The sequence below is a fragment of the Neltuma alba genome, unplaced genomic scaffold, assembly GCF_004799145.2.
Source record: "Neltuma alba isolate B1F8T4 unplaced genomic scaffold, ASM479914v2 tig00012206_pilon, whole genome shotgun sequence".
NCBI lineage: Eukaryota > Viridiplantae > Streptophyta > Magnoliopsida > Fabales > Fabaceae > Neltuma > Neltuma alba.
The window spans coordinates 529,616-601,704 of record NW_021636742.1 but is presented as its reverse complement, the minus strand read 5'-3'; the positions used below and the strand labels follow the sequence as shown (position 1 = coordinate 601,704).

General features: G+C 33.2%; 2 protein-coding genes, 1 long non-coding RNA gene and 1 pseudogene across 3 annotated transcripts; 2 read left to right on the top strand and 2 right to left on the bottom strand.

Annotated features, from left to right (window-relative positions):
• Nucleotides 1–27,544: 27,544 nt before the first annotated feature.
• Nucleotides 27,545–28,621, top strand: LOC114724969 (cysteine-rich receptor-like protein kinase 10). The gene is made up of 4 exons (XM_028911434.1): nt 27,545–27,739; nt 27,849–27,972; nt 28,073–28,283; nt 28,383–28,621. Exons 2-4 carry the CDS (start codon nt 27,871–27,873, stop codon nt 28,619–28,621), a joined length of 552 nt encoding a protein of 183 aa, XP_028767267.1. The 5' UTR covers nt 27,545–27,739; nt 27,849–27,870.
• A 2,214-nt stretch (nt 28,622–30,835) lies between these two features.
• LOC114724968 (putative receptor-like protein kinase At4g00960) lies at nt 30,836–33,551 on the top strand (annotated as a pseudogene).
• A 21,508-nt stretch (nt 33,552–55,059) lies between these two features.
• LOC114724966 (receptor kinase-like protein Xa21) lies at nt 55,060–65,654 on the bottom strand. The gene is made up of 3 exons (XM_028911433.1): nt 65,561–65,654; nt 55,641–57,392; nt 55,060–55,421 (listed from the first exon to the last, which is right to left on the bottom strand). Exons 1-3 carry the CDS (start codon nt 65,652–65,654, stop codon nt 55,060–55,062), a joined length of 2,208 nt encoding a protein of 735 aa, XP_028767266.1.
• Nucleotides 65,655–68,419: 2,765 nt separating this feature from the next.
• On the bottom strand, nt 68,420–68,805 carry LOC114724918 (uncharacterized). The gene is made up of 2 exons (XR_003738364.1): nt 68,737–68,805; nt 68,420–68,540 (listed from the first exon to the last, which is right to left on the bottom strand). It is a non-coding gene; the product is annotated as an uncharacterized LOC114724918 (long non-coding RNA).
• Between the last annotated feature and the right edge of the window lie 3,284 nt (nt 68,806–72,089).

Here is a 72,089-nt window from a genome sequence, read left to right as displayed (position 1 = left end):
TCACCTTTTGTTTCAATGTATAGAGAAACCTACACAGAGAGAAATGAAACTTAAGATTAATTATTGCACTAATCATATATTTACTTTCAATTCACATGAATAGGTTTCATTACCTTTCAAATGGATACATCCATCGATAATGGACAGGTCCTCCAACCTTAGCTTCATAAGAAAGGTGAACAGGCAAATGCTCCATTGAGTCAAAAAACCCTGGGGGAAAAACCTTTTCTAACTTGCACAATGTGATTACAATATTTTTTTTCTAGCAAATCTAGTTGATCTATCATCACCGTGGTGGAACAAAGTTGTTTAAAGAATTGACTAAGCTCCACTATAGGATTCAAGACAACCTCAGGTAAAGTAGCAAAAGCAATGGGAAGCAGGCGTTCCATAAAAACATGACAATCATGGCTCTTCATTCCGTACAACTTTGCTTCTTTCATGTCAACACATCGGGCTAGATTAGATGCATATCCATCTGGGAGCTTCAACTTCTTTACCCACTGACAAATTGCTCGTTTTTGTTCTAAATTCAAAGAATATTTTGCACTTGGTTTCACCATTTTCCCTCTTCTTTCAACAAGTTCATCATCAATCCGTCGACAATATTCTCTCAAGTCCATTCGAGCTTGTGTATTATCTTTTGTTTTCCCTTTTGTGTCCATCACAGTATGAAACAAATTGTCAAAAACATTTTTCTCAATGTGCATGACATCAAGATTATGCCGAATGAGATTACTTTTCCAGTACGGCAATTCCCAAAATATACTTTGTTTTGTCCAATGATGTGCCTTGTTGTAGCCTTCAATTGGTATAGTTTTTCCATAATCAATGACCTTTGGCAAATTTCGTACTCTTTCCCAAACTTCCTCTCCACTTAACCGACGTGGAGGCATTGATTTCTCAACTCTGTTTTTGTAAAATGAGGTTTTATTTCTCCTAAATTGGTGATCACCAGGAAGGAATTGACGGTGACAATCAAAGAAAGATGTTTTTCTCCCATGCTTCAGTTGGAATGCTTTTGAATTCTCCATACATATAGGACATGATAATTTCCCCATTGTTGTCCAACCAGACAACATACTATAAGCAGGAAAGTCATTGATTGTCCACAATAGTGCAGCACGCATACAAAAGTTTTGTTTCAATGAGGCATCATACGTTGATATCCCCTCATCCCATAATAATTTTAATTCATCTACCAATGGCTGTAAATACACATCTATTTTTCCTTTGGGATTATTAGGACCAGGGACGATCAATGTTAAGAACATATATTCTCGTGTCATGCACAGTTCGGGTGGTAGATTATATGGAGTAATAATCACAGGCCAACAAGAATATTGTCTCCCAGATTGCCCAAATGGCGTAAACCCATCAGCACATAACCCAAGCCTCACGTTTCTTGGATCATACGCAAAGTCTGGGTATGCAATATCTAAAACCTTCCATGCCTGGCTATCAGAGGGATGAGAAAGGACATTGGAACCTTGATTATGCTCATAGTGCCATCTCATTTCCTTTGCCCTTTTTTGAGAAGCAAATAATCTTTGTAATCTTGGAATGAGAGGTAAGAACCATAATTGCTTCCTTGCAACTTTCTTTTTTCTTCCATGAAACTTTTTAGAAGAATATCTTTCCTCACAACAAAACTTACATTGAGTTGCACTATCATTATGTTTATAATATAACATACACCCATTCACACAACAATCAATCTTCTTATAGGAAAGACCTAGCTTGGATACCAACTTCTTTGTTTAGTATAAATCTGTAAGCATATGATTGTCTTTAGGCTGTGTCCTCTTCATGAGTTGTGAAATTAAGTTGTACCCTTGTTGTGACATATTAGTTGCTGCCTTAATACATAATAACTGCAAAGCTGCTGAAAGTTGAGATTCCTCTTCACATCCTTCCCACAAAGGTTGTTGGGCAGCACGTAGCATGTCGTAAAATGCTTGTGCATTAGGATTTGGCATCTCTTCAACACCTTCATTATAATCATCTCTAAAACTTGGCCCAGCTGCATCCATCACCAATGTCTCATATTGACTTGGTTGGTTACCAAGTACTCCATGTGAGGCATGTAAGGTACCTTCTGTTGAAGACATGGGTGAATGATATTCTATGTTTCTCTCACCATGATTTGTCCATATATAATATTTCGGCATGTATCCATATTTATAAATGTGTGTCTTCACCTCATCAAGAATTAGATATGGCCTACATCTAAATTTCACACACGGACACCTAAGCTTTCCTGATTGTTAAGTATAAGGTGATCGAAATGCATAAGCGAGAAACTCCTCGACACCTCGCTCAAAATCTACTGTAACCCATTTAGTACTAGGATCTATTCTATTGTACATCCATCTTTGACTTTCAGGGACTTCCATTCTAGAGGAATCCTATGTAAATATTATGTAAGTTGAGAAAAGACAATCAATATATATTGCAAACAAATATATATAAATGAATTAAGCAAAGTTTTAACATCAACATACAAATATAAGCAAACCAACGAATTTAAGGACAACTTTAGCAAAAACAAGACTTCCAAACAATCATTAATGGACAACTTTGAAGAAAAATTTAATATTTTTACACGTGGCTATTGATTATTATCTTATCTTGTGCATGTTTTGGGGCATAAATTGAAGATTGATGATGGAGACTATAGATTTATAACTTGAACTAGTAGACTTTTGAAATTTCAGATTTGATAGTTTCAACAATTCCTCTCTGTTAAGATTTAATTTGTGCAAGTTTATATTTTTCAGATTTGCAGGAACCTTGGATCCTATTGCAACATTTTTAGATGGACTCTCTAATTTGATTATAGTGACAGTATAGAACTCTTCATGATATCCCCAACGTTCTGCCTCCTCTAATTTTGCAATAAGAAAGCTCGTTTCTTTTTCCCTGTTTTTGTTACGCGACAAGGTAATCTTGTTCTCATGTGTTCCTTTGTCCCCCACATGTTCTCTCATGATTGGTCTCTGTACTTCATTCTACAGAAGACAAAGGACGCCAGCTTATGCTTATCTCTTTGCTGTTGTTTTCGGTGAAATTAGAAGTTATATTTTTAATCCTGATGAAATGTGTAAAAAATTTAAAGAATAAAAAACGTGACATAAAGTCAGTCTGACTAGATGTAATTGTGGATCTTTATAATTTATTTTCAAAGGAAAACATCCTATTAATAGTAAGTTTTAACTTAGATTTCATGCATAACTGTCGAAACTACGCTTCCTATTTAAAGCCTTGGATAAATAAATTAATAAATTTGATTTGACCTGGCTGATTATAAGGTTAGATTCCACTGAAACCGTGTCGGAGGAATTTATAAATCCATGTCAATGAGCGGATTGAATAAAGCGGAAGGTCAAAATAATGTTGGATGCCTACCCTTTGCTGAATTTCTACGATGTGGCTTAATATTCATATCGATGACCAAAGGCGTCATCTTCTGGGCGTTGTATTATGCTGGTGTTTTTCATTCTTGGGGGAAAAAAAAAGTAAGGCGAACTGCTTCATTGGCTTTTTTTTTTTGGGGCCACAGAAAAAAATTGGTGATCCGAAAAAAATTGCACGGACTGGCATAAGGCAAAATGACAAGGCAAACTTTCTTCTCAATCCATGTACAAGTACAGAAGCGAAAGAGTAGGAAAAAAAATTGATGCTGCTACTAAACAGATGCGAATTCTACTAGTAAAATGTGTATTTTGTACCTGTGGAACAAATTAACAAATCCAAAGCCTGTCAGCAAAACCCAAATGAATAATTTTGCAATCTAAACCTATTCACTTCAAGAGAAAGAGAGGGATTAGGATAAGGAAGAAAAGAGAGTCTGAAAAAGAAAAGGATCGGGACGAAAAAGAGAGGAGAGGCCAAGAGCATAATCAACTAACCGAAATTGAGGGCAGATAGCGTGGATCATTAAGGTGGGTCTATGATGGGAATAGTGCCGAGAGCCACCACCGATGATGCAAGACTGAGAACCAGAGCAAACTGAGTGCAGTTGACGGTGAACAAGAGAGGCAGAGGGTGCGATGCAGAGAAAGTGAGAGTGAGTTGATTTTGGGGCTACGGCTGAGTGCAGTTGACGGTGAAAAAGAGAGGCAGAGGGTGCGATGCGGAGAAAGTGAGAGTGAGTTGATTTTGGGGCTAGGGCTTCCAATTGAAAGCGCCGTGGAGAATGAGGGAAAAATGAAAAATTTTATTTCGCTCCTTTTTTTGGCAAAAAGCTTCCCTCCTTTTTTTTCAATCACCAATTTCTTCCTCTGAGTATATAATAGTTAGAAAAAAATACATAACCAAGTATCTAAATAGTAATAATACTATATCAAATAATAATAATACCATGAGAAAAGGAAAATGTTATAAATAATATAAACATATATTAGTTATTTAATTTAAACCTTGCTTTTACGAGAACTTAACAGAAATTCAATATATTTTAATATCTAATCAGATTTTTCTAATTATTATCTTAGATATATTTTATCATCTCTAATTAATTTTCTAAATATTTTCTAATTTCAGGATGACAAATTCAAAGTATTTCTAATTATTGTCTTGGAAATTTAAGATATTGATTCTCCTTTTTATACTTTACCATCCCTTTATTTATCTTAAATATGTATAAAATATTCCTAATTATTGTCTTAGAAATTCAAGATTTATACACAAATATGCATAATTTTCACATTTAATCAGATTTTTCTAATTATTGTATACTTTGTCATCCCTAATCAATTTTTGTCGTAGTTTCTAATTTCAAGATAACTATAAGGAATTTCAAAATATTTCTAATTATTGTCTTAGAAATTTAAGATATTAATTTTCTTTTTTATACTTTACCATCCTTTTATTTATCTTAAACATACATAAAATATTTCTAATTATTGTATTAAAAATTCAAGACATATACACAAATATACGCATAATTTTTACATTTAATCAGATTTTTCTAATTATTATATACTTCGTTGTCCGTAATCAATTTTCCAACTAGTTTCTAATTTCATGATAACTATAAAGAATTTCAAAATATTTCTATTTATTATGTCATAAATTCAAAATAATGATTCTCTTTTTATACTTTACCGTCCTTTTATATTACTTGTTTTAAATATACATATTTATAATATACTATTACTCCAAGACACAAATGAGAATAGGGATATATATATATATATATATATAGATATGTTAGTGATTATATATAATACTTTAGGTCAGTTTGAGTACTTCTGTTAAACAAGCTAACCCAACCTACTGGATATATACATCAAGCATGTAGGCAAATTGGACTAGGTTGACTTAGTTATTGTGTTTATTGTTTAGTCCTAAAGTACATGGCACCATTATTGATTCAATGAAAACAAGCTAATAATTAAATATGTTGTTAAATAAGTTATCAATTAGATAAAAGTTCAACATATCTTTACATTTTCCACATATCTCTCATTGTATCTAACTAACTAAAACTTACTCCATGATGATGTAGGAAGAGAAAGAGAAGCAACCCAACAAAAAAGATATTCATATCTTAACAAGACAATATAATCATATCAAATTCTTAGGAACTATATTCATATCTTTTAATTTAACTTCATAAGTTCAAAAAATATTTCACGTCAAAAACTTGCTCCAACAATGAGATTGATTAACCTTTATTTTCTTATGAAAAATATGTATCAATCATCATATTTTTATATATTACATAAATTCAAATATTATAAGAAAATTAAAAATTACATAAATTTTGCTAGCAAAAAAAAATTCATAAATTTTGCATTAGCGACACAATTAGCAACGGATTTCTGACGAAATTTAGCCACAGATATTTTTTCTGTCAGAAATTCCGTCGTAAAGTTGGAATAGGCTAACCCCACCTCTTCTGCAAATTACCCACGGATTTGCGACGAAAATTTCGTCGCTAATTTTTCCGACAGAATTGCGACGGACTTGCCACGGAATTTAGCGACGGAAACATTCTGTCGCTAAATTCCGTCAGTATTGGTCATTTAGCGATGGAATTTGCGACAGAATTCTGACGGAATTTAGCCACGGAAATTTTTTCCGTCAGAAATTCCGTCGCAAAGTTGGAATAGGCTAACCCCACCTCTTCTACAAATTACCCACGGATTTGCGATGGATGGATTTGCGACGGAAATTCCGTCGCTAATTTTTCCGACGGAATTGCGACGGACTTGCCACGGAATTTAGCGACGGAATAATTCCGTCGCAAATTCCGTCAGTATTCGTCATTTAGGGACGGAATTTGCGACGGAATTATTCCATCGCTAAATTCCGTGGCAAGTCCGTCGCAATTTCGTCGAAAAAATTAGCGACGGAATTTTCGTCGCAAATCCGTCGGAAATTAGCACGGAATTTCATCGCTAATTCCGTCGCTAATCCGCTGTTTTTTTGTAGTGAATGATCAAGTAGAGGAGGGAGAGAATAATAAGAAGAATATTTAGGATATTTTAGAAAAAATAGAACATATTAACTAATTTAACTAACATTCTTAATTTGCTCAAATTAGTTAATTATATCTTATATTAAGGATCGAAGGAGTATTAAATAGAAAAATCAATTTTTTTTCACTTGTCGTGCTAAATAAATTCATAGTCATATCAACAATTCTATTCGTTCCATTCCATTCCTTTCCTTGGACTCTGATCTCGAGAATCCAACCAAACGAGTTGCAAGGTTGATTAGTTTAGGAATGTGCGCAAGAGATAAATGACTATAGTTAATTTAAATTCACCTGTATATATTTTATTATTCTTCTATCAATGATCATGGAGATTCACAAATGGCCTTAAAAGTAGAGTTGAGAATATGATGAGTTCAACCCCTTGAAACCAATAAAATAAGCCCATTTTGATATGGGCCAATTTTGGCCCAATCATCTTAGTTCACAAATGGGAGAGGGGAAGCAGCTCAGGTGGTGGACTACTTGAGGAGACCAAGAAATACGTGGTCTCTTAAGTTTGGTAAAACTAATCTTTTGATCAAAATTATCAAAATTGAAGAGTTGCATTGAATTAAATTAAAGGATCAAGTTATAATTGGGTTAAAATTATCGGAATTGAGTTATATCAAATCAAAGTTGAACAATTAAGTTACAGCAGAGTAGTCAAAATGAACATGTGTTCATCACACATTTTCATTGTCCAGTCCAGAATTCCGCTTCTATTTTATATGAAGATAGGTCTAACCACACTGAACTTTTTTAATTTTCATTGCCAAAGTAGTTCCATGAATAGAATTACGTCACTACTACAGAGTGAGGAATACTTGACGCTAAATATTTGACGATTATTACAAAAAACCGTCAAATATAGTATCCCCGGGAGAAAACTTGATGTTTTTAATAGGAAGCGTCAAGTTTGATGGAAAATACTTGACGGTTTTTTAAAAACCGTCAAATATTCTCCAACAATACTTGACGGTTATATTATAACCGTCAAGTATCTTATTATAAAACTTGACGGTTTCTCCTTAAATCGACAAGTTTTATAATACTTGACGGTTGTTGATTAAAACCGTCAAGTATTGTTTTAAGATACTTGATTATTAATAGAAACTGTCAAGTATTGTGTTTTAAAACCCCCATCACTGTTCATTTCGCTCTGCCTAGTTCAAAATTTCTAGCGCCCCCTTCTGCTTCGAACTCTCTAAGCTGCCATACCCACCTCATTTTTGGCCCTTCCCTTTTGTTTTTATTGATCGTCCTCCATCATCGTCCCTCTCTATGTCCTCCTTCATCATTGCGGCGTCCTCTTGTATTGTCGTTGTCGTGCATTGTTCTCCACATTTGACAGCTTCAAGTTGGTCCTCCTTCGTCACTCGCTCCCCTTATTTCCTTTAGTGCTTCATTTGAAATGATTGTAGTTGAAAGAGGATGATAGGATGATGTTAAGACCGTTCACAATGCGCACACAGAAAATGGGTTTTTCTGTTCAGCTGAAGGGGTCTTTCGCATTTTGATCAGTTTTTGGGTTTAGGGTATTTTCAATTTTTGTTTTCGCCATAAATTGTTTGGTAAATAATCGAAATTGCTAATGTTTCAATTTTTGTTTCTGTAATTGAAATTGATTGACTGCTGGTTTTCTGCCATAAAGCCTGGGGAATGCTAAGTTATAAACCGTTATGCTGCCAAATTTTTTTCAAATGGAATAGCACATCAGTAGTACTAGAATATTTTTCGAATTGAAGTGAAAGTGAATTTTTGTTGAATTACTAGTTGCTAACAACTAGAATTACTAGTTGTTAACAAGCAGAATTAAAGAGGGATAAATGTGATCAATAGTGTCTCATATGTTGACTTTCTATTTTTGTTTAATTCTCACAATATCTTTGAGTCGTTGATCACATTTTCCTCTAAATGATTCATCTTAGTCGGGAACCATGTGCAAGGAATGGACGTCCGCCAATCGTCTATCAAAAGAATATTGGGATGGAGTAGAAGATTTTATTAAGTTTGCGATTGAGCATGTTGATGATCGCAACAGGATTATTTGCCCCTGTCTTAAGTGTTGCCTTCTAAAGTGGGTTTCGCCATCCGATTGTGAGAGCTACTTAATTATCAATGGAATTGATCAAAGTTATAAGTGTTGGACAAAGCACGGAGAGACAAGAGATGCGAGTAATAGTAGTCAAGGGCATAGCGAAAGATGTGGATCATCTAATCTTGACATGAGTACATGTGAAGTTGATCATCTTGGGGAGATGACAAATGCGATTGAACGAGAACTTGACGATTGTCCTGAAATGTTTAACAGATGGAAGTGTGATGCTGAGACACCTCTATATGAAGGTTGTACTGATTTCACAAAATTGTCTGCAGTCTTGAAACTGCATAATTTGAAAGCAAGAAATGGGTGGAGCAACACAAGCTTCATAGAACTGCTGTTGCTTGTTAAACAAATGCTACCGAAAGAAAATGAGCTTCCAAGTAAAATGTATGATGCAAAGCAAGTGTTGCGCTCTGTCAACCTCAGCTATGAGAAGATACATGCTTGCCCCAATGATTGCATTTTGTCTAGGAAGGAGTATAAGTCACTAACTGAGTGTCCTAAGTGTAATACATCGCGCTACCAAGAGAATGGGAACAGCCTGAAGAAGGCATTATGGTATTTTTCCATTGTGCCAAGATTCAGATGATTGTATAGTAATGTAGAAGATGCGAGAAATTTAAGGTGGCATGTGGATGAAAGGGTTAAAGATGGCATGCTTTGCCATCCTGTTGATTCTCCAGAATGGAAGAACTTTGATATTGAGTATCCTGAATTCAGGGTAGAAGATAGAAATCTACACCTTGCATTAGCCACTGACGGGATGAACCCGTATGGGATGCAAAGCAGTACCCATAGCACATGGCCAGTGATTTTGTTTATATATAACCTTCCTCCATGGCTATGCATGAAACGCAAGTATTCAATGATGTCTATGATAATCTCTGGGCCAAAGCAACCAGCAAATGACATAGATATATATCTAGCTCCATTAACTGAAGACTTGAAAGTATTGTGGGAGAATGGAGTTGATGTATATAATGCATATAAGGAAGAAACATTCAAGTTGAGAGCTATGTTATTTGGCACAATTAACAACTTTCCTGCGTATGGTAATCTCTTAGGGTATAGCATTAAAGGGCAACTTGGTTGTCCTATTTGTGAAGAGAGCATAGATTCCATAAGGTTAAAGCATGGAATGAAAAATTCATAGATGGGACATCGTAGATGGTTGCATCGTGATCATCCTTACCGGCGATTCAAAAAAATATTTCAATGGGAATTTAGAAGAAGGTAAGGCACCTACACTGTTGATTGGGGAGGATGTATTTCAAAAGGTGAAAGATATAGATTGTGAATTTGGAAAACCTTTCACAAAGCATGTTGGGACAAGTGGGTGGAAGAAGAGGTCTATTTTCTTTATACTGCCGTATTGGATAACCTTGAATGTGAGACATTTTCTTGATACTATACATATTGAGAAAAATGTATGTGAAAGTCTGTTTGGCACATTACTCCATATTCCCGGGAAGACTAAAGATGGCATAAATGCCAGGCTAGACATGGTTGAAATGGGGATAAGGGAGGAATTGGCACTAGAGGATAAGGGAACTCGTACATTTCTTCGTCCGGCAGCTCACACCCTTTCTAGAAAAGAGAAAAGTAGTTTTTGTGAGTTTCTTGCTTCAGTAAAAGTGCCGGAAGGTTACTCTTCTAACATTAGTAACCTTGTTTCAATGAAGGATATGAAGTTAAAAGGTTTAAAATCTCATGACTGTCATGTCTTAATGGAAAACTTTATTCCAGTAGCAATACGGGCTATTTTACCAGATAAGGTGCGAGTTACGTTCACAAAGTTATGTTTCTTCTTTAAGTCTCTTTGCAACAAAGTGATTAATCCTAGTAAATTGCCAAGATTGCAAACCTGAATCATAGTTAAGTTATGCGGACTTGAAATGTATTTTCCTCCGGCTTTTTTTGACATCATGGTCCATTTAACCGTCCACTTAGTAAGAGAGGTCCAACTGTGTGGCCTAGTGTATTTAAGATGGATGTACCCAGTTGAGCGTTGCATGAAAATATTGAAAGGGTATGTGAAAAATCAAAGTCGGCTAGAGGGTTGTATCGTAGAACGATATATTTGTGAGGAGGCCACTGAATTTTGTACCCATTACTTTAAAAAATACAAGTGATATTGGGGTTCCAATGTCTCGTCATGAGGGAAGGACAGATGGAGAAGGGATTATGGGAAAGAAAGTTGTAACTATTTCAAACCAACAGTGGGAGCAGGCACATCTATATGTATTGCACAACTCCGAAGAGATTGAGGACTATGTGCATGAGCATATTGATGAGCTAAAGAGGGATAATCCTAATAAACTTGAAAGTTGGTGCACCAAAACACACAATAAACAATTTACAACATGGTTGAGAGAGCAGGTGCATAGCAGGTATAATAATGATCCTAATTCTATTTCGAAGAAATTAAAGTTTTTGGCAGATGGACCGAGCAAACATGTGATTTCTTTCACAAGCTATCTTATCAATGGGTTCACTTTCTATGCTAAACAGCAAGATGATCGGAGTAAACAGCAAAATAGTGGCGTAACTCTTGTAGCTAGTACTATGCATATATCGAGTGCCAAAGATAAAAATCCTATCTATGCACGTATGTCATACTTTGGAGTGATTGAGGATATTTGGGAGTTAGATTACATTGAATTCAGAGTTTTAGTATTTGGTTACAAGTGGGTGGATAATAATAATGCATTGAGGATTGATGACTTAGGGTTCATACAATTGAATTTGAATAAGGAAGGATACAAGGAAGAGCCATTCATTTTGGCTTCTCAGGCTACACAAGTGTTTTATGTCCCTGACCCGGCTATTAAAGGATGGTCTATTGTTTTGTTGACTAATAAAATGAATATTGAAGAGACGGGGTATGAAGACAATGCAGTTGAAGATGATCCATTTCAAGGGATATCACTTGATTCTCATTTAAATGAAGATCAATCCATGTACGTCAGGCATGATCACAACGACGGAATATGGATTTCAAAGAGGGGGAAAGTGTTTCGTAAGAAGATCAAAACAATTCAAACCAAGAAGAATATGCAAAAACATAAGAGTAGAAAAAGAAAAAGATCTTCTTAAACATGCATGTAGATTCTCTTATTATTTTCTTTGATTCTTTTATTTGTTTTAATTTTGTTCAGGTCAATTTTGTCATTAATGACTTTATTTTCATTTAATGGCTTCTGATTCATTTTGTTTAATTGAATTTCATTGCAAATGGCTGACGATAGCGGATCTAGCACCGATAATCCATCTTAGCCAAGAGATGCCTCTGACCAGGAGCAAGACGGGGCAGCACGCATACAGAGGGGCCTTTGTGTCATGCAAGAGGTCGTGAAAGCTCGAATAGAAGGAAAGAAATTTGCCGTACAGTGGAATAAGAAAGGACAAGCTGTACGATCAAATAAATTTATCAGTTATATTGGGGCAGTGGCACAAAGCATCGTGCCCATTACAGCGCAGCACTAGAGGAGGGTTGATCGTTAAGTGCGAGACGCTATTTGGACAGATGTATTGGTAATACATTATAACAACTCAAATTTCATTTTCTTACAAGCTGCATGACACTAATGTGTTGTTTTATATGTTTTGCAACCTGCATTTGATATATATGTTTTTCATAAATAACCGTCAAGTATTCAGCACATAGTTTATAGTTTTTCTCAAAAACCGTCAATTGTGTGAATAATAATTGACAGTTCTTCATTTAAAACCGTCAAATATTATTGAAATATTGGCTGTTGAAATATATGATGCCAGTATACTTGATGGTTTTTAACTGTCAAATATGACCCAAAATAACCGTCAAGTATTTGTCATTTTGTAGTAGTGCGTATTTATCATGTTTGTGTTTACATTTACAAGTCCATAGCCATAAAGTTTGGAATTAACAAAGTCAATTGGAATTTTTTTCTTTTTACCAACTTTGAAGATGCAATTTTCTTAAAGCTTCATTACTTTGGATTTTTTATTCATAAATAGAAAGTACTTTCCAATTTTTTATTCTAAATATTTGTTTAATTTGATTTAGTAAAATCTAACTGAATTGATGGATGTTCGCCAGCCATTGAATATTTAAATAAGTAGTGCAATTATTAATTGAAAAAGAAAATGATGAACTTGTTGACCCATGATAACCTCTTAAAATTTCCACTTATTCAACTTGTTTTAGCGCTCTTTTATTGGTTTTGGATGTTAACTTTGCAGGAAAAAGTCTAAAGCAAGTGAGGAAGAGAGATCAAAGTAGAGAGCTTAAAAAAGGACAAATCGTCGCGGCACATGAAGCCAAATGCCACGGTGGCTCAAATAGAAAGCAAGGGCAGCAATTTTGTGTAAGGAGCCATGGCGCCTGATCACAACTGTCACGGCGCCCTCATCTAACACAAGGGATGCCTATTCTGTGTAATGCACCGTGGCACCTGATCACATCTGCCGCGGCACTGAACTCTTTACAAGTGATGCCCATTTTGTGATATCCGCCGCGGCGGATTACCACATACGCCACGGCGTCTAATCCCTCGTAGATATGCATTTTATGATATAACTTAAAAATTAGGGCATATACATGGGGAGACTCAGTTTTTCGGGGGACACTTCAACTTTGGGGCGATTTTAGAGGCTTGCTCTGCTAGGGTTTAGAGCTTTGGAGGCTTGAAAACTTTAGGCTCGAAACTATAAGAGATTCAAAGTTTTTCACTCAATTTCTGGGTTCCCTTCTTCTTCCTTGCTTGTTTCTGTAATGACTACTAGCTATTCTTATAGTTGTAGCTTCTTACTAAACATGTATAGCTAAATCAGTTTTTTTAGGGTTATTTTGATCTATTGTATGGATTGAGACTTGGTTTTACTATCTCTTGAGTATTAATGATAACGTTCAATTGTTTTTACCTTGAGCTTAATGCTTCCTTGTGTCTGGTCATCATTTGGATTGATTGTTTGATTAGTTTAAACTTGAGAAAGTTAAGTTAATATGTGAACTTTTGTAAAAACGTGCTAGTTTAGAAATTTTAACTGAGTAAATAGATAGTTTGTTGATAGAACAGAAATGTATCTATTAACCTAACATAGACTAAATGGGTTTTGGTTTACAAAGTGCAACCTTTTCAAACAAATGCAAGAGATTGCTATGTTTCATTGTGAATGCAAACATTTGGTTTTGAATTGAGAAAGCTTAATCAATTCTGTGAACCCCAGCTAACTGAACTTATTGTTAAGTACTGCTTGAGAAGTGATTAATCCAGTTTTATGAAGATTTTAGTGAAGAATAATCCTAGTCCCTTAATTGTTTCAAAGTCAAGTTGATTTTATATTGCCTTAAATAATTGTTTTCCTAATTTCATTTCACAACTCTTTTATAACATTTGTCTCACTTGACCTAATCAAGAACACATTTATGATTTTTAACTCATCTAGCCCTAGTCTTTGAGGGAACGATACTTTTTATATTACTTGTGACCCGTTCGCTTGCGGTTTAGCGAATCGACAAACAAGTTTTTGGCGCCATTGCCGAGGATTAACGATGAGATTGTTTATGGTTGATTGTCCTCATTGTGTGATTGGTTACGCTTAAGTTTCTTTTAGCATTTGTAGTGATAGTTATAGGTAGAGTAGTAGTATTTATTTAGTTCATTTCACTTGATAAGTTTGATACTTGTGTTTTTCATTTGAATGTGCAGGTAATTCCTGACGGATGCAAGGAAGATTAGAAGTTATTGTGGAAGAGGTTACTAAAGAAGAATCCAGTTCAAGAGAAACCACAGAAGAATCCAGTTCAGGAGAAATTGAAAACACACCAGAGATTCAACAACAACCCCAGCTACTTCCACCACCACCACCTGAAACAGAACCGCAAGAAGACATGGCGGAAGAAGATGAGAATGATGTATATACTCTGGACGACTATTTGGATAGAGAAGGGCAAACTTTTCATTCGAGTATCCAACTACCAAACATTCAATCCAGAAATTTTGAAATCAAGCCCGTTATGATTCAACTACTGGGGATGATTGGTACTTTTGAAGGAAATTTCAATGATGATCCTAATGAGCATTTGACCAAGTTTATAGAGGTTTGTCAGAGCTTCAAGGAAAATGGGGTTACTAAAGATGCTATGAGGTTGAGATTGTTCCCTATGTCTTTATCTCACAAGGCGAAAACGTAGTTGAATTCCTTGCCAGAACATTCAATTAAGACTTGGGATGAGCTTATGTCTAAGTTCAAAGCCAAATTTATTCTAAGAGCCAAAGGAGCTACACTAAGGGGTGAATTGCTTTCTTTTGAGCAACATCCGGATGAGTTATTCTATGAGGCTTAGGAAAAATTCAAGGATATGTGGAGAAATTGTTCGAATCATGAGCAAAAGAAATATGTTCTAATGGAAGCTTTTTGGAATAGGTTGAATGATTAGACAGTGACAATATTAAATACTGCTTCATATGGAGGAATTGGAAAGATGAAGGTAAATGAGCTATATGAATTGGATAAAGAGATAGCGTCCAGCACTATGTAACAATATAACAAGAGAAGGCAAAGTTCTGGGAGATATAAGGAGTCGAGCTCTTCGTCACCTTGAGATATTACATCGCAACTTGAAGCGATCTCCAAGAGATTTGACAATATGGAACTGCAAATTAAGAAGGGCAACGCTGTAGGAGTTCATGCGTTTTAGGCTCCGGGATACACATGTGACCACTGTAATGAGAAACATCATTCTGATCAGTGCCCTTATACCTTAGAGACAGTCAATTATATGAATAATACACAGTGAAGACCACAAGAAAGCCCTTATTCTCAAACCTACAATCCACATATGAGAAATCACCCAAATTTCTCATGGAAAAATGGGCCAAGTTTGAACCCACCACAAATATTATCATCTGGTGCTAAACAAATGGGGCCTCTTGGTTTTCATGGGCAACCACAACAACATTAACTACAACAACAACATCCTCAAAAGGAGGAATTCAAAATCAAGAAGATGTTTGCTTAGTTATTAGCAAATCAAGAATCTGCAAGGGTTGAGAATAAGGCAACCTTCTCTCTCCATGAAACTGCTATCAAGAATCTCGAGGTTCAAATGGGTCAACTGGCTTCATAAATGAATTTACTCACAAGAAATAGCTTTCCAAGTGACACCATTCCCAATCCAAAAAGTTATGGTAACGAAGAGTGTAAAGCTATCAGTTTAAGAAGTGGAAAGCAACTACCTGACATTTCGAGGCCTAGTAAGACCAACAAAGACATCACTAACAGTGTGGTGATTGACCTTGATACAAATGAGCTTTCAAAAGAAGGTGCTATAGTAGAAGAGGAAGAGACCAAGAAAAGGAAATAAATAGAAGAAAAACTCAATGATGTGGTTCGAGGGAAAAATATAGAAGGTGAAATGGTTGATGATAAAAAGAGGAGGACAAACCCTCCTCCTCCCACATAGATGCCCCTACTTCCCTTTCCTCAAAGTTTTAGGAAGAAGGATGAAGATGTCTAGTTCAAGAAATTTATGGACATGTTCAAGCAGTTACACATCAACATCCCGTTTGCTGAAGCATTAGAGCATATGCCTAAGTATGCTAAGTTTCTTAAGGATGTCCTCTCTAAGAAGAAGAGATTTGGTGAATTTGAAATAGTAGCCCTTACTGAAGATTGTAGTGCTATCCTTCAAAGAAAACTTCCACCCAAATTGAGAGATCCGGGTAGTTTCTATATCCCATGCAACATAGGCAAACACTTTAATGGAATGGCTCTATGCGTTTTAGGAGCAAGTGTTAACCTGATGCATCTAGCTTTTTTCAATTGATTAAATTTAGGTGAAGCAAGGCCAATAGTTGTTACATTGCTCTTTGCTGATAGAAGTATCTCACATCCAAAACGGGTTATAGAAGATGTCTTGGTGAAGGTGGATAAATTCATATTCCAAGCTAATTTCATTATGTTAGACTATGAGGTAGATTGGAACATTCCCATCATCTTAGGAAGGTCATTCTTAGCTACTGCAAGAACTCTCATTGACATGGAAAAGGGTGAGATCACCATGCGAGTAAATGATGAGAAGGTGATATTCAACATGAATCAAGCCCTAAAATTTCCAAATGATTCTCTTCACTGTAACTTTATCAATGTGACTGACTCTGCAGTACAAGAGGAGTTGATTAACTCTTTGACCAAAGATCCCTTGGAAGCATTGTTGATTGGAGAAACGAGTAGTATCGATGGCAAGGTTGAAGAGTATGCAGAAATGATGAGTATTGAAGCATTTCCTTATTGAAAAGCTAAAACTTTTGAGCCTCTCAATGTGACTAGTGCTTTAAGCTCTCCGCTAAAGCCTTCTGTTGATGAACCTCCGGTGTTAGAGTTGAAGACTTTACCTTCTCATCTCAAGTATGTCTACTTCATCAGTTCTACTACATTACCTGTGATTGTTTCTTCTCAGTTGTCCATGTTGCAAGAGGAGAAGCTGTTAAGGATCTTGAGGAACCACAAGAAAGCTATTGGATGGTCCATAGCTGACGACAAAGGGATCAGCCCTTCTTTGTGCATGCACAAGATTTTATTAGAAGATGGATGGTCATAAACCTTCCATTGAGCATCAAAAGAGATTAAACCTGGTTATGAAAGAGGTGGTTAAGAAAGAGATCCTTAAATGGCTTTTTGCTGGTATAGTATACCCTATTTCTGATAGCTCATGGGTGAGCCCGGTTCAATGCGTCCCTTAAAAAGGCGGTATAACTGTAGTGGCTAATACCCGAAATGAGCTAGTACCTACTCGTACTGTGACTAGGTGGAGAATTTGTATGGATTATTGAAAGTTAAATGCGGTAACTAGAAAAGACCATTTCTCGCTACCATTTATTGACCAGATACTGGATAAACTTGCTGGGTAAGAATTCTTTTGTTTCTTAGATAGATATTCAGGCTACAACCAAATTGCAATAGCCCCAGATGATCAAGAGAAAACAACATTTACTTGCTCGTATGGCACGTTTGCTTTCAATAGGATGCCTTTGGTCTTTGCAATGCTCCAGCAACATTCCAAAGGTGCATGATGGCCATATTTGCTGACATAATCGAAAAGACAATTGAAGTGTTCATGGATGACTTCTCTGTTTTTGGAGATTCTTTTGGTTGCTACTTAGATAATTTGGTTGCTGTTTTGCAAAGGTGTGAAGAAACGCACTTGGTTCTGAATTGGGAGAAATGTCACTTCATGGTGCAATAGGGCATTGTCCTTGGTCATTGGGTATCCAAACAGGGCCAAGAGGTTGACAAGGCAAAGGTATCTGTTGTTGAGCAATTACCTCCACCAACAAATATAAAGGGTACTAGAAGTTTATTGGGTTATGCGAGATTCTACCGTCGTTTCATTAAAGATTTTTCTAAAATCACTAAGCCTTTGTACAATCTTTTAGAGAAAGACAGGGAGTTCAAGTTCGATGATGCTTGTATGAACTCTTTTAAGGAGTTAAAGAAGAAGCTTACATCAGTACCAATTTTAGTGGCACCTAATTGGGAGACACCCTTCATTATTATGGCAAATGCTAGTGATTTCACTGTTGGAGTAGTGCTGGGACAAAAAGCAGAAAAGGTCTTCCATCCCATTTACTATGCAAGTAAAACCTTGGATGATGCGTAACTTAACTGCACTAGTACAAAAAAAGAATTGCTGGCAGTGGTGTTTGCTTATGAGAAATTCCACTGTTATATTGTAGGCACTAAAGTGACTATCTATACAGACCACTCTGCTCTGAAGTATTTGTTTACCAAGAAAGATTCCAAAGCACGCCTGATTTGCTGGGTCCTCTTACTTCAAGAATTTGACTTGGAAATTGTTGATAGGAAGGGCACTGAAAACTAAGTGGCGGACCATTTGTCTTGGTTGAGTACTGTAAGCTCAACATGATCACTACCAAGAGATCAATGTAGCTTTTCCGGATGAATGCTTGTTCTTTGTGGATGACTCGACTACTCTATGGTATGTAGATCTGGTTATTTATCTGGTTTGTGGAACTCTGCCACTAGAACTTAACTTCCACCAAAAGAGGAAATTTCTTCACGATGCAAAGATTTCCTTTTGGGAAGAGCTTTATTTGTTTAAAAGATGTGCCGATCAGATGATAAGAAGATGTATTTCGGAAGTTGAGCAGCAAGACATTCTAGAGTGTTGTCATTCTTTTGCTTATGAAGGGCATTTTGGGGGTGAGAAAACTACTGCCAAAGTCCTTCAAAGTGGTTTCTATTGGCCTTCACTGTTTAAAGATGCATACACCTTTACGATCCGATGTGATCGGTGTCAACGAGCTGGAAACATATCAAGAAGGAATGAAATGCCTCTGAATAATATTCTGGAAGTTGAACTCTTTGATGTATAGGGGTTGATTTCATGGGCTCTTTTCCAAAGTCTCTAAATCAAGAGTACATTCTAGTCATTGTAGACTATGTCTCGAAATGAGTTGAAGCTATGGCATGTGTATCCAGTGATGCTAAGACTGTGATCAAATTCCTAAAGAAAAACATCTTCACTAGATTTGGAGCACTCCAGGCTACCATCAGTGATGGTGGCACCTAGTTTTGCAATCATCAAATTTTAAGCTCTAATGAAGAAATATGGTGTAAAGCATAGGATAACTATGGCATATCACCCTCAATCAAATGGCCAAGTTGAAATATCCAACCGAGGGATCAAAAGCATTCTCGAGAAGGTAGTAGGTACAACAAGAAAAGATTGGTCATTAAAACTGGATTACGCTCTTTGGGCCTATAGGATAGCGTATAAAACCCTGATTAGGATGTCTCCCTATCGATTGGTGTTTGAAAAAGCATGTCATTTACCTGTGGAATTGGAGCATGGAGCTTGCTAGGCCATAAAAAGCTCGATCTTGACTTTCAAGCTGCTCGTGCAAAAAGGCTCCTTCAACTGAACAAATTAAAGGAATTTTTCCTTAATGCCTATGAAAGTGCAAGGCTGTATAAGAAAGGACCCAGAAGTATCATGATTAGAAAATTCTACCTAAGGTATTTGAAGCTAGGAAAAAAGTATTACTTCACAATTCAAAATTGAGACTATTTTCGGGAAAACTCAAATCATGCTGGTCAGGGCCATTCACTATGATACAAGCTGCTAACCATGGTGTAGTAGAGCTGGAAAATGAAAAGGGTAAGAGATTTCACGCGAATGGCTATTGTTTGAAGCATTATTGGGGTGGAAAGGTGGATCATCAAGTCTCTACGATCTACTTCGCTGAGTCATCATAAAAGAGCTTAAGAGTCAGTCTGAAGACTATAAACCAAGTGCTACTTGGGAGGCAACCCAAGCTCCAAACTTGTCTTTTGTGTGTTTATTGCCTTTTTGGTTTTATTTTAGTAGATTTATGTTTGATCTTTGTTTTTGTAGGCCTGAAGGTTTATTTCTCAAACTTTGGATCATTGCAAGTAGGAGTAGTTGAATTCTAACTAGCGCAACCAAGGAAGTGCACCTAGCCTTAATCTCAAGCATTAACTTGATCTTGTTGTTACATTTGGAATATCAAGTGCCCCTGATTGAAAAATTCTTTGATAATGTGGTTTTGATTGGTTACTTTGATTATTGTAGAGCTGATGTTATTTGGAGGCTTGTGGGTACTGTTTTTAAGTGGTTGTTTGGTTTTGTTGTTTCCTAGGATTGTGTTTGCATTTGTTATTGTGTGTTGTGTGATGGGAAGTGGTAGGTCCAGTTAGTGTTTGGTACTTCTTCAATTTAGGCTCATTCTCTAATAACCGCCGCAGCAACCTGTCTTTTCTCAGTGTGCCTTCTCTTTTATAGGCGTCGTGGCCCCTGGTATTATCCACCGTGGCACCTTCGTTGTTATTCTTAGGGTCCTTCTCTATAAAACGTGCCATAGCGGATTCGTTTATGAGTTGCGGTGCATGTTCTATTCCCAGATTGTTCACCTTTGTCTAGGGCGCTACAACATGAGTCATAAACCACCGCAACACCTGCTTGTCTTTTGTAGTTTTCCATTTTTTGAATTCCCATGTTATCCCTTCTTATTTTTCTCAATATCCACTTTGCCCCTGTGTATCTAACTGGTTTTGGGGTTGGATTCACTGTTTTCATTTTAACTTCCTAACCCTTTGGTCATTTCATTTCATCTCCTATCCCTAAACCTTTAATAAACCCTTAATTTCAAAGTAACAGTTTTTTGCTTTTCTCCTTTCTTGTATACTCATTCTCTTAGTTAAGATTCACTCAATCTCTCTTGTCGACTCCTTCCCCATTTCAAGCCAAGGCCCTCCCTCCTTCATTGCCAGTGTTCCCTTCCCTCCCTTTCGATTTCTTCTTCCCTCAAAACCCACTGTCACCCCATTACCATCTCTATCTCTCTCACTATTGTCTCCCATCCTCTCTAAAGCGCCTTTAATCGACGAAACTACCATCATCATTGTGTAGAGTGCTTCTGCGTCTTCTCTCACTTGTCTGCATTTACTTCTCACTTTGTCTGTTAGAGGTTTGTTCTTTTTTTTTCTCTTCTTTCTTTTTTCTTTAGTTTATTTTCGCTTGAAAGTGGGGACGAGTGCTGATAGGATTGTGCATTGTGGTTAGGTGATGTTTGTACTGTAGATGGGGGCATTTTGATTCTCTGAGGTTGTATTGTGGTTAGGTTTAGGGTTCAGTTCATTTTGAGAAGGTTTTCAATGGTAAATTCTGTTACAATCATTTAAAATCCATGTAGTATTTAGGAAAATTTCCAAGTGATAATTCCACATTGCCCAATTGCTTGTAAACATATACTGATGAAAATGTAATGCTTGTGAAACTGGGTGACTATAGCTTGGAACTGATTTGAGAAAGAAAATGCGGTACCCATCCAAACTTTTAAATGACACTGGTCTCTTACCCAAGTTATGTTATTCTTTTTGAAATGTAACTAATTTTGAAATGCTTTTTTTTTTTAGAAATCAAACCGATTAAAAGACCCAATTGCTGTTTTAGTGAAAATAGTTTGAATTGGCAGCTGTTGATAGTTGCCTAACTTTGAAACCATTTTGTAAAAGAGAACCTTTGTGAACTCTATTTAGATTAAGGGCCTATTATGACTTAAGTTTAGAAAGGGCTCATGTAATGGTAAGAGTGTGCTGCTGGGATTGCTTGAGGTTTACTTTGATATTTGATCTCTCTCTTTAATCTAAGTTTTGGGAAAAAGTCTTTTTAGGTTAGTTTGTTTTTCTGTTTCGGTTGTTTTGTGGTTGTGGTGTGTTATTTACTTAGTTTGTGTATGGTGTGCTTTGCTAATAATCAAATGGTCTTTAAGAAGAAAGCTCATGCTACCTGCCCTAATCCCCCTATTAAGGAATTGGTCAACAAAAGAGGGTTACATTAAGAATGGGAATTTCCGTGCACCAACAAGTTTAGGTTTTACAAGAAAGCGAGGAAGGCCCAGTTGTTGGAGTTGATTGGACCCAAAATTATAGGGAATGAAAAGCTGGTGAGGAAGTTTTACATTAGGGTGGCTACCAACTTGAGTAATCAAATGTTTATTTGGATGCACCGTATCCTCATTACTCTAGAGCGCATCAAAGATTACTATTAGCTGCTTGACATTGAACAGTGCAAATATCAATGGTATCTCAGCAACCAAAAGGAAATTCCTCTCAGTATAATCTCATCAACCCTCACTGGTGTAGAAGAGAAAAAGTGGGTAAGACCTAAAAGGGGCCAAGCCTATATTCTGCACAAGGATATGATACCTGAGGCCAGAATCTGGTTACATGTTGTCACAAGGAACATTATGCCAACCAGCCATCTAAGTGAAGCCCCAAGAAATATAGCCCTTCTGATATATTTGCTCATGACCAAGTAGAAGGTGAAGATTGAGCAGTTGATTTTTTATGCTATTTGGGATACTAGCAGAGCCCATAACACCAACCTCATCATGCCCTACCTAATCTTAGATTTGTTAACCAAAGCGGGGTCGAATGGAAAGAGACAGATCAACGGTTCAAACCATCCCCCAAATTCAACTACTCCACTTTAGCTCCTGAACGAGAGCAGCAACGGATCATTGAAGCAATGTACGCTAAGCAGTTCCCTAAGGAGTATAGGAAGGAACAGGACGCTCGAGCCAGTGCTAGTGTTGACCCGACCACTCAGAGTTTAGACCTTCTTTATGAAAAATTGGATAGAGAGATACATCACAGGAGGTGTAGACAGAGGTAGATGGAGGGGTTGTTAGTCTAGATTGCACGGAAATTGGACATTGATGGGCCGGATGTTGGAGATACGAGCACTTAGGCTGAAAATGAGGATGGGTTGCTTAGAGAGGAACAAGAAGTTGGAGCATCTGGTTCTAGTCTGGGTGAGGGAGATGATATGGCTGTCGATCCATTCGCAGAGGGTGATGAGGTTTAGGGGGTTGGCAATTAGAGGAGGAGGATGACTAGCTGGGGCTGTTTCTACTGTTGTTGTTACTTGTTTTCTATCGTTTGCTTTTGTTTGTGTTCCTTGAGTTTCTTGTGACTTTATTTGTTTCGTGTTTTGTTATCTGCTTCGTTGTTTCTAGAAAGGCTATTGATGGCCTGTTAGATTGATTGTGGTTATTGAAATGTATTTGTTATTGTTGCTTATAACTGCGTTAACTGTTGAGAACTGTGAAATATTTTGATAGTTGATTGATCTTTTCATTGATTAATCTGTGGATAACAATAGTAATTGCTGATTTCATTGAGGTTATCTGATAGTGATACTGTTGATAAGTGTGCATATTGTTATTCTTGTACAGGAAGAAAGCTAATTTTGACCTTTCATGCAACGGATATATTGTTTTTGGATTCTGGTTGCATGCCCTGACCTTCACTTACCCTTCTTGATAGTGAGGGCACTGTCAGTTTTAAGTTTAGGGGTAGGGGTTGATTTTTGTGGATAACAGGATTTTTTGTTGATAACGTGGTTAAATTTGAAAAGTTTTGAAAGTTTTGAAAGGTCACTTTGTTGAGTAAATATTTTGAGTAAAAAGAGAAAATAGTTGAAATAGTGAAAATTTTATGATCTTAAATTTTTGCTCGTTTGGTTTTATGAAAGATGAGCTGAAGTGGTGAGTTTTTAGTTGAAAATGTATGAATGGTCCAATGATTGAACAAAATGCTTAGTTACTATGCTTGATAGGAAGTTGTGAATTCCCTTTGATGCTTGAATTGTGAGGTTAAAACATGTTTTTCTTTAATTTTGGAGAAACTAATACACAAAAAGGGGTCAAGACATTTCAAGTGATTATGTTGAGGTTGAGTGGATAATTTAGCCTTTATACTTTTGTTTCAACTAAGTAGCTTCAGAACCTTCTTCTAATTCCTTAAAGCTTATGGTTTGTTCTATATGAATTTGGAAAATGATTAGGGTATTCTGTTAATTGCGGTTGAGCCTTTCAAGCTTACCTATGACATTATTTCCAACTGACCCCCACTACTAGAAAAAAGACCTTTAACGTCGCAAACTAACGGCGGTTCAGCAGAAAAACGAAGTGGAAAAAAACGCGGTGGCATTTTTGTAAATAAGTTGAAGGGGTTATGAATTTCCACGGCGGTTTTCAATAAAACCGCAGTGGAAAGTATTTTCCACGGCGGTTCTTTAAATAACCGCCGTGGAAACTATTTTTAACGGCGGTTCTTTAAAGAACCGTCGTTAAAAACACTTTCCACGGCGGTTTTATTGAAAACCGCCGTGGAAAGTGTGTTCTTCTACCCACTTTCGGCCGCTCGACTCCTCACTTTCTTTCTCATTTCTTCAGTGCGCCGTGGTCCCCCTCTGCCCCACCACCATAAAACTGCCATTACCGGCCATTCCCGCCTCTAACCCACCGTTTAAACTCCTCCATTGAGCCCTTGGAGCCTTGCCGCCGTGCGCCGCACTCCGCCGTGGTCGATTGCGCCTCCCATTTCCGTCGGTTCTTGCTCAGCCGTGGTCCGTTGCTGAAAACCGGTCGTACCCTCCACTATCTAACCGAAGACCGGTCCGTTGCCGCCGTCCGCCGCCGTCCGCCGCCGCTCACTTCGCGTTTGAAGCTTCTCTGCTTTGTGAGTATCCTCTTCTTTCATTCTTTTCAATTTTTCTTGGTTTGTTGAATGTTTTAGCCATGAAAATCTGTTATATATGAAATGGGTTGTTAGTTTTACATTGTGGTTAGCTTCTATGGTTCATTTTGCATTTTTATGTGGTTGAACCGTTGATTGGTGTTAATTGGTAGGCATTAGATGTGAGAAAACCTTAATTCCTTTTTACATACTGTATTAAAAATATGTTAAAATGTTTGGAGTTGATTAATTGTGAAGTTTTTAAATTTTTTTATAATTTTTTGATATTTATTTCGAATTTTTGATAATTTTTTGTAATAAATATAAGAATTTAGTGATAAATAATCTGTTAGTTATTTTGTGTTTTTTTCCTTCGTTATGAATTTTGATTGATAGTAAAGTATTGTTTAAATAATCTGTAGAACAATGGATCGTAGTTGGATGAAAGCTAGGAGAATTAGCAAGGAATATGAGGATGGGGTTGAAAAATTTCTTGAGTTTGCTCAGAGAAATGCCCCTAGTAAAGGAGATGGATTGTACTATTGTCCTTGTGTCAAATGTTTAAACAATAGTCGACGGAGTATTTCTGAGATAAAAGAGCATCTTATCTATAATGGGATAAATTTGAGGTATACAAATTGGATATGGCATGGAGAAATTAGAAAGACTACACTGTCTGCAAATGAGAAGGTTGTTAATGAAGACTTTGGTGATAGAATTTCGGATATGTTTCGTGATATAAGGTTTGAATCCTCTACACAGTTTTCTTCCACCTTTGAAACTTTGTGTAGTGATGCAGAGACACCTTTATACCCGGGGTGCAAAGATGATTACACAAGATTGACAACCGTATTGAAACTAATGAATTTGAAGGCAAGAAATGGTTGGACCGATGCTAGTTTTACGGAATTGCTTGAATTGCTGAGTGATATTCTTCCCAAAGGGAATTCACTTCCGAAACGAATGTATGAGGCAAAAAAGATTTTGTGTCCGATGGGTTTGAAATATGAGAAGATACATGATTTCCATTGTACAAAGAAGTAGTTACTTCTATTTCAGAATTGTTGGACCTAGCTAGCCAATACGTGTTCCTTGGTTACCACTTAGTTCTATTATGTTGGCCGGTTTCCCTATTTTCGAATTGTGTAAAAAAAAATTTCATTGCTGTATATTAACTAGCTAATTGATCTTGTTCTGCGTGATCTGTACTGCCTACATTTGTTTGGAGCTGTAAACTGCAGGATGGTAAACACGAAAATTTCGCAGAATTTAAAAAAAAAAAAAATTTAACGGCGGTTATACATATAACCGCCGTTAAAACCCTTTTCCACGGCGGTTCTATAGTTAACCGCCGTGGAAAGTCCACTTTCCACGGCGGTTAAAAACCGCTGTGCTTTCCTTGCCTTTCAACGTCGCCTTTAACAACTACGCCTTCAAAACCGCCGTTAAAAGCCACTTTTAACCGCCGTTAAAAGCCTTTTTTCTGGTAGTGCCCTTACTTGAGCCTTTAACTGAAAAACCATGTTACTTCTTTTTAGAACCCACAGCTGACCCTAGGCTTTGCAACATGAAAAACCATGAACTACCCTAATCTTGAGATAATTGACATATTATTATTGGTAGTGAGGATGGGTAGGTATGGTTGTTAGAGGAGGTATGTGATTGTAAAATTGGGTATGGGGATGGAATTAGTGCATGGTATTCAATAGTTTGTACTCCTCAGTTAGGTAAGTTACTTTGATTTTTTAAAAAAAATTTCAATTCCAATAAGACTTGGAGTACAAGGAATCATTTTGAGATAAGTTTGGTGGAGTGTTTAGCTTCTTGAAAGAAAATTTTGTTTGACAAAGAGTGGAGAGTACACATGGTCAGTTATCTCGAGATATTTGAATTCCCTCTTTCCCATTCTTTCAATGAGCCTAATGCTTTAACCCTAAGCCACACTACAAGCCGAAAAGTTCCTTTGATTTCACTTTTATGTGGGGTGAGTTGTAGGCGTAGAGGGAGAAGGAGTTTGGCTTATAAAGGTAGGCAGTTGAAGATTAGTATATTGGTTAAAGTTTCACACTCTGCTAGGCTATTGTCATGAGAGATGTTCGTTGACCCTATACACGCACTCACACTCCAAAATCATTTAAAGTTTATTTTAAGCTCATGAAACTTGTTTCTTTGGGTGATTTAGTAATTTTCTATCCTGTATGTTTTCTTGAGCATTTGATGAGGATATAACTGTTCCTACAATCTTTGATGTGCAATTTGTTATTCAGTTGTTGGTTTATTGTTTTATTCAAGGACGAGCAAAAGTCTAAGTTTAGGGGTGTAATAACCTCTTAAAATTTCTATTTATTCAATTTGTTTTAGCGGTCTTTTATTTGTTTTGGAAGTCAACTTTGCAGGAAAAAGTCTGAAGCAAGTAAGGAAGAGAGATCAGAAGTAGAGAGCTTACATTACAAGTATTTATTATTTATATACTAATGGATGCTGAAAGCAACTTTCCATAACAAAAGTTACATATATTTTTTTTTATTAAAAGATGACATGTGAAACAAGTTTTATACGCAATGTAAATTTATTCAAGCGAGAATCTCATGAAAAAAGTTTGAAATTACTAAATTCCAAATCACGATTAGTAACAAAACTTTAATAGGTTTTGACAACACTGAATATGTAAATAACAATGTATTTTTGTAAAAATTTCTTACATAAAATTTAATAATTTCAAACTTGTTTTTGTGGGATTCTCCTTTTATTTAAATGTTTGATGATGAAAATAAAAAAACTACTTAATTATATTATTTTTCTTGCCATAACCCAGAAATTATTGTCACTTTCAATTAGTAGGTTCTTGTCGGTAAGAAAATATAACATGCATTCTAAATGGCGTATGGCTGTTCATGTCATCCAATGTGTGATATATATGTGGAAGCTGATTCGTGCAGGACAAAGCAATAAATTGCGGACACAAATTATTGCAATTATTGTCCCCTCCATTATTTTTCTAGTGGCGATTCTCGTTTTGTGCTTCTACATGGTACCTAGAAGAAATTCAAATTCAAAGAAGAAATCACAAAAATCCACTGATCTCTCAGAAAATTGTAAGCAATATATAATACTATTTGATTAATATAGAAAATTACGTCCTTTAGATTTTGCATAGTCTAACTGGATTCTTACATATGTTTCTGCTTTAACGTTATTTTATAGTTGGGGTTGAATTATTACGACAATGGATTCCTTGCAAATTGACATGGCTACAATTAAAGTGGCTACGGACGATTTTTCTGAAAAAAGCAGGATTGGCAAAGGTGGATTTGGAGAAGTTTATAAGGTGATAATTGCGATGAATTAAAGACAATAAATTAATGGTTTTTTTTTTCCTTTTGTAAACTTCATGAGTTGATTTTAACTGATGGCTTGAAGTTTTTTAGGGAGTTCTTCCTAATGGACAAGAGATAGCTGTGAAGAGATTGTCAAGAACTTCATCGCAGGGAGTTGAAGAATTCAAAAATGAGGTTTTGCTGATAGCTAAACTTCAACACGGAAATTTAGTAAGGTTACTGGGATTCTGCCTTGAAGATGATGAGAAGATACTTATCTATGAATATGTGCCTAACAAAAGCCTTAACCATTTCCTATTTGGTATGTCATATAAAAAATCTATTTCTAGTCTATGAAAGTTTTCAATATATCAGAATGCAATTAGTTAATTTCTTTTTTTGCTGTTTGGTTTATGTTCAGATCCTTTGAAGCAAAGGAAATTAACTTGGCCTGAACGTTTTAAGATTATAAAAGGAATTGCTCGAGGAATCCTATATTTACATGAAGACTCTCGTCTTAAGGTCATACATCGTGATCTTAAACCAAGCAATGTTTTGTTAGATAGTAACATGAGTCCAAAAATCTCAGATTTTAGTATGGCAAGACTAATAACACTAGACCAGGTTGAAGGAAGCACAAACAGGATTGTTGGAACATAGTAAGTACAAAATTCTCTTTTCCTCCTTCCATGCTTTTATATCAATAATTGTTCAAATACTAACAAGTTATATATTTTCAACGGCTATATATATCCAAAATATGCAATGCATGGATATTTTTCTATAAAATCTGATGTCTTTAGTTTTGGAGTGATGATGCTCGAGATTATCAGTGGGAAAAAAGAATTCATATTCTTATGAATCATGTCGCATTGATGATCTCTTAAGCAACGTGAGTATTCTTTTTCTCTGCCTTTGTTGTATCGTCATGTACATAGATAAAAAGAAGACTAATTAATTAAGCTAATAACATGATTAATTAACTAAATTGACTAACATTTATGCTGATTAATATATAAATTGTTGCCGGCTTGGAGAAAATGGAGGGATGAATCAATAGAGGAATTGATGGATCCAGCAGTGAGAGAATCACATTCTCAACAAGAGCTGTTTAGGTGCATCCAGATTGGTTTATTGTGCGTTCAAGAAAATCCAGATGATAGGCCTACAATGGGAAACGTTACTTCATATCTTAGCAACATTACAGTTGAATTACCATATCCTCTGGAACCTGCGTTTTTCATGCGAGGTAGAAGAAGACGAAACCATATGCATGATCCCAATTCTGATCACTCCACCAATTACTCTGTCTCCTCATCCATTAATGAGATGTCCATCAGCAAATTTTTCCCTCGCTAATGATTATTAATTACGTATATGTGAAAAAAATTGTAACTATACAATATTCAAATTCTAGATTGTTTTGTTGCTCTATAGTTTTTATTTTTATTTGAAAGGGTGAGCACTGACAATTTGAAGTTATTAACGGGATCAAACCCATAACTTCTTATATATAGAATAGCTTTTATGCCACTGAGTTACAACGACATTGGCAGGTTGCTCTATAGTATTATAGTGATGGTGTGTTGGAGGCACAACCCAAATCTCCTGGGTCTGTACGTAGTGCATAAATTGTAATTTGATGTGTTTAACATTGGTTCATTTACTTTTGACACAATGCAATCGATTTGATTACTTTGCAATATATAATCGTATCCTAGATTGCATGCAAATTATGCAGACAGCGCAAAATGATAAGAGGAGATTAGTATAAGCTTTTGAAAATGGAAAACTACATACAAATAAAGAAATAGAAGGAAATAAAACTCTCCTTAAACATCAATTTAAAGCAGTTCTATTTTTTTAAAAAAATGCATCGTCCAGCAAGCTAAAGCTGAAGGAATATTGAAACCCTTGAAACAAGCTTCAAGAACTTTATAACTTATGATAATGCCACAAATATATGTAACTTCAATAAGTTTGATAATCTTTCCCGGAAAAATAACGAAGAAATAACCCTCTCTGAAAATATACAATTCAACGTCAGTGTCGTTTAAAATTTCTGAAAGCACGGTTCATGCACTATTTCAAAATAAACTAATTAAGCCCAAGTAGCTGATGGGTCGAACCTAGAAAAACTTAAACTAAAATGCAATCCTAGCCTTGGGCACACAAATGGATTCCTAGTTCAAGTAGAACTAATAATCACTTTTTTGTCATGCGAAAACTAATAGCCACTTTCGCTGAATAGTTATTTAGAATTTAGCACTCGGTATCCTTGCTTCAATGAGTTTTAGCTTTAAAAGTGCTATTGTAGCAAATGAATCCCTACTTAAATGTACATTTTAATTTAGTTTGATAATTATTCCTAAGATTTGGCCTTGAATAGAGCTTAATGGCATAGTATGACCTATGTAGCCGATTCTATTTAGTGGGATAAGGCTTTGTTATTGTTGTATTATTTGTAGCGGGAATCTTGGACTTCGTCCAAGTTGAATTCTCTTTTCTATCCCAAACTGTACGATTCTACTATTGACTTCAAAATGGAACAATTTCTTTTGTTCTTTGCTGTATGCTTATAGTTGACTGAATTGGCAGAGGAAGGGCCAGGTAAGGTGGGGGATATAAACAAGGTTGTTTGTGAGGACTGGAATCAATGCTGACCGAAACGCAAATTCCACGAATCTACCGTTCATCTTTCTCTATCAATCACATACCTTCACTAGAGAATAGTCATGACATCTCTTAGCCTAGAAAATGTCCTAAAATTAGTTGAGTTCATCATTGTTCGATAGCATATGAATCATTATTTGCATCTCATTTCTTAACTTAAATTACAGAGGTGATCATCGTCGGATCAATTGGCAGTGAAGGATGGGTAGCATCAAATGCCTTGTGCTCGTTTTCATGTTTCCAGCGCTAATGCTTAGCTTTGGCGCTGAACAGGTTACAGCTTTCCAGTTCATTGAATCAGACTGTTACCCTCTTACTGATAACAAAACTAACCATACGTATGAAGCTAATGTGAAAGCTCTCCTCTCCGATCTCAGCCCCAATTCCACCCAAGACAATGGCTTTTACAATTCACTTGCTGGCTGGGGAACCACAAATCCTATAAGGGGACAAGCTCTTTGCCGTGGGGACGTCACTCCCTCCACATGTCAACACTGTGTCTCACTCGCAGCCCAAAAAACTTTAACCTCTAGCCTTAACTGTACTGAATTCATACTCTACTACGACCTTTGCATGTTGCGTTACAACAGCAAATCCTTCAAGTTCGATGGCATAGTCGATGATGGCGTCTCTTGGTCAGGTAACAAGACGGAAATCTCTGACAAGAGCCGTTTCAATCAAACAGTATGGGTTCTTTTAAGGATTGTGACCGCAAAAGCTGCGAATTCAAACTTTCCTGATAAGAAATTTGCCACCTACGAAGTTCCAGTCACGGCCACGCAGAAGCTGTACGGCTTAGCACAGTGCACGCCTGATTTGACAGTTTCAGATTGCGGCAAGTGTTTTCAAACGGCCTTACGACAGTTTCAGGAGTTTTGCGTCGTTCAAGATGAAAGTAAGGGTGTGGAATTTTGTGAGGAGATCCCACGGGTAACGGTTTTTCTGGCCGGATGTAACGTTAGATATGACACGCACCGCTTTCATAATGTAAGCAAGGTATCAAACGTACCAGCAGCCGTTGTCTTGCAACATCAGGTAACAAGCAATCCATTTTTGTTATCCTCGTAGTTAATCACATGTAAATGATTATCTACGATCTGATGTGCTCAGGAAGACGACATGCTGGATCACGAATTATTGCTGTGATCGTTGCCTCCACTATCATTTCAGCCACGCTTTTTTCTTTGAGCTGCTATTTGCTCAGGAGAAAGCTGAGAAAGAGCCGGCAAGCTATTCTCACACAAAATTGTAATCTATACTTGTTTCTCTGCATATTTAAAATAATGCTCGAATTTTGGCATGCTTAATGATGTTTTGACTACTCATGTATTGATCTAGTTGGCGAAGAAAGTTCGAAGCTGAAGTCCTTGTGATTTAATCTCACTACAATTGAAGCTGCAACGAATAAGTTTTCTCTCCAGAATAGAATTGGCAAATGTGGCTTTGGATATGTATACAAGGGACAATAATTTTCTTGTGTTTTGTCCTTTTGGATGAAAGGATTCCATCTTTATTGAAGTGATTTATATATCTCCTAATTATTGGCCTTCTGTTCAGGGAGTTCTTCATGATGGCCAAGAAATTGCTGTGAAAAGACTCTCAAAAAATTCTCTGCAAGGAGCATTAGAATTTAAGAATGAAGTTTTGCTGATAGCCAAACTCCAACACAGAAATCTAGTCACCTTGTTGGGGTTTTGCTTGGAAAAACAAGAGAAAATTCTTATTTACGAATATGTTCCTAATAAGAGTATTGATTTCTTTTTATTTGGTATACTTCGGAGTTGCTTTCACATTTTTTTTCTTCTTTTTCTTTAAAATTTAAACGTTATGCAATTTTCATATTATTAAACTTCTTATTTTCATTAATTTTCTCCATTTTGACTTGACTTCATTTAGATTCTAAAAATCAAAGGCAATTAAATTGGCCGGAACGATTCAACATTATTGGTGGAATTGCTCATGGACTTCTTTATCTACATGAACATTCTCGTTTCAAAGTTATTCATTGTGATCTTAAACCAAGTAATGTTTTATTAGATAGCAAGATAAATCCAAAGATATCAGATTTTGGTATAGCAAGAATGGTTGCAATAGATCAAGATCAAGAGAATACAAATAGAATTGTTGGAACGTAGTAAGTCTTACACTTCTTGTTTGTTGCACAGTCATGACTTGCATCTTTTAAACTTGTACGTGCTTGAATTTGGAAACAAAACGGCATTGTGTATCCTGTGAGAACATTCATTCATCCTAAAAAATAACTTGAGGATTGATCTTTACCTATTGTTTCATATGTTTATCCACAATATTCATAATTTTTTCTTGTATATCTATGATATTAAACTAATTTTTTTTCCTTTAGTGGTTATATGTTTCCAGAATATTTAATGTACGGACAATTTTCAGAGAAATCAGATATATTTAGTTTTGGAGTTATAATCTTAGAGATAATTAGCAGCAGAAGGAATGCTAGATCTTATGAATCACATCTCTTGACTCATGTGAGTATGAAGTCCAATTTAGTTCTTGTCTCTACCTGATCATTTTTTCATACCCATCTAATACACGAACATTAATGCAGGCTTGGAAGCAATGGAAGGAGGGAACACCATTACACGTATTGGACTCATGTCTAATGGAATCTTGTTCTCAAAGGGAAGTGGTAAGATGCGTGCAAATTGGGTTATTATGTGTTCAAGAAAATCCAGAAGATAGGCCAACAATGTCTCAAACTGTTTCATATCTTGGTAATCCTTCCGTTGAACTGCCCTCTCCAAGAGAACCAGCATTCTGCATGCACAGCGGACAAAATTCAAGTGAAAATATTGCAACAGAATCACTTTTGAATCGATCTTCTGTGAATCCTAATCGGTTCTCTTTGAATGAAATGTCTCAGACTGAACTCTTCGCACGATGAAAAGAGGTTCGTCTTTGCTAAAGTCATGGATCAGTGAAAAGCACTGCTTTTTGGTTGATTAAGAGTGTATCTCCTTATAATTTCTTGCTTCTTATCATAACAGAACCAAAATTTCTCCTTAATCAGTTAATGTGTAAATTTATCTCAGCTTGCCTGAAAGTGTTTCTCTAAAATACCTTTTCTTTTCTTTTCTTTTCTTTTCTGTTTTTATGAATCTGGAATACATTTTCTAATTACATATATCATAACTATAATTTGAAAAAAAATTTCTCATTATATGTAATCAATAAAGATATTTAAAAAATTATAAATTTAAAGGACAAAATAAATTTAAATCCTTTATTAACAAATTAATTTTTTTAAATGTTTTATATTTAGGATTAAATGTAGTATTAATTAGAATATCATATTTATATTGAACTGTGAACTGGTCGAACACTTGATGTAATTATTTTGATGTAGCTTTAATTAGAATCTCATATTAATGATGAACCGATTGATGACTCCTGACTGATTGACCGCCTGCACTCAAATCTTTGATCAGCGAACTTTGGTGCTGTGCTGTTTGAACTCAAAGACAATTTCCAAAAATAATACTCCTCTGATTTTAAATATAAGACCTATTTTGTAATATAATTTATATTATAAAATAAATCTTATATTTAAGATTAATTACATTATAAAATAGGTCTTATATTTAGGACCGAAGGAGTATCATATTATTATGAATTTACGTTTCTATGTTGTCCTAGTATTCCAACGTTATTCACCATTGTATATATAGGATTTATCACCTATGTTTAAATGGGGTTATATTTGGCTATCCCTTGGTCACATATTTTTATTTATTTTCTTGTTTTGAAAAATATTAAATTTGGCCCTTAAAAGATTTAACCTTCGAAAGCCTTGATCAATAGCACTAGTGACTAGTGTGCCTGTAATTTTTATATTATCGCTCAATTTGATTAAGCTATTATTTTAGTAAGAAAATAGTCTCTTTCCTTTTTGTTTTGGTAGATTCGTCCTTTTCTTAATGGAGACTTTCTATATGTTCGCAAAAGGAAAGAGGATTAAATTGGCCGAAACAATTCAAGATTAAAAAAAAAAAAACACTGCTCCAATATCTACACACGTGAACATCCTCGATTTAAAGTTATATTCATCGTGGCTTGAAATTTAGTAATATTTTATTAGACAACACGTCAATACAAAAATATCAGATTTTGGTTTAAGTAAAAAATTACCACGGATCAAAGACAAGAAAGTATGGACAAAATCATGGGAACACAGTAGGCATTTATTCCACGTTTCCTCTCCTTACATGTCTTCCCCACTTGGTTCTTAAATATCTTCAGAGTCCAAGGCTATGCTAATATTCGCTTCGTCCTACTTATATAATTGGAAGAGTTTAATTTATTTTTTTAGTTTTTGTCAAATAATTTTTTTATATTTTTTTGGAGATATTATACTAATTTGATTATATTATAATGTTTATATAGTGGTTATATGTGTCCAAAATACATAAAACACAGAAAATTTTAGGAAAAATCAGACATGTATAGTTTTGGTGTTATGATCCTAGAGGTAATTGGAAAGAAGAGTGCTACCTCTGATGATTAACCACCCGTCTTTATTTCATGTAAGTTTCAAATTAAACGTATATACTACCCACGACCCTTAACATAAGCCTCAGTTTAGAGAGATTAAAGAAATTGGTAAAGTTAGTTATTTATAGTAAATAGATGTTATTTTTCCTAAAATATCCTAATTAATCATATGTGTTTGAATTACAAATTAATAGTAACTCCTTAAAATATTTAACTATTATAGGGATTACTTGAGAAAAAAATAGATATATATTGGAGACAATGGATTGAGATATTATATATATGACCAAATAAAAAACTCTTATATTAAGGACAAGAGGTAATATATATATATATATATATATATTTTTGAAATTGTGTGAACATATATGTATGATGCTACCAAATATTAAGATGCACCGCAAGTGTATGGGTCAAAAAAATAGATAGTGGCAATTCAAGATCGATTCTACAAAGAATTTAGTCAACAATGATTAAGCAATAAAAATCCTCTTTTTGTTTAAGTTGAGTAAATCAAAATTTCATGAGATTGAGTGAAAAGAAATTAAAATAAACAAAACAAAGTTTTATCAAATTACTTTAAGCAAATGTAGAAAGAACAACATAGAGTTATTAATCCATTATTTGCTCCTTAGATTTTATGCCCACAGAATCAATCATACTTAAACTTAATTCATTAATCTAGAGTCTTAATAGTTCAAAGTGTCTGTTGGCTGTCGGTCCGCTTACAACTCTATCTCAATTGATTATGTAATCTCTTACACAATTATATAAGGTGCACATTAATCCAGTTTCACTCTAATTTGATTATGTGGACCATCCAGGTATATATTTATCCTAGCTGCAAATCAGATTAAATCTAATTCCATATAATTACTCCCATGGTCTATTTAAGATTCTCTTTATCAAGTTCAATCATAAATTCCCAGAACCAACTCAATGGTGTTCAAACAATACTAAGCAAGTTATGATTAAAGACAAGATTAAGTAAACTGAATTCAATAAAAATATAACTAAACAGTGGGAATAATCTCTAAATCACAGACAATTTCATAATACTCTAGGTTGAAAAGAGAAATTAGCCACACATTAATATAATCAGTATCAGCAGCAGGTTCATACTCAAAATCATGATTAGAACCGAAAAGGAATAACGAACTGAAATAGTGGAATGACAAAAGGGAAGTTGTGCTCTGGTTCAGTATCTCCAAGTGATGAAACACCAACGATGAGCCTAGCTTTCTTCTTCCCCAATCACTCTCTTAGATTCAGTGTCGTCCGATCCGTTGAACCAGTTGGTGTTTACCCTCAAGTCCAGTGAAGCAGGAGAAGATCGTCCAGGACAGTTCGGCCTCCTCTGTCCCTCAACCAGTTCGGCGCTCCTCTGCTTTACGACGATGATGAATGATGAATCCTCTCCTCCGCAAAAACCAGTTCGGCGGCCTTCCTTCTGTCTAGTGAAGAAGAACCAGATCCTCCACAGTTCCGCTCCTCTCCCCCAAAACCAGTTCGGCGGCCTTCCAGACCATAATGACCGTCTTCTCCTCCTGCAGAACCAGTCGGCCACCTTCAGAGGAAGAAGATCCAGTCTCGCCTCCTTGCTTAGCCCCGATCAAGAGTCGGCATCTCCCCTCAGAATCAAGAGAAAGAAGAAGATCCAGAACCAGTTCGCCCCTTCTCCGTTTCGGCGCCTCTTGCTTCCCAGACGATGATGAATCCTCCAAACGGTGCGTTGCTCAGCAGCTTCCAAAACTTCTTCTCCCACTGTGTCGTTTCTGGCAATAATGAAAGGGGAGGAGAAGTGAAGATAAAATAAATAGAGAGAAAGAAAAAAAACTTAAAAAATTAAATTAAATTAAAACTGAGATAAGATAAGATGAATTTTAAAACTACTGATAACTATTTTATTGATTTAAAACTAAGTTATTTACAATGAAATCATGCTTAAAATCAAGGGAGAATTAGAGAGAACGACCGATGAGGAGGGATATTTATGGGAGAAGATCATAAAAATCAAAATTATTTAAAAGGACTAAATTTTAAATATAAATTAAAAAATATGATATTGTCCCTATCCATATCTCTCATATTTTCTCCTACATCTTATTTTTAAAACTAATACGAATTAATGAAATTTACTAAATTAAACTTGATTTCTTTCAAAATTTACAATTTACGCAAAAAGCAAGTAAAAAAATATACAAACATTTTTCAGTCAAATGAAAATTAAACTTTATTTTCTTTATAAAAATAAAATTTTCTTTTTAAAACCGTCACAAATTTTCATTAAAAATGAAAGTTACAAAAATTTTATTAAAATTTGGATAATTATAGAATTTATTATTATATATATAATTTTAAAAAATTTAAATAAAATTTGTATAATTTATTTTTTATTTTACAAGAAATTTATATTATATTTAGAAATAAAAAATTCCTGTAATACTAAGAAATTTAAAGAATTCAGGTAATCTTTTATAATTTTATGCAAAATATGTAACCACGATTGTTTTTATTGGACAATAATTAATCCTAGTCCAAAAAATATTGTCAAAACAAAATTTCAATAAATCCTATAATAAATTACAATAAAACAAATGATAATAATGTTTTTATTATTTTTTATGGGAAAATGATGCTTTTTTAATATCTTAATCCACTAATTACTAAAATATTAGGTAGAAACTTTAACATATTTAAAATTAGTTTATTTTACAAAAAAATTATTCTTTAGGGATATATTCCCTTGTTGTAATTCGTTTAAGTGAAATCCAATTTCTTTTATATTTGTTATTTTTTTATATCTTATATTTTATTCATATTAATATATCATATAATTAGGTGGCTTTTGTTAAATAGTTTTGAGGAGTGGTCTTATAAAATTATAATAATTATCTGAATTCTTTAAATTTCTTATTATTACATGAATTTGTTATTTTAAATCACATATAAATTTCGCATAAAACAAAAATTTAAGTATACAAAGTTTTTTATTTTTTAAAACTGTGTATATAATAAATTATACAATAATATAAATTTTACTAAAATTATATAAATTTTATTTTCAATTAAATTTTTTTGAAAATAAAAATTTAATTTTTCATAAAGAAAAAAAAATTAATTTTCACATCACTGAACAATGTTTCTATAGTTTTAAATTAATTTTTTTAGAAGGTTGTAAACTTTAAGAGAAATCAGGTTTAATTTAGTAAGAATTAATAAATTCCTATTAGTTTTAAAAATAAAATGTAGAAAGGTATAGAGGAGAAATGTGAGGTTTGGATAGGGACAGTATGATATTTTTAGATTTATATTGGAATATTTGGTACTTTTAAATAATTTTAATTTTTATGATTCTTGCTCATAAATATCACTCCCTATTGGTCCTTCTCTCTAATTCTTCCTAAAATCAAAATTTTCAATTAAATCTTAAAAATCTCTTAAAATGCATTGATAACTCTCCAAAACTCACTCAAAATATTCTTTAAATATCTAAAAAATAAAGAGTTATCAATGTTGTTTGACTTTCCAGAGATTGAAATTGTTGAGAGTTTGTGTGTACAAGCGTGCACTAAATTGTGTGTATATATACTACCTCTAATTTTTAATGTGAGAGTTAGTTTGACTTTCAATTTGATCTATTTTGTCTCTTATATTTGTTCTTTTTTTTATCATAATTCTTATAATAGTTGTACATATTAAAATTTCATGAAATGATAGTTCTAACTAATGCATATGATTAGCATGGATATTTTAGAAAAGAAAATACATATTTATTACAAGTAACTAACTTAACAAACTTTCTTAATCTACTTAAATTAGTTAACTAGTTCTTAAATTAAAGACCGGAGGTAATATATATGAACGCAAGTGCAGGAACTAAATAAGATAAGGTGATCTTTAATTTGAATTATATGAACCCTTTAATCGACTTGCTCATTGGTTAAGGATGTGCGGAAGGGTATTGAAGATAATATTGATTTAATTTTCAGTAATCTTAGAGCTACTGGGCAATAATGGTCATTTTTCTTATACGGCAAGCCTACCAATCTCTCTAAACTATAATAATAATATCCTTTGTTCTACTTTCGTTTTTCAAAAGATAATTATCAGGCAAACAAGCAGCTTTCTTAATTGCAAAATGCAAATAACCAAAACAAATCTTTAAATAAAACCTATTATAGTTATTATTGTCGTATAAAATCTAAATTAAGGAAAGCTGATGAAAATTAATGGCAATTGGTCAAATTACATTATAAATAGTCTTTTAGCATTTCCGGTTAGTTAATTATACATCTGTGTGTGTGTACGTTACCGAGCATGCGTGCGTCCATGTATATACATACACAAGGAGAAGATGTTTCTTAACGTAAAATATGTCCAATGATTTTGCTGATTGCATAATAAGAATGATTCACAACATAAAAGCATGCGTCATTTGTTGCGGGGTTATTAAGGTGTTTAAGTATCTTAAAAGTATCCATGAGGAAGTACTCAACATTTTTTTTTTTTGGCTCTCATATGTTCAGATCAATGATCATAGCAAATATACCTTGAACGTTATCTGCTGTTAAGTTTCATCATTAAATTATATAGTTTGACCCGTGTCTTTAACAATCAAACTTAACGGTAAATGACAGTTTATAATAGAAATGTAATGAAATAAAACTTTCTAGCTATATTAGAGTCAAAAAATAATTTCAAATATTTAGGCAACTATTGAAAAAAAAAATTCACCAATACGTTAGACGCAGATAATTGAAGCACCTACCTTCTTCATGCAACGGAAGTTTGACTTTGACATTTATTTTGGCTTCATCTGGGACCATTTCAAAGAACGGTATATGAAAAGGCTAAAAACAAAATAGTATTATTAGCAAATTCAAGCGCCGGGCAGAAAACATATTACCATCTGTATTCCTGTTATGATTTAGGTTTTTTTTTTTTAACGTGATTATGATTTAGCTGATCAATGGTTATACTAATTTATTTTAAATTGATGATCATGCCTGGAAAAATAATACTCCTCAAGTTCTAAATATAAGACCCATTTTGTAGTTAATTTATGTTATAAAAAAAGTCCTATATTTAGGACCGGAATAGTAATTAATTAGTTATAGAAACTGCGGTAGGCAAGGGACATGATATAAGCACATTAATCATGAAAGAAAATTGAAGATTTTTTTATCCACACTTCCATTTGGACCTACTCCATTATCATTTATACACAGTACAAGTATTTATTATTTATATACTAATGGAGTGATCGCGTATGTGAAGAAAGGTTAGTAGCAGTGAATTAAAGGTCGTCACTTTCTTCTCTATATTTTCTGTTTTCATTTTTCTCTCTTGTAATCATTTGGATTAGTTTTTGTTGGTAGCATATTCTGTTATAGACCCGTGGTATTATTTGCAATTGTTAGCGTGGATTTTCTTATTTGGCAGCAATAAGCTAGATAAATCTCAAATGTCCTGTTTATTAATCTTCAATCGAAGGCTTCTGTGTGCAATATTTAGACAATTAGCTTGTGTGGATGATATCTAAGTTTGATCTTGCTTTAGCTCTAGGTTATATTCAATAAGAAGAGATTCACATCATGCTGGTAGTTTATTTTTTTGTCCCAAAACGTGTGATCTAGCTTGTATAGTAGAGTTTGGATACATGATCAATGACGTGTTATTATTGATCTTTGAAGTTTGCCTTTTGGTTTCTTGGCCTCATTGCCTTTGTTTATATGTGTTTATCAAATTCAAATGCTATTAGTTCAACAATCATCTAATTATTGTTCTTCTTGAATGATACTCTAGATTTAGTTCTTTGTAGGAAACATGCAACCTTATCAGTTTATTTTTCCTCCAACTTGGAAGCAGACATGCGTAGCAAATATATTATATGAAAATTACGGCCAAGCAAAATGTGCAAAGATGACAAACAGGGGAAGATGGTGGCTTCTCCTTTGATACATCTAACCAACAAACCAAATGCATCCATTGAAGATCACTACAAAAAAATAGATTTTAGGCGACAACTTTCGGTGGCGACAAAAAAAGTCACCGCTGAAACTAAGACTTTCAGCGGCGACAAAAATGTCGCTGCTGAAAGTAGACCTTCAGCGGCGACTTTTTTTCTCGTCACCGAAAGTGGACTTTCAGCGGCGACTTTTTTAGTCGCCGCTGAAAGTTCGCCATTAAAACCAAGACCTTCAGCGGCGACTTTTTTTGTCGCCGCTGAAAGTTCGCCATTGAAACCAAGACTTTTAGCGGTGACTTTTTTTGTCACTGCTGAAAGTATAATATAATAATATATATTTTATTTTATAATATTAATAAACAAATTCAATCTGGCTCAGCGGCAAGAAGGTTGGACACGAAAGGAGGCGGTCACGAGTTTGAACCTGGAAGAAAACACATTTAAGGTGAAAATATTCGGACGATGACGTGGTGAGGAGGAGTAATGTGGCAATGACGTGGAGGTGGCTAGTGACGATGTGGCGGTCGGCGGTGATGATGTGGCCGCCGATGGCGATGACGTGGAGGTCAACGGTGATGACGTGGCGGCCGGAGATGATGACATGGCACCGGCAGTGATGACATGGCATTGGTAAAGCCAATTCTTCTTAGGCATTACTTTCAGCGGCGACAAAAAAGTCGCCACAGAAAACACTTTCGGCGGAGACATTTGTCGCCACTGAAGAGTGTCGCCACTGAAAGTGTTTTCTGCGGCGACTTTTTTGTCGCCACTGAAAGACAATTTGTCTCCGCTGAAAGTGTTTTCGGCGGCGACTCGAAAGTTCTAAAAGTCGCCGCTGAAAGTATATTTTAGCGGCGACCTTTTTAGTCGCCACTGAAAATTTTCAGCCACGGCTGCTACGGCAACGACTTTTCGGCGGCGACTTTTGTCGTCGCTGAAAGTCAATTTTTTTGTAGTGGATATAGGGAGTGCTGATAAAGTGATTGCTTCTCTAGGCCCTTTTGTCACTAGAAACACATTTAATCTAGATGAATTGCTCACCACTTCTGTAAAGTATAATTGTGTTATTATATTTTTGTGGTTGAAATGTCTTTTTTTTTTTTTGGTCTCTATAGAATGAATTAAAAGAGAGCCTTTATGAAGTCTCTTCAATTTTATGTATACTTTCCTTTAGGTTTTTAGTGAAGCATGTAGAAGGGAAAAACTAATTTAGCTTCATTGATCACACACAAATCATTAGCTTAACAATACTACTAACGATGGCTTATCTTCTTGTGTTTTTATTCATTTGTGGTATTTGTGATGGCATTAGACCATATTCTTGTATTGTATCTCACAATTGGTATTATCTTACTAAAGAAGAAGAAGAAGAAGAAGAATAATAATAGTAATAGTAATACAAGGATTAATATTGAAATAGGAACTACTCTTTTATTATCATCAAACAAACATAAATAACTAACAAAAGAAATATTTCCTCTCAGTGTTGATATCTATGATATCATTATTGTCAATGCTATAAAAATAAAGATAAAAAAATTATTGTCAATTATTCCAATAGATAGCCAATGTGTATCATCAAAAAAAAAAAAAAACAAGAATTGTGACTTTGAATCATTCCAAATTGCTTCTAGCCTGCTCAAGATATTTACCTTGCCAACCTGGGTCATATTAAAATAAAAAATATAAGAATTTGATAAAATTCAAAATTAATATGGATATACCTATGAAAAAAAATTGGATATGATTAAACAAACTTACCTATATCAATGGAGCTGACAAATTCATAGACTCATAGTCCAAATATCAATGTAATGTTGATGACGGCTTCTGAATATAAACATAAATAATGTTTCCTTTATTATAAATATAAACTAAAAAATTTAATGAGAGATGAAATATAAGTAACCTATAAATACGTCTTGGTGTCGTTTTCTCTTCGACTTCTTTTCTAAATAGCTTTTAGGACAACCTTTAACATGAGATACACCCTCTTTTTTTTCCCCCCAATCCTTTGGCTTGAAATGCACTTTTTCACTGGTTGCAATAGTTTCACTAACATTTTGTTAGTTTGCAATGGACGAATTTTTGCCTAATATTTTATCAACTTCCACACCTAACTCTACAAACTTTTTTGCCAAAAAATTTGTAGCATTATCAGACTCAGCAGCCTTACTTGATATGTCAACTGCAATTCGGCATAAATCCTTGAAACGATTTGAGACATCTAACTTTGGATCTTCTTTGATTATATGTCCACTATTATCAATGACACGTCCACTTCGAGCATGTTTGCTCCATCTCTTGAGGATATACCTTGAAGGAATAACTAGCTTATTCCACAAATTAAGTACTCGAAGAGCATAACAACATAAGATGCCAACAAGTTTATATTTCTTACAACTACATTCAATTGTTTCATCTTCTGAGTTAAATGTAACCTTGTGATCTCCCATATCACCCATCACACATACTTTATATTCAAATATTTTTGAAACTTGGTTACATTCCTTGAAAAGTATGTTACATGATTTCTCATATTCCTTTTTAACACGAAGAAAGATAGCTCGTATATAGCTTTCCCCTACATTTTTTAACAAAAGAACATCTAAATTTAGTGGTGGCATCGCTTGACTCATTTCATAATTCTCTTCCAACTCCTTATATCTCATGTCTTCTATCAACCTTTCAAAATTTCTAAAGAAACCTAACACATTTAATGTAGGCTTCATATAACCTCTTAATCGACCACTGAAGCTTTCACTCAATTGGGTTGTTGTAGCTCCTGCACAAAAGGCATGCTGACCATATACTGATGCCCTTTTTCTCTTTTTTCAAACAAATCTTGCAACCACTTATTTTGACGAAGGTCATACTTGTCAAGCGTTGACTTCCATGCATTAAGAAAGTCATTCTCATACTCAAAATCACATATGCAACTTTTAAAATCTGAAGTAAAAGAATTTGATTTCTTGTAAACATGATTAATATGCTTGTAAACATTTTGTGAGAGATGCTGAGCACAAAAACGATGATATGATTCAGGAAACACCTTCACAATTGCTTTTGCCATCGTTGGATCTTGATATGTAAATACTGTGGTCAGTTTCTTTCCACACATAGCCTTCATAAAAGTTCTAAATAGCCACTCAAATGACTCGCTTGTCTCATCATATAATAGAGCAGTACCAAATGTTACAATTTGTCGATGGTGATTGAATCCAACAAATGGTGTAAATGGTCTCAAGTTATGATTTGTACGATAAGTAGTATCAAAAGATACCATATCTCCAAAATAAAAATAATCTACGACCATTTTTGCATCAACCCAAAAAATATTTGTGATTTGATTTTTAACGTCAAGTTGAATTTCACAAAAAAAATGATGGATTTTCATATTGCTTTGATTCAAAATAGTGAAGCAATGTATAAGCTTCCCCTTCTTTCATTTTTGCCATCCTCTTGCTAGTCAAATGGTTGCTAATATCTTTAAGAGTGCACCCAACATTCTCTCATCCTCCAACTTGTCGACTCAAGAATTCAAAAATTAATTTTGTTGTATACCAGAATTGTTTGCTTGTTCTATTTGAGTTGCTTGAGCACTAGAAATCTTTCTCTGAGATGACAATTTATGCTTACTCCTAGGGGTAGCTAGAGCATGATTATGTTCCTTCTTGAAAGATGGAACTAAATATTTTCCATTTGCTTGTCTAATAATAATCATTAGAGCTCGATAACCAGTTCTCAAATCATTACGGGGATTTTTTCCTTCATAATCCTTCACTCTTTTAAATCCTTGTTTGAAACACACATATTTTTGACCTAAAATTGTCTTTTCATCTGTCTTACATTTATTTACCCACTCTTTTTTGACACTCAATCCAATAAAACCAGCATATGCATTATAGAATCTATAAGCATGTTCTTCACTTTCAAATTCCATACCCACATATGGAGTTAAATCTGTTTCATTTACTTCATGTTCAGTGAAATATTCACATATAACAATAAATTAGATATTAGAAAATAAAAAAAAAACAGCAAGATAAAAGAGAGAGAGAAACGTAAGGCACTTGAAGACAAAACCATATATAATTGATCAAAAAGAATGAAAAAGCAATAAATATATATATATCAATGGCACTTACCACCACTAGCCACGTGAGAATTCGATGAACTTCAAGTTGAGGAAAGCAGTGATTCAATAGGCAATCAAAGAAAAATTCTATAAGCAGGCAGAAAGCAATACATGAGAATAGGATTTTTTAGGCGATATTGCACCTGGGCACCGAAGAAGAGAATTCGTTTTAGAGGATCATGGTCGCCACTGTTTTTTATCTCTTCTCCATCTCTAACTTTGATCGCCCTAGGTTATGTTCTGTCGCCAATTATTTTTTTTTAAAAAAAATACACTTAACAGGAGGATTAACGGTGGGTGTTAGGTTAAGTGCTAATATGGATAATTAATACAGGTGGCACACTCTAATTGGCTTCATGGACCTACTTGACCTAATTTGTTACATGGGGGACATAATGGCATATCTCTCACAAGTTCAGGACTCAGTCAAAATCAATCAAAACCCCACAAGACAGTTTTCCTTTTCGGTATATAACATACATTTTGAACATAATTTGTTACATGAAGCACAAAACACAAATCACTTACAATACCCCAAAAGCAAGTACAAAGGATTAGAAAGTGGTTACCTTTTGCCTGAGCAAGGAATAATAAACCAACAATATGGCCCCATGCACCAACAAGACTCACAACTGGTCTACACAAGCGCACAAACACACAACTACCACGTATTAGTTAACAAACTAATAAAATGGTCGACGCAACACTTAGGGAGTTAAAATTCCTAGTCCCAACCAAAAATTTACCCAACTCCAAAGGTTATAACCATCAAGGCAACACTCCAAACACCACAAGGGATTATTACCACTCTAGCTCCCCTTTTAAGCATCAATTGAATTCAAAACCTCACAGACACACTATAGGAATTTATCACCCAAACATCCAATTAGAAAAATTGAAGTCTTAACAACATTCTAAACCGATTAAACCTCCAATTTAACCCTCTTTAACAAAACCCAATTCATAAAACTCCAATTCAACCACTACATTATCATCCTTAATCATAACCTCCATTTTCATAAACCCTAATTTCCCAAAACTTCAAAATCTCCAAATCCAAGAAAACTACACCAATTAAATACTTAGACTAACCCAAGGCAATCATTTAAACTCAAAATAATCGGTCAAAAACCTCAATTCCATCACAACCTAGAAAACTCTAGGGTTCACCATAACTCCTCAAAAATTCCAAGAAAGAAAGTAGATTAGAGGTTAGATTTACTTACTTGAGGTATTGGACCCTTAGAAACACCTTCTCCAAGTCAAAACATCGAAACCCTAGCAGAGCCTCTCTCTCTTCCTTCAAATTTTCTATTTTCACACAACTGAACACCTCCCGCAACTATATAGATTTGGTCCCCTTCGTCGTGGCGAATCTAGAGCTTTGCCCCAGCGAACTAATCCTGAGAGGGATTACTCGCCTAAAAACCCGACTTCGCCGCAGTGAACTCCAATCTTCGTCCCAGCGAGACATTCCCAAAATGGACTCTCACTCTCCTAGAAAATCTTCACCCGCGGCAAGACATTCCCGAAAGGGACTCTCGCTCACCCAGAAAACCTTCTTCGCGGCGAGACCTTCTCGAAAAGGAAACTTCGCTCACCCAAACCACTTCGCCGCGGCTAAACCTCCCTAAAAAGGACACTCCCACCTGAAACTCCCCGGTTCGCCGCGGCAAAGTGAAACTTCGCCAAGGTGAATAAATCCTGAGATGAATTTGTTCACCTACTCCACTAACATACCATAAACCCAAACCAAGCACCAAGATCAAGATTAAATCACTAATCTATTCTTAAAATCAACCAAAAAGGGACTATTGAAACTTGATAAGAACTCAAGACATTACAAAAATGCTATGTTCAAGAGGTAAGAACAGATTATACAGATACTTTCAGTACTGTAGGAAAAGCTGTTACTGTGCGTATTGTCCTTATTGTTGCTATCACAAATGGGTAGAAATTGCATCAAGTTGATTTTAACAATGCTTTTTTGCATGGTGATTTACAAGAGGAAGTGTATATGGAGCAGCTACCTGTTTTATCAAGGCAAGGTTTGATCAGTGTACCCTTGTCTGCAAATTAAATAAGGCTATTTATGGCCTTAAACAAGCACCATGTGCTTGGTTTACAAAACTTGCACAAGTACTAAGTTCACTTGGTTTTTGCGCATCTAAGGCTGATTCTTCTCTCTTCATTCATCAAGATGATTCAAATATAACCTATCTTTTGGCCTATATTGATGATCTCATGATTACTGGCAGCTCTCAAGTTACTGTTCAAAAGCTTATTAATAGTATGAGTGCAATGTTTTCTCTAAATGACCTAGGAGAACTCTCATTTTTCCTTGGTATTGAGTTTACTAAAACTCCCTCAAGATTATTGCTCACTCAACGAAAATACATTGAGCAACTTTTACAGAAGACTAATTTACTCCTCAATACTCCTTATGCGACACCTATAGCTGCAAATGTTCATCTACGTGCTGGTGATAGTGAAAATTTTTCCAATCCTTCTTTATATTGTAGTGTTCTTGGCACACTGCAATATATGTGTTACACTCGTCCTGACATTGCCTTTACAGTTAATAAACTTAGTCAATTCAAGCATGAGCCTACTGTAAAGCAATAGAATTGTGTTGAAAGGTTGATGCATTATCTCAAGGGTACTAGCACATGTGGTCTACTTATTAAAGCAGCACTTCATTTCCAAGTTCAAGCTTTTGCTGATGTAGATCATGGGGGAAGTCGTTTTGATCGAAGATCAACTAGTGGGTTCTGCACTTATCTTGGACTAAATCCTATCACATGGACCTCATGCATGCAACAAGTTGTTGCTTGATCAGCAACAGAAGCAAAATACCGAAGCATTGCTGATGCAGTAGCTGATGTGATATGGATTATGGCGCTGCTAAAGGAGATGAAGATCACAGTTGTTCACACACCTACTATTTGGTGTGATAATTCAGGAGCTGCTGCATTGTTAGCTAACCCTGTATTGCACAACAAGTCAAAGCATTTTGAGTTGGATCTTCTTTTCATCAGGGAAAAAGTGGCTACTGGCTTAGTACAAGTGGGCTATGTTCCTTCCTTCGATCAGGTTGCTGATGTTCTGACCAAGGCGCAATCAAGTGCTCTGTTTTTCTACTGGTAGGGCAAACTCAATGTTGACTCCCTGGAGGATTCTCATCTCTTTCCTGATGAGGATAATCATGAGTGTTAAATATTTTCCTTTTATCCTGAACAGGGGGAATGTTAGAATACAGTTCAAACTTTGTTATAGTTTAGTTGTAAGTCTGGTCAAATAGTCAAACTAACTTGCATATGTGTCATCTTGAGTCTCTAAATTTCAGCTCTATATAAGAGCACCGTCTGTACCTCTGGATGCAAGATTAAATAAGAACCAGATTGCAATTTTCTATTCATTTTATATTATGCTTTTTGACTCCCTTCACATATCTATCAAAAGTCTACAAACTTTAATTGATTCAATGAATGCATTAATGTTTGAATAGAGTGCTTGACTACCTTGAAGTCGCTCTCGATTTCACATGAAATGGCTTATATATATATTGGTGTGTGTATAGTGTTTGGGCCTAATATCATTTTATCTTTCTTATTTATAATAATTAGTATAGAATAGTATCGGTGTTGAACAAATTAAGGTGCTTGGAAAAATTGATAGCAAACATTAATAAATCCAAATGACTAATTTTAATATTATGAAGTTTTTTTCTTTCTTTAATAGAACAGACTCATCTATTCACGTCAAAAATTAGGCACCTAGCATGGTAGACTTTTTAAACATTAAGTTGTTATCAAAAGAAATTGATACAATTAAAATCAGTGATAAGAAAAAGCCTTGATGATATCATTGTATCGTATTAGTTTATAGAATAATCCCCTGGACTATGTTAGTGATGAAAAGGACCTTTGCCCCTTTTGGAAGTATCATTTCACTTCTTATACCACATTTTTATTTTCATTCCATATATATTATCTCATTAATGGTTTGTCTTGTAGGCCATATATATAGAATACCTTTAAAAGAGCAATCGGGAAGAAGCAATGTGGAGATATTGTCCATAATCTTCACAAACATATATATCAAAAGTCTATGGACTTTAATTCATTGGATGTATTATATATCAACCACCCAATATTTATAGGTAAATGGGAGTGCTTGCCTTGTGAGCAGGCCTCAAAGTCATACTCCATTTCATACGAAACAACTCATATGTGGGTGTGTAATTTTGGTAATATCATTTTAGTTTACCCAAAAGAAAATACCACAATTGACCTCCAAAACACATGTAAATAGTCCAGAATTTTCCCTTTTTTTTTTTAATAGATTTTACATATTGTATGTGACAAAAAAAGAGTATGTATTTTTGTATGTATATATATTTCAAAAGACATAAACACTCAGCCTAATAATCCACTTTCTACAACAGAAACTTGAAGGGATCATTATGTGCAAATCAAAGTTGTTTTAGTTTATACAAATATAATATAGCACATACATTCAAGCAGTGTGAGGTTTGAATTTTACTGTTGAAATGAAAATCATTAAGCGGATGATCTTTAAATACTTTTGTGAATATTCTTTGAGATATGAGATATATTGGTATTATGTACCTATAAGCTTAAGTTTGTAAAAACTTCTATTGATGATAACTAAAAATCCTTGGCAAAACCTGTAATGTTTTATTTTTTGATGAAGCATTATGAGGTCACATGACAAGATATTTTTATCACTGAAAAAGCTAATTACAAGATTTTTTTAAGGAAAAATCACACATAAAAAGGCTGGTAGACTACCACTAGCGGGAGAAATATTTTTGGGTAGTTTATACAAATATCTTAGTAATTTATAAGCCAACATTAGTTATTCATAAAAATCCTTTTGCAATAAAATTGTAACCGGTGATCCAACCACTAGCGTTGAAGCTTCAACCACCGTTTGTTGCCGATGCTTTAGCCATTGGTAAAAGTGAGGACTTTGAGAAGAAAGAGAGTGGAAGGGGGTGGAGGGGTAAAGAGAGGTGGCTTTAAAATCCGAGGCAAATTGGTAAAATACCTATATATTCACAAATCCTAAATTGGGCCTATAAATCAATTAGGGATTTGTTAGATTTGCTAACATCATTTGGAATTACCTATTTTAGGTGGCTTCTAAAAGGATTTTTCCTATTAAAAAAAAGCATCATCATACAACAATACTTGGTGTACCTCTATACTCACATCCCAAAAAGCAGAATACTACCTCTGGTTGACTTTTAATTTAATTTTAAATATAAAACTCCAATTCACTTTATGTCTCATATTTAATCATTTTTTTCAAAGTAGTCTTTATAGTAGTTATACATATTAATTATTCTATCAAATAGTAATTTTAGCTAATATACATTATTAGTAAGGGTATTTTGGAGAAGACAACACCTATTTATTACAAACAACTAGCTTAACAAATTTTTTTAATCTACTCAAATTAATCAACTAACTCCTATATTAAAGACAGGAAATAGTATAAGCCTGCATGGATACATTATCCCTTCACTCTACTTTTTTTTTTTTGAAATAGTAAGGCAAGTTAAAGCTTGAAACAAAGAAGCGATGTCTAGCTACTAAGAGGGGTTGACATCCCTAGTAGCTTCCTCTTAATCTAGATGTAACAAACTCAAACAAAAGTTGGGAGGTCTTGCTATAGTTTGCACCTCTATTAGATTTTCATGAGCATTTTTGGTGAGGCAATCAGTGTCACATCCCGAATTTTGAGTCTAGAAGTACTAGAATTAGCCTGAATTGGGCAGGCTACCAAACCCTTTTTGGTAAAAGTCCCAAAGGTTCCTTGGAGGGACAGAGGGATTCCTAGGGACTAAATCGCAAAGAAAAAGTTTTATAGGAGTGAGAAAAGAGGAAGTTGGAGGCTTAGATGAAGTCTCGAGGTCTAAAAATGAGAAATAAAGATGAATTTAGGCCAAAAGATATGATGGAGGCCTCAAGAAGATGAATTATGGAGCTAAGCTGAAGCAGGGGCAAAATCATAATTTTGCAAAGTTTCAGGCTGGTAAGGGCAAAAATGAAAATTATGTCCAAAAATTCCAGAAAATGGGAAATGGCAGGATAAGGCTTGAATAGCTTAGAAAAATTTCAGAAAAATAAGAATAAGGTTCAAAGACCTGTATGAGGTTGAAAATGATGAAAATGCCCCTGGAAGGAATTTGTGAAATTCCAGGGTTTTGATTGATTTTGAATATTATTGAAAATAAATTATTTAAAGTACAGGGAGGCCTCAAATAATTGGAAGAAAATGGGATACTTAAGAAATTATCATAGATTTTATAAATAATTCCATCCCCAGAAAGCAAAGAGGTTGGCTTTAATAGAATTTAAAGCCTATTTACATATTATCCGGGGAAAGTCAAAGTCAAATGTCTAGAGGTTGACCTTTGACTTAAAAAAAATTAGAAAGATTCCCTGTGATGAATAAATAGACCGGTAGAAAGAATTCAGTCAAGTTCACTCCGAAATAAATATGATTAATTATTTTAATAGAAGAACAAGGGAAGGGCAACACTTACTCTTGAGGCATGTTATATAATGCCATGTGGATTTCTTTGAGGTAAGAAAATAGTGCCAGAATATGTCCTAGTGGTCTTGGGAAAGTCAAGACTCAAAAAAGTACCTGATACGGTGCAGAATGGCAAAATAGGTGGAGAAATATCTAAGGGTTATATTTTGCATGAATTTTATATTAATTTTCTTCCTATTTTAATGCCTTAATAATGAAAGAAAATGGGAGACAAGTGTATGGTTGGATGAGTGACATGTGTACGGTTGAATGCAAAACACGTGCATGGTTAGATTTGAGACATATGGCTTGATGATGTAAGCATGATGTCATCATGATGAGGTAAGCATGATATCATAGGACACTTGTCACTGCAAGATCAAAAGAGAAAATGGACGGTCCAGATCAAGCCACGTATTTTTAAGATCAACAGTTCAGATTCAGTCTGCTTTTCTATAAATACCCCTCCCCACCCCTCTATTTCATCCAAGCTTATGGAAACCATGGAGAAGCTCTGGCAAAATAGTTTCTAGAGAGAGAAAGGAGAGGGAGAAAGAAAGACCAAGTGGTCCCATGTAAGATCAAGCTCTAAAACAAGGTATGTTTATGATTTTTGATGTAGTTTTCACTACTCTTGTTGTTGTTGAGCTTGGTTATGGATTTCAATGATTTTTAGGAGCTTGGAATCCTTGGGGCAAGTGCTGCACAAAATTGTTAAGTGTCAGGAAAGATAAAATTGATGTTAGATTTAATGTTTGACAGCTTGAAAGGAACATGAATCAAGTGGTTTTATGCTGAAGCTTGTTGAATTTCATGATTGTGTAACTTAAGTACTATTTTAGCCAGACTTGGTTCTTGTGCCTAGGATGTGGTTTTGATGATTTTGATTCTTCCAATGTGTTTAAAATGAAAAATTGTGTAGGGATGAGATGAAAGAATGAAGTTGGAAGCATTGGAATCAAAACTTGAATTTTTGTGGCAGATTTTGGTTTTAGCCTAGAACCAGGGAAAGGAGGTAGATTTTATGAATCTAAGCTCATATTTGGATTTCTTGGGCAAAATTGTGTAGGTTTGGCCTAAGGAAACAATTTTTACAAAGTTAGAACACTACATTATAAATTAAGAAAAAGGGATTAAGTTTAAAGACATAAGTCCTCCATATTGTGACCCTTGTGGCTATGATTAGGACCTTGAGACATCCAAGAGAGGGTTTAGATGTGGTTGATTGAAAGCTAGATGGTTGGGAAGCGAAAGGGAGTAAGAAGAAAGCTTAAGGACACAAGGTAGCAAACTTTACCCTACTCTTATGTGCTTAGTATTTGCTTGCATGTATGACATGTTCTATGTTTATATGATTGTATGAACTCATGCATTATGTTTATGAATATGTTTGAAATGCATTATAGGCCTATGTGCTTTATGACTGATGCATGATGATTTCCAAACATGTCACTATGTTGTAGAAATGTTAAGTTGCAAGCATGTTATGAATGCTAAGCTTGTCATGTATGTTTGGGTGGCTATTGTTTGCTACTGCGATTCTTCCAAATCTCACCCTCCCTTAACCAACCATAATAGGTGATATGATCAAGCAAATGATGCATGAAGTGGAAGTAAGGAAAGAGAAAAACAATTGAAAAAAGTTATTGTACCACATTATACACTTTGTATGATAAATGTATGATACAAACATGCCACCAATATTATGTGATGTTAAATGATGGTGATGGCATGTGTGATTGACTTTGATGATATATAGGAGTATTTTATGGATTGATGGAATGGTACTATGCATGGAAATAATCAATTGTGAATTATTAATGCAAGTTAATAGGATAAACTATCCCAAATAGAGCAACAAAATTGTGGCTAAGTTAAAGTAAGGAAAATTATTGATTCTACTCATGAAATTTGGCATGCTTAAAGTACACATTCTGAGCTTTAAAACAAGTGGTAGATCACTTAAAACGGATGTGTGTGCTAAGAGTTATGCTTTCTAAAGTTGGACCTGTAATCTGAAAAGTGCACAGTAAATAGTACCCGAAAGCTCTCTGTGACCCCAGGTCACAACCTGGGAAGTTGAAGTCATGAACTGGAAGCAAAAATGACCTCTATGGCTTCAAGTCATGACTAGGAAGTACCAAGTCATAATCCATACATTCTGTGGACTCAAGTCATGACCTGGAGGTACCACGTCGTGACCTAGACTGAAAGTTTGGAAAAAAAACCTTTAAGTTTTGCTGCAAATTTCCAATCTATGGGCTTGTTTTGTGAATCACTTAGACCATAACACTTCCAAATGCGTACTCTGAGGGGTTAAAGGTAGAATGTTTCATTCAGCATATTTCAAGGCTTCATGGTACACATGTACTATCTTAAGATCCCAGGGTTCAGCAATGAGGGATCTGATATCCATAATCTCTTCATACAATAGATGTACCAATAATCAATTTAAATAGAAAATTTATGCACCCACAAAACACTTATATTCATCACTTTGAATACCCACACAACCAAATAAAATAGTAGCCCCACACACCTAAAAAATGCAGCACCTAACATACCAAATGGTGAGAAGAGTGTTTAACTTGCCCTATGACTAGCCATGGAGTTTCAAGCTCTCAAACTCAGAACTATCATGGAGAAGATGAGCTGAAAAGTCACAACTTTTAGAAACACAAAATCATAACTTTTTTACAACAAAATAACAAGGAGAGTTGCAATACATGTCCCCGTTACAAGCTGAGTTATCCACTATGAGTTTTGGCATGTATACACATTAATGTTGTGAGTTCGTCAATAGAGAAGAAGATATGTCGTGGAAAGGAGGAGAATGCATAGGGTTTTCTATCTTAGGGCTATTCAATCTAATTTATAGCATTTAAACATCTATTCTCGTCTATTGAAGGATAATATATGAGTATATAAACATATGCTTATCTATTCATGGAGAACAAATAAGTATATATTCATATACTCATCTATTTTCTTTTGTTTTTGAAAACAAAAGAGAATGGGGCGCATAAAATGTTCATTTTGTAGCAGTGATATGATGAAACATAACGAAATTCAAAATGAATCCGATCAAGTTAGAAAATTTCAAATTTCAAATAATTTTATATATTATTGCATCATACACAAAATCACTCTAATTCACAAGAATACATGTTACCCCAAAAAAAAAAGGTTAAAGGAATAGTACTTAAAATGTGATTTAACAATTACTCAACTAATAATGTCCCTAGCATTTTTCATTAACAAAGCCTTGATCTTTTTCAATGATACTACAACATCAATCATAGTAAGTCGTGCTTCAGGTAAATCATTGCAACATTTTAATGCTAGATCAAAAACTGATGATATATGAGATAATATATTATCAATATTTTGATTTTTTCTATGCAGCAAATTTGCATCTATAATATTGATGATTGAATGTGGTGTGGACTTGCTGACCCAATCTTTCAAACTTAATCCTTGAACAAACATCCCATCTGTTGGCTTCTTCCTCGTAAACATTTCCATCAGCAATATACCATAACTATACACATCTGCTTTGGGAGAGACGACTCCTTTTGATCCATACTCTATATATCATGTTGAATGATCAATATAAAAATCATGGTGTCAGAAACATAAGGTTTGTCCATTGTTAAACTTTTTTTTTTGGTATCGTCCATTCAAATATTTACATATGAAGGCATGAAATATTTGCTAGAAATTGAATAGTATAGAATTTTATAAAGCATGCATGATAAACAAAAGAACATAGAAATAAATCTACAACAGTATTATTAATCTATTACCTGGTGCCATGTAGCCAATAGTAGCCAAAGATTTGGTATAAATTTCTGATTGCTCACCAAACAATTTAGCAATACCAAAATCGCTAAGATGAGCCACCATATCTTCATCCAACAAAATATTACTTGGTTTCACATCGCAGTGGACAACTAGTATAGAAGAATCATGATGAAGATACTCCAAAGCTGTTGCCACGTCTATCATTATGTTCAACCTTTGCAAGACATTTAAATAATAGTTATGAGAGTACAACCATCTATCAAGACTCCCATTTACCATGAATTCCATTATTAGAGATTTGAAATGATCATTTGAGCAACTGCTGATGGTTTTAATGAGATTGCGATGGCGTAAATTGCATATGGCAGCACATTCAGTATCAAAACTTCTCAATGCTTCTTGCATGTCTAAGTTATTAAATACTTTGACAGCAACTATATTTTCATTCGGAAGAATTGCTTTGTATACCGATCCAAAACTTCCAGAGCCTAGAAGATTACTCTCATCAAATCCATTTGTTCCTTGTAGAAGTTCATAATAAGATATCCTAGTTGGTGTACCCAAATTTGTTAAATCCTTTTTGGTTGAATAATTATCATCATGCCTCTTATGCTTTAGAAAGACAATGCTTGAAACAACCAAAATGACAAACATGATGGGCAATAAGCATTTTATCATCAGCATCATTTTGCTTGATATGTGCTTGTTTCCTCTCCTACATGGTTGAATTTGTAGTTTGGATTTCCCACAAAGATCTTTATTCATCATAAAAGATTGAGCAGTAAAATTTTGAAAAGGGCCACCATCTGGAATTTCTCCATGCAATAGATTGTAGGAAAAATTGATGTAGTTAAGATAGAGTAATGACTCTAAGGACTTTGGAATCACCCCAGACAAGTAATTATAAGAAAGATCCATAGACTCCATGCTTATCATGCCACTAAACGCTTCAGGAATAGGCCCTTGCAATTTGTTGTGAGCTAAGGATAGAGTTTGTAAAGCTTGCAAGCTGCCCATAGTTACAGGGATGCTGCCTGAAATTTGGTTTCTGGACAAGTTCAATAGTATAATTGATCTCAAGTTTGATACCTCTGGTGAAATCATTCCACTTAGTGCATTAGAGGATATGTCTAAAACCAAGATATCTTTGAGACTCCAAAGAGAAGAGGGTATATGAGATATCAATTTGTTAGAGCTAAAATTCAACTTCTGCAAAGAAGTATTTCCGAGACATCCTGGAATTGCTCCTGAAAACATGTTCTTAGCAAGATACAACTCACTCAAACCTTTGAGTTGGCAAAGTTCATTTATAATGAACCCTTGCAATTTGTTGTCACTTAGACTTAAACGCTGAAGGTTATGTAATTGGTTAACGATGTCTGGAATCAACCCTGTCAAATGATTCTCATCCAAATCTAATTCTATCAAGTTTGTTAAACTTCCAAGGGTAGTGGGTATAGCTCCATTAAATTTATTTGATGACAAATCTAAATTAATGAGCTTAGAAGCATTTGATATGCTATTTGGAATTTGTCCAGTTAGTTCATTTCCTTGCAAATCTAACTCCTCCAGGTTGGAAAGACCAATTCCTAAATATGATGGCAAAAGGCCAGAGAGGAAATTCGAATCAAGGAACACTATTTTCAATGTTGAAATGTTAAATATATTGGAAGGAATAAGTCCATGCAGATTGTTTGTTCCCAAATCCAAGATTTCAAGTCTAACAAGATTGCCTATATCCTTGGGTATATAACCTGGAAATAAAAAGTTAAATGGACTCTTTAAAAGAAACCAAAATAGGTAATAATGTTTGCAGATAATATACATGCACATTATAACATAAAAAAACTATACTTCTCTTACTAATTCCAAAAACTTAATATTTATTAATGCTGACATCTTGAATATATTAAAAAGAATAGGGTCAAGCCTAACACATTAAGTTTATCAAGTTTGCGCTTTTTTTTAAGGTACAAAACCTGGACATGAAAAAATTGATGGAAATCATGACTTTTATATAGTTTAGATAAGAATATATAAAAATAAATTTAGAATTAAATATTCTGATCTTTCTTGCATTTTGTTCGAATTACACGTATCTTCTCTTTATTTTGAAAACATATACTTAAATCCAAATTGTTAATTTTGTTAAGAATATTCTAAAAATATTTTTGATTAAAATTTATATTAAAATATTTTTATTTATTAATTTACCCTTCATAATACTAAAAAGTTTTAAACAATTTAACCTTTTTTTCATTTTCCTGAATTTTATTTTTTACTTTTTGCTAATAGTTATTTGTTTAATGTTTTTATCATATTGGGATAGAAAATTAAGTAATTTAGTTAATGTAGACTTAAAAATCTTGAATGGAAATTTGATTAATTTTTTAAGTAAATATATAATTGACTGAATAAGTTATACATGTTTCCAATAAATTTTTATTTAAAAGTTTTAAATTATAAATTTAAATGATTTCTATAATCTCTCAAGTTTAGACAATTTATATTATGTAATGATAAAAAATATGTATTTATTCTATTTTCTAGACATTTAAAAAATAAATAAATAAGTTTTATTATATGTGATGAAGAATTAAAATTATAAAATTTTATAATATAATCAAAATTGGTAAATTTTATTACATTTTAAAAATTTTGAAAATACGTGTATTAAAAATTTTTTTTGAAAAATGTAAATGTTGAAATAACTTTTATATTAAGGAGGGCTATTTTGGTCAAAAAATTTTAATAGTCAAACTTAACGGTCAACTAATAGTTAGATGGATAGAAATAAAATCTGAAATATACAAGAAAAGTTTTTGTAACATACATTTTAATTTCAAAAGAGGTATATATATACATTTTCAAAATAGATTAAAGGTTTTTGTAATTTAGGTAAAACAAAGGAGTAGTTAATGTATTTTACTCTGATATCTAAAATGAACCACCAAATCATTTATATTTTGCTTGACGGTTGATAACTGTTTAAAAGGCTTTAACTTTAAAGTATGACGATGAGTTTATCATATGCCAAAAAAAGGCTGAAATTTTATTTTATTTTGTTTAAGGAATTCAACTACTTTTAGTTTTTTGATATAAAAACTATTTTTAGTTATACATTCTGGATATTAGAAAGAAACATTAAAACTAATCCTTTTTAACATCCTTATCAGCACCTGAATTTAGAAATTCACACATAGAAGGAATGCGACCACAGATGAAGTTAGAAATGTTTATTGATTCGTTTTTGTTCATGCAAGGCATGTGGTATATTTTCCTGGATTGTATATATTAAAAAAGAAAAAAAAACTACAGATGTGTAGTTAAAAGTTAGAGGACTAAACAATTAAATTTTTTTTTAAAAAAAGATAAAAAAGATAAATCACATTATGAGCAAAGCACACACCATGATCAAGGATTTTGGAGGTTTGTCAAATCTCCAATCTCAATTGGAATAATTCCTGAGCAAATTATATATGGTGAAGCTATTTTATTTATCAAAGTATAAATGATGTGGTAGTTTTAAGAGTAACATTAAAAAAATTTAAATATCAAATAGTCCCATCAGTTCTTGATCTTATCTTTCTTAAATATATATAAGTCATGTCATATGAATGAACAATATGGATGAATGAAATGGCCAAAAAATTTTTTTTATAGACTACCATCAATTCATGATTTGATCTTTTGATATTTTGGATTGTAAATTAATAGCTACATTTAAACCCCCCATTATGAAAATTACAATATTAATGAAATGATGAAAAACATAATCCTCATCTAAATTTAGTCTATTAGAAAAATGATTTTAAAAATAAATAAATAAAAAAAGATATAATAGTCTCATGGTTGCATAGAGGGTGGCAACCAAATATAATTTATTAGTAACAACTGCTTGTTTAATATTGAAAAAAAGAAGGTCATATTTTTTGCATATAATAAAATACGTAATATACATGTTTAATATTAAAAAAAACGACACGTGTCTTATTAATATTAGGAAGGGAGAATGAACAAATTGCATGTGAATCTGTTAAGTTTAACTGTAGAAATATTTTGCACCTTGCCAATGAATCATATGCCGCATAAAGCATTAAAATATTTTTTCGGCAATTTTTCTTTCCTGGCTTTATTTGTTATTTTGGGATTGTAATCACTAGCTATGTGAGTCCTACCATATGTGCATCCAAAATATTAAAAGGATAAAAAATAAACATACATAAGGGCATACCTGTAAATGAGTTTAGATCCAAATATAATTCTTTCAAAGATGTGCAGTTCCTTATTGAGGTCGGAATGCTTCCCTCTAATCGATTATCAACAACAGAAAAGGTTTCAAGCATAGAGAAATGATGACACATTTCTTTTGGCAAATTACCACTTAATTGATTGGAGTCTAATTCAAAAGCTTTCAAGGAAGGCATGTTCCAAAGAAATGAAGGAATTCCACCTATAAATAAATACAAAATATTTGTTAATTACGTGGTAGTACGGCAAGCAACTTCCTAATAAACTCACATGTACACAAGCATATAAATAATACATGGAATTTTGATAATTAGAGGCTTAAAACTAATAGAAAATAACTCAGTTTTAGGTTGGATGATAATTTAAAAAGGACTCCTCTACTATCAATAATCAATTGAACATTAAATTTCTTTTCACATGTGCAGCAAACTGCACTAACACTAGGGATAATAAGAACAGCTATAATGTGAAGTTCAGTTTTGCCATGAGTTTGACTCACAAAAATCATAACGAAGAGGGGTGGGGTGGAAAATATGGTGAGTTTCACACCTCATTTTCTCCTCCACTCTTCCTTCCTCCCGCTTTTCTCTCCTATTTTTCCTCCCATTTCTCTTTCCTCCAAACTCTTCTCTCCATCCAAATAGAGGGTTTAAGCAATCTCATCAATTAAAAAATTTTGCCAGCAATACAGAATAAGTATAAATAAAAAATAAAAATCTTTAAAACATAAAATTAAGAAATGGGTCGATTGGGCATATTTGTAAAGAAATTCCATGATAACTATAATTCTTCCAACAATGTCCCATTGCTAGTTGATATTGGAGGATTACCATTCAAATTATTTTTGGCTAAACTCAAAATTCCTAAAGAAGAAATGTTGAGGAGAGATGATGGAATCTCCCCTGTTTCAGTTTAAAAGAGGACAAGATATGAGTTATATATATTTTGATGAGAGAATTGGATGTATCATAAAAATCTTTTCAAAGGAGAATCCTTTCATTAAAAAAAAAAAAAACGAAGCATTGCGTCCACTTATATACATTACAAACGTGAAACTTTTTTAAAGCATATAAACTGAATAGCATGTTGAAAAGAAACGGATTATTTTATATATAAAAACAAACGGCAAACACATATTCCTAATGATCCAAAACACATTTTAACTTTTTTAATAAAATCAAACTGCCCAATGTGATTTTTTATGTTTTTTTTGTTTCAAATGTGGTTTTTAAAATCGTCATCCAAACATATTTTTCATTTTTTTAATTCTCAAAACTTATTTTTAAAAAAATTATAAAATTGTCCTAGAAAAAAGAATTTAAAAAAACAAACAAGCCATTTATTTTTCACGTTATAAATATCAAGTGCTCCCATCAATTCATGATCTTATATTCCTTTTATTTTGGCATTGTAATCATAAGCTATATATAAGCCCCATTCTATGAATCAACAATATAATGAATAAAATGACAAAAAACAAAATCTCATTTTAGTTTTATGAGCTATATATTTAAGCCTCCGCTATGAATATGTACAATATCAATGAAATTAAAAGATAAAACCTCATTTTAAATTTATTTTATCATGGCAGAAGATTAAAAATAAGAAATAATAATCTTAATGCTTGTAAAGAGGTTTGCATTTAAATACAATTCATTGACAACAATTTTGATTGTGAAAACATTGAATGGGCTTGTAAATAGAAAAAAATAAAATAGTTAATAATATATTTGTATAAGTGTACCAACTTTAAAGGGAAAATAAAGCACGAAATATTGTTTGCATATAGGAACTATATATATAACTATACGTGTCTTACGCGCTGATCCCCAAAACTTCAATATTTGTCCTATACGGCTTAATCGATGCATAAATATTATAAGGGGGGAAACAAATTTTGTCTATCAAATTTCTTACCTTTTAATATTGCAAGTCAGGAAGTTATGGCAATTTTGAAATTATGTATTTCTTTATTTATGTTTGCGTCATGACATTTCTCAATCTGGTATTGCATTTTTTCTCTGCATTTTTATTGAAAAATTAAAAAAAATATACTTAAGGGTAAGATATGTCCCTAGAAAGTTAATATGACAATGTTAAAAAACTATAATTATTTTCAAAATTAAATTTGTTACTAGCTAACTGAGTCATGTACAGGAACAATTCATTATCAATATTTATCGCCCAATTTAGATTATAGGTTTAGTAAAAATATTATGTGCATGTGAGAGACTTCCATTTTTAGAAGCATACAGAAAGACTTGCGCATTTAGAAACACAACGATACTTATCTTCAAAAAGAAATAACCCTTTCAATTCATTACACTGTGTTTTAAGCTTCAGTTCAGTTTATTATTCTGTAATTTAAATTAGATTAATTTATAATTTTAGATTTATTTTTGTTATCTTTTTCAGATTTGGTGGATTAATTCTGAGAAATTCCTATATATCATGTAAGCTGCATCCATTTCATTCAACAAATAAGATTATGAGTTTAAAATAAAAATTAATAATAACTAACAAAATTAATATATATGTCATGTTATGCAAATTAAAATTAAATGTTCCAATTTCCAAACATGTTGTTTGTAAGGCTTACTTACTGATTTTTTAAGAAAAAGCTTCAAAAAATTTTTCATTACATCATAATAAACGTTTGTTTTCAAAGATTGATAATGAGCCTTAAAAGATCTGTTTGGACTAATATTATAAACAATATTCCTTTTCCCATTGGTGTAACAAACCATTTCAAAAATTAGATGACAGATTTTTTTTTAATTTTTAAAAAATAATAGAAAAATGATTAAAAAATAAGAAATGAACAAAAATACAACAAAATGTAAAGCAATATCCAAAGCGCAGGTTCATTCAAAATGTGCCTAATAAACTGTCATAAGATATTTTCACAAATGAAAAAAAAAACAAAATCTCATTTTAAAATTATTTTTCATTCTTGAGATTAAAACAAAAACAAAAATATGCACATGGTCTAAGACAGTCATATAATTAAAATTCTCACCTTGCAAATTATTGTTGCGAAGATCGAGGATTTGAAGGTTTGTCAGTTTTCCAATCTCACTTGGAATGATTCCTAGAAAAATTATATATGGTGAAGCCATTTTATTAATCAAAGTATAAATGATGTGATAGTCAAGTGTAAAATTTGAAAAAAAAAATGTCTTACACATTTTAAATATCAAGTGGTCCCATCGGTTATTGATCTTATCTTTCTTTTCTTTTATGTTGGCATTGTAATCACAAGTTTAATATAATTCCCATTATATGAATGAATGAAATGGCCAAGAAAAAAAATCCCATTTCTGTTTTCCTCTAAATGAAGAAAATATCACCAGAAAAAAATAGAAAATCGTTGCTGCTTTGTGATGATAAATCATTAGCCATATTTAAGCCTCTGCTAGAAAAATGTACAATAATAAAGAAATAAACAGAAAAAATCTCATTTTAAATTTATTTTATTATTGAAGAATATTAAAAAAGGAAATAAAAGAAGAAAAATAAGAAATAATAATTTCAATACTTGTAAAGAGGTTGGCATTTAAATATAATTTATTAACAACACTTCTTGTGAAAACGCTGAATAGACTTGTAAGTAGGAAAATAAAACACTTTATAATACTTTTGTATAATATGCATAAAGTATAAATATAATGTAAAGAGATGCCAAAAAAAAAAATTAAAGAGAACTAAAATCTATATATTATTGAGTAAAAGGGAATTGGGTTCACGTATATTACTAGATAATTGGTCCATATTTATCCAAAACACATACACTAGAGACTGTGAGAGCCTAAAGCCCAATACTCATAACTGAACATTACAACGACATACTCCTACTGATTAAAAAATATAAACATCAAATCTTTAAGAGTGACTGATTTTTTTATAAGTTTCGTTCTGGATGTGTTAGATCATTTAATGTATTTTTTTAATTTTATTCCCAAATTAATTATAAGCCTCACTCATACTATCTTTTTGACCTTTTTTAACTCATTTTATTTCCTTTTTTGTTTTAACTCATCCTTACTCTTATAAAACCTCACCATAAATAAGGATGTTTTAGGATAATAAGTTATATATTTTATATATTTGCTATTTTTAACTATTTTTAACTAACTTTTTGAATTGCATAAGTTATTTTATGCTAATATTTGAATTAAAAGGAATAAATTCTTTACAAGACTTCTAATACCCCTCCACTTTAAAAAATAGAAATGGAATAAGCACAAAAGATATTATTTGCATATAGGTAATATATATAAATATTTATGTATATATATACGTTTCTTAGATACTAATTCCAAAAACTTGAATGCATGTATTATACGGATTAATCATTGCATAAATATTAAAAAATATCGCAAGTCAGCACATTAAGTTAGACTAAACAATTTTTTGTACGTTTTCCAATTAATCATGCATGGCATAAAGCACTAGACTACCTTTTCAGCAATTTATCTTTGCATGAAAGAATTTTTTGGTACAATTTGTTTGAGAATTCATTAGCAAAAATTTCAGATAAAAAAACATAAAATTACATTATTTCAATTCAGATACGTAATACTTTAAAATTATAGAAAATGAAGGAAAATCAAATTAGAATTTTGAAATTCATGAAAAATTATAAAAATTTTTTTATTAATTTTAAATAACTTTGAAACCTCTTGTCGAAGCATTTTATCTTTTTTGCCTAAGGCAGCAGGGTTGGTGGGATTTAATCTCCCAACCAGGTGGTTGCTAAAATTAAAAGTAACACTGTAATGCAAAAAAATAATACAAATTCACTCTTTTATTTTAGCTTTCACTCATGATAACAATTTATTTAAAAATCAAAATATCATAATTTCAGGCTTCTTTATCTGAAAATTTTCCAAATCATTATGTATATTTGCTTAACATGGGAAAAAAATTTCCACATAATGTATAATGAGTCTACATTTGTTACGTTTTCCCCCTTTCTGGGTGTTTCTTTTAACTTCAAATTAAATAATTATTAATAAATTACTGGTGAAAATTTTTATGTTCAAGAGCGTTATTTAATTTTACCAAGAATTGAACGTACAGAATTGTTCACATTTTTTTTGGCCAGAAAATTGTTCCAATTCAATGTGAATGAATTAACATATTTGTGCGTATTAGCAATTTATAATATTAGTAAATAATAGTTTTCTACTTTTTTTAATGATATATTTCATTTACATGTTATGCCTATGAGATAGAGAATTTATATTTTTTCTTATAACATCGTTCAAGGCTTACTCATTTTGAAAAATAACACTGATATGCTCTAATTGATAATATAGAACTAGATTTATTTTTTAAAAAAAAACTTGAAGCCAACAACAAAATGGAGGGGAAAATGACCGACACGGAAGGAATGCCACTCCACATGAAAGTTAATTACAAATTTTGATTAATTTATTTTTGTTCATTTTAAATATTTTATTTCATGTTTTGACATGTGTGAAAATTAAATTATATATAAAAGAAAGCATATCCAGCTTAAGATTAAAAGAAAGCATCAAGTTCCATGTCTTTAAAATTAATCTAGCAAAATTATTATTCACCAAATTTGTAATATTTAAATTAAATTAGTGACTTATCAAAATAGTAAAAACAAAATTTTAGACAACCGCATAATTAAAGCTCTTACCTTGCAAGTTGTTTCTGCTAAGAAGTAGCCGCTCAAGTTTGGTCAAATTTCCAATGTCAGTTGGTATGTCTCCATTGAACTTGTTAACCCCCATTTGTAAGTCTACCAATTCTTTGCATTGATGCCAAATGGAGGGTATTTTGCCAGACAAATCATTTCGATTCGCATAAAATAATTGGAGTTTTGGAAGCCCAGAACATATATTTGTTGGCAGACTCCCAGATAAGCTATTCATGTTAAGTGCAATGTCTCGTCGCACTGAACTATTAAATATGGAGTTTGGTATAGTGCTTGAAAGCTGATTACTTCCAAGATATATTGCATGAAGCTCTTGAAGATCACCAATTTCATTTGGAATGGCTCCTTCCAATATTAAATGATAAACAATATGTCAATATCAACTTTCATAGCGTGTGCATTAACTATCATATGTCATAATAAAATGATTAAATATCCGCTGTTGAAATAATTAATATGCACAGCAACAATTATTATTTCACTGTATAAATATTGAAAGACATAATCAACAATCAATTTAAGTTAAATACTAGAAAGTAAATGACAGAGAAGTTAAGAGTGTGGATTCTTTCAGGTTTTTTTCCTTCTTGCTGTTGGGTTTGACCATGCACATGGAAGAATTTTTTAAAGTATGTATTTTTAATTCATATTTATATTTGTCAATCAAGTGTTGCATTTTATGTCTGCATTTTTATTGAAAACAATTTTGAAAATATACTCAAGGATAAGATATAACCTTACAAAGTTAAGCTGACAGTGTTAAGAAATATAATTATTTTCAAAAATTAAATTCGTCACTAGCTAGCTAAGTCCTATATAGGGACAGTTCAAAATCGTTGGTGTAGTGGACAAAAATATTATGTACATGAGACATATTTGCAGTTTTGAAAACACATAGTAAGACTTGTGCTCTTATATCAAAAATAACATTAGTACATTCTAAATAATAAACACAATGATACTTATTTTCAAAATAGAAATAAACCTTTCAATTCAGCTCAGGTAATAACACAGAATAAATATTTTGGATATGGGGATTCATTACACTGTTTTATGTTTCAGTTCAGTTTATTTTTCTGTAATTTTGATTAATTTAAATTTATTTTTGTCATTTTTTCAGATTTACGCCAATTCATCATTTCTTTCTAAGCACATATTTTTTGGAAGACTCCAAAAAAATTATTTTTGTTATCTACAAACTTTTTTAAAATAAAAGTGAATAATATATCATAAAATTAATATTTTATATTATCCAAATTAAAATTAAATGTTCCATTTTCCAAACATGTTGCTGGTAAGGCTTGCTCATTTTTTTTATTAAAAAAAACTTCAAAAAGTTTGTAATAGCATCATAATAATAAATATCATTTTCAAAGATTGATAATGGGGGTTAAAAGATCTCCTCAGACTAATATTATACCAATAGTCTTTTTTCCTGTGGTATAGGGTTACTAACCACCTTAAAATTGGGATGACAAATTGGTTTTTATTCTTTTAAGAAGAATAGAAAAATGATGGAAAAAAACAATAAGAAATGCACAAAAATATAACAACTAAAAAAAAAAGAAAAAATGGAGACAACCCCAAAATCATTCAAAACATACCAAACAAACTGTTATAATTAAGATAAAAATAGAAAATTCAATTTGTAAGTGTCGAGCATCCAAAAATTAATAAACACATTATTTTATATTTCTCCAATCCCGAATCAAAGTCAAGGAGTGCAAACTCCATTTCAAATGGGGAAAATGACATCTCTCGTGATTACATCAAATTAAAATTAATTAGAGTGGTGTGCTATATTTGTTTTCAATACATCTAAAGTTATTATTTTTTTTAAAAGTTTGAGAAGCTAAAATAAATATATAAATAAACAAACTATTCGGATTCTAAGGATGATGTCCCTAAATATAAACAGCTAATTACAAATGACCCAAGACACAAATATCATTAATAAAAGTAAGAAATACTCTAGCATTTTAATTCCTTGTGACCCTAGGTAGCAGTGTATGGGGCCCTTTTAAAATTTCAAATAATATACAGTAAAAATGGTATTTGCAAATTTTACACACTCTAAGCATGATAATTATGTGTGTTTATTAAATTCTAGTGGATTGTCTATAACAAAAGAAAACCAAAAAACTTGCCATTGAAAAGAAAATATGGGGGGAAATGAAAAATACCAAAAAAAGTAGAAAGAAGGAATCCCAGTTAGTGCCATGTGTTCAAAGCACATTACAAATAACAGATCGCCATAAAGCACGTCTTAACTATTTTAAACTTCTAAAATTCAACTCGCCATAGCTTTTTATTTCACAAATTGAAAAAAAAAATTCTCATCGATGTAAAATGCTATAAAAAATGCGGGAGTCGCATTTTTGAGGAACAAGTCTTCTGTGTTTTGGAGTATCGTCAAGAACCGTTTGGTATGTAATGACAAATAAAACCCATTCTATATCTTCTAAAACATCATGACCTAAGTAATACCTAAGAATTTAAACAAATTTTTCTTCCACAATGATGTAATTTGCATAGATTGACAGAAAAAAAATCAATATTAGAACTGAGTTATTCAATATTAATAATGAAAACTTGAATTCTATGCTTTATCACCTTACTTTATAAATAATTAACTTCAATTTTGAGAACGAAGGATCATTGAAGAACAACCACATTCAATGCACCTAACCACATGATTATTGAGAATTTATATCCCTATGAGTAAACAGACTAGCTTTGAGCAAACACAAATATAAATATAAAAATTAATCCAAACATACCTGACAAACTATTATGAGACAACCATAGCTGTTCAAGTGAAGATAAGTTGAAAATTGTTTTGGGAATTGCTCCTGAAAGTTTGTTCCTTGAAAGTTGTAAATTCTTCAAGTGCTTTAGACTTCCTATCTCAGGTGGAATGGTACCTTCAATGATATTAGAGTTCCAATCCAAAGTCTCCAACCTTGATAGATTGAATAGAGATAATGGAATAAACCCATTGAGACTGTTATTTTGAAAACTCAACTGCTCAAGCATAGATAAATCTCCTATCCATGTTGGAACTTGTCCGTGAAAGTCATTATAGCTCAAGTCGAACAGTCTCAATCGACGTAATTGAACCAAGTCTTGAGGAATTTGACCATGAAAGTTGTTGTTACTGAGATCAAGATCAACTAGAAAGGAGAGATTTCCTAGTTGTGGAGATATGCTACCCTTAAGATCCATGCCACCAAGAATCAAGGAATGGACCCTTCCATGACGAGTATTGCAGGTGACACCAGCCCAACTACAAGGAGAAGAAGAGACAGACCAATTGGCCAAGAAATTGTATGGATCTGAAGTGATATAGGATTTAAGGGAAAGAAGTGCAGATATGTCGGTAGTCATGTTAGTTTGACTCCAAGCTAAGCAGGACATGAAGCAATGAAGAAAGAAAAGGAAAACAGAGGGAAGAGGTTTTTCCATGTTTTGCACAGCAGACTTATCAAATTTGCAAGTGTTGTGCATCCAGCAATTAACAAACACCTCCATTTATACTTCTCCAATTCTAAATCAAAGTCAAGGCAAGGACGTTAAATTTCACATTGCAAAATGACATCTCTCGTGACTACATTAAAAAATAACCATAAAAAAGTGAACACTAAAAATATATTGCGTGATTGGGATTAATTACAGACCTTCAAATAATAAAAGCTTTTTACTTTTTTGTATTGTACTTCGTTTAGAATTGATTTATATTCTCTTGTTTGTATTGTGTGGCTTTAATATTTCTATAAATATTTTTTTTGTCAGATAATATTTCAAGACACATACAGTAAAGTAAATTGTATAATTAAAAATGGTATTTGCCAAGATTACACGCTCCAGGATGGAAACTTAAAGATTATTTTGTTACACCTAATAACTCAGATCTGAACGACATGTTATAATACATATATTTATACAATAACAGATAAAAAAATTTATATAATGGCAGATAAGAGCAAAAAAAAAAAAAAACTTCAGATGCTGGGTGTTTTTTTCATGAATACTTTTAGAGTATTTAATCACCTTATCCCTTTTTTTAAAATGTTAATTTTGATGTAGTCTCAATTTGCAATTTTCAAATAGTGTATCATCTATTTTATTAAAAGCAACCTTCAATTTATTTTAATTAGAGAATTTTCAAAATGAAAATAAATCCACAAAAAAAATTTATAAATAACAGCTAAGTGTAAATAACATCTGAATTTCTTTAAGACTAGCCAAACAAAGATATTGACAAACCACTAAACCAAAATATATTCCAGTTAATACCAACAAAGAGTTGAGCATAAATGAAATCGGCGTTCCAAAGATTAAAGTTATCCCCAAAGACAAGTTGATGAAATGACCCCATAAATATGTTAGTAATGAGAGAGTATAATTCCACTTCCTGAACCACATTTTCATTTCCATTGCATTATTTCATTTATGGTCAGTCTTGTAGGCCATATACAGAGGAAAAAAGTTATAATTACTAGTGGGAAGAAGCATGCGTGAACAAAATATCTATCAAAAGTCTACAAACTTTAATTGATTGTATGTATGCATGCATTGGTATATGGAGCGCTTGACTTGTAAATAGACCTCAAAGTCACACTCAATTTCAAACGAAACAACTCATATGTGTGCATGTGTTTGTAATTTTAATTTGGTAATATCATTTTAGTTTACCCAAAAGAGAATACCACAGTTGACTTCAAAAACACATGAATAGCGCAGAATTTAGTTATTTTTTGTTTTGGAATTTATAGATTGTATGTGGCAAAAAAAAAATAGTATGTATTTTTGTGTGTATATTTCAAAAGGCACAGAAACTCAATCTGATAATCCACTTTTTATGGCACAAACTTGAAGGGATCATTTGTGCAATTGTTTTAAAGCATTTTGAAAATCATATTGAAGGATAACATATTAACAAAATTAAAGATGGTTTAGTTTATACGAATATAATATGGCACATATTTTAAAGGAGTGTGAGGTTTGAATTTTATTGTTGAAATGAAAATCATTTTAGGGGTTAGCCTTCAAATACTTTTGTGAATATACCTAGAGATTACCCAAAGAAATTAGTGATCAAGAAGATGTCAAAGAAACAAATAAATACATCGAAGTCTTTGGAAATAGAGAAACTACTAGCGTGTTTTACTTGCAAAACACAATCTGTCTATTATGCATTAAAGTCAAATTTGCAGTCGTAGTTACAATTCATCTGACCGAAAACAGCTTCTATAATTGATGAACTTTATGGGAATTGATGATTTTTTCACACATCGAAAAGAAATAATTGATGATTTTTGAAATCCTTGAAATTATATAAGCGATGATATTTTTAAATTAAAGCAAAGCATGAATGGAATTTCAGAGATTATGAAATTTTTCCCGAATATTAAGTCTGAAACAATCAATAAAAATGTTAGCTAGTAAAGTATGAAATCATCTCTCAGAAGATTCTAAAACTTTTAGCTAATTCCTTTAAAAAATATTTATTCTATTGATAATTAAATTGAGAAAGAAGATAGGGTGCTCTCGCACCAATAGGCTGAAAATGAAACACCGTATGTTATAGTAAAGATCAAATTAAGAAGCATGCATGCCATAGGAAATAAAATAAAAATAAACATGTGCATACTAATCTAAAAACATAAAATTGCATAGTAGATCTTAATCTTAAATTTAAATTAACACTATAGAAATTCAGTAGGTGACCATGAATTTAACATTACATTGTTTGATTTGGGGGTATAAAAAAGTCGCGTGGGAGAAAAAGGAAAGACAGTATATAATCTAAATCTAAATCCTAGAAAATGCCAACTAAACATGTTCTAAGAATTTAAAGAATATGTTCTTGGAAGAATTTGAGGAGTTTTTAAATTTATTAAAAAAATTAGAAATTTCCAATATGTCCTATAATAGTAAACTTATTAATCTTTCAAGTGTTTTAATTTTAAAGCATGTAAATAACACCTTAATTTCTGAGACTAGCCAAACAATGGCATTGGCAAAACACTAATCCCGAATATGTTTGGGTTAACAACCAAATAAAGAGAAAGCATGAATGGAAGAGGCAAAAAAAAAATTATTTACTCGATCATGATGGATAGAGAGAATATACTTTATTTTTATAATATAAATTGTTATAAAATTACTAATTTTAAAAAATTACCCTTAAGTAAATATTTAATTATAAATTAATCAAGAGGAGATATAAGATACTAATAGAAGTTTCAAGCTTAATAAGGTGTGCTTTTCGTTTAGAAGTAGAGTTGTAGAGTTGTAAGTAGCCCTTTTAGGTTTCACTATGACTAAGGACCCATTTGGTATGTGCTACTAAGCTACTCCCTCAATTCATAATAAATGTCACAAAAACTTACATGTTTCATAATAAATCTCATTTTATATTTCAATAAGATATATTAAATGATTTCTCTATTATTTTCCCTTTATTAATACACTCATTAATAGTCAAATAATGTTTATTTAAAGAGCA

What these genes read in the sequence shown, in the direction of transcription:
- LOC114724969 (XM_028911434.1), top strand. Translation starts at nt 27,871, where the DNA reads ATGGATTCCTTGCAAATTGACATGGCTACAATTAAAGTGGCTACGGAC. An exon ending in GATTTGGAGAAGTTTATAAG is followed by an intron (nt 27,973 to 28,072) that starts GTGATAATTGCG and finishes GAAGTTTTTTAG; the next exon opens with GGAGTTCTTCCTAATGGACA. An exon ending in CCTTAACCATTTCCTATTTG is followed by an intron (nt 28,284 to 28,382) that starts GTATGTCATATA and finishes GTTTATGTTCAG; the next exon opens with ATCCTTTGAAGCAAAGGAAA.
- LOC114724966 (XM_028911433.1), bottom strand. Translation starts at nt 65,654, where the DNA reads ATGGGGGTTAACAAGTTCAATGGAGACATACCAACTGACATTGGAAAT. An exon ending in TAGCAGAAACAACTTGCAAG is followed by an intron (nt 57,393 to 65,560) that starts GTAAGAGCTTTA and finishes TTTTATTTCCAG; the next exon opens with GTTATATACCCAAGGATATA. An exon ending in TATTGGCTACATGGCACCAG is followed by an intron (nt 55,422 to 55,640) that starts GTAATAGATTAA and finishes CATGATATATAG; the next exon opens with AGTATGGATCAAAAGGAGTC.